General features: G+C 38.0%; 7 protein-coding genes and 1 long non-coding RNA gene across 8 annotated transcripts; 4 read left to right on the top strand and 4 right to left on the bottom strand.

The window, feature by feature from the left end:
- Positions 1-2,849: 2,849 nt before the first annotated feature.
- On the bottom strand, positions 2,850-3,672 carry LOC111693500 (gastrula zinc finger protein XlCGF49.1-like; the record flags this gene model as incomplete). The annotated part of the gene is made up of 1 exon (XM_023458200.1): positions 2,850-3,672. A coding segment is annotated over exon 1 (726 nt), but the record flags the coding sequence as incomplete, so codon positions are not given.
- A 62-nt stretch (positions 3,673-3,734) lies between these two features.
- Positions 3,735-5,091, bottom strand: LOC111693499. Its single transcript, XR_002763421.1, has 3 exons — positions 4,877-5,091; positions 4,250-4,402; positions 3,735-4,176 (listed from the first exon to the last, which is right to left on the bottom strand). It is a non-coding gene; the product is annotated as an uncharacterized LOC111693499 (long non-coding RNA).
- An 8,528-nt stretch (positions 5,092-13,619) lies between these two features.
- On the top strand, positions 13,620-16,027 carry LOC111693478 (zinc finger protein 271-like). Its single transcript, XM_023458147.1, has 2 exons — positions 13,620-13,671; positions 14,719-16,027. Exons 1-2 carry the CDS (start codon positions 13,620-13,622, stop codon positions 15,165-15,167), a joined length of 501 nt encoding a protein of 166 aa, XP_023313915.1. The 3' UTR covers positions 15,168-16,027.
- Positions 16,028-18,503: 2,476 nt separating this feature from the next.
- Positions 18,504-19,716, top strand: LOC106649050. Its single transcript, XM_014366317.1, has 6 exons — positions 18,504-18,836; positions 18,905-19,018; positions 19,077-19,167; positions 19,240-19,379; positions 19,457-19,589; positions 19,660-19,716. Exons 1-6 carry the CDS (start codon positions 18,592-18,594, stop codon positions 19,714-19,716), a joined length of 780 nt encoding a protein of 259 aa, XP_014221803.1. The 5' UTR covers positions 18,504-18,591.
- Positions 19,717-35,372: 15,656 nt separating this feature from the next.
- LOC106649049 (zinc finger protein 629-like) lies at positions 35,373-36,418 on the top strand. The gene is made up of 2 exons (XM_014366316.1): positions 35,373-35,988; positions 36,099-36,418. The coding sequence occupies exons 1-2, from the start codon at positions 35,373-35,375 to the stop codon at positions 36,416-36,418; spliced, it is 936 nt and encodes a 311-aa protein (XP_014221802.1).
- A 2,112-nt stretch (positions 36,419-38,530) lies between these two features.
- LOC106649047 (ankyrin-1-like) lies at positions 38,531-41,047 on the bottom strand. The gene has a single exon (XM_014366315.1). The coding sequence runs from the start codon at positions 41,045-41,047 to the stop codon at positions 38,531-38,533; it is 2,517 nt and encodes an 838-aa protein (XP_014221801.1).
- Positions 41,048-46,619: 5,572 nt separating this feature from the next.
- On the bottom strand, positions 46,620-47,398 carry LOC106649046. Its single transcript, XM_014366314.1, has 3 exons — positions 47,311-47,398; positions 46,994-47,253; positions 46,620-46,895 (listed from the first exon to the last, which is right to left on the bottom strand). The coding sequence occupies exons 1-3, from the start codon at positions 47,396-47,398 to the stop codon at positions 46,620-46,622; spliced, it is 624 nt and encodes a 207-aa protein (XP_014221800.1).
- Positions 47,399-47,708: 310 nt separating this feature from the next.
- LOC106649045 lies at positions 47,709-48,559 on the top strand. Its single transcript, XM_014366313.1, has 3 exons — positions 47,709-47,727; positions 47,805-48,136; positions 48,197-48,559. Exons 1-3 carry the CDS (start codon positions 47,709-47,711, stop codon positions 48,557-48,559), a joined length of 714 nt encoding a protein of 237 aa, XP_014221799.1.
- Positions 48,560-51,284: the final 2,725 nt, after the last annotated feature.

Genomic DNA, 51,284 nt, shown 5'->3' with positions numbered 1-51,284 from the left:
TAGGCCCCGCCTCTGATGAACCATTCCCTGCATGCCATGCCTGCCTGGCTTCGTGCATCGTGCGGGACGCTCGTCTTGTATTTATCTCGTACGTACACATTCACCCAATTGTGAGGATGAAGTTGTTACTCGCATTGACTTCTTTGAGTAGTATAGCCAAGACGCGATGATATTTGGAAATCCGATTAACGAATATAAGAGAGACGCGCGTGCGGCGGGGGAGGAGGATCGCGATTCGTCAGGCGTGTGCGCCGCTCGGCAAAGTGTTACTTTTTTCCTTAATCGGCGTGAGATTGTCGTGGCGATGACGAAGAAAGGTCGATGCTTTTTTTTTCTATTTTCGTTCGTTGTTGTCCATTGTCGCGCTAGACCTGATCGCGACTGCAGAAGACTATCGGAGAAAAGGATTCGGAAGATTAATCGATTTCAGCGCGAAAAACTCCGCCTCCAAAAAAAAAGAGCGACATTGTATGGGCCAGAGATTGTTTGCCCATGTATGACTCATCATTAAATTAGTTACCGCGATGATTTCGTGTCTTTTTCCCTTTTTCTTTATGGTTGGATAGATCTGATTGGTTTGACGAAATTACGTTTTTATTTTAGGATTGCTTCATTGACTCAAAAATGCCATTTGTAAAATTTAAAATCTCTCGATATATATCTCTAAATGTGTATTGAAATTATTTAATCGTTTAAATTTTGCCCTCAAAGTAAGTACACATCTTGACAAAAAAATTGGTATGTCTAGTTTTAGTACATATAATATAATCTTTGATCCAACATCGTGATTCATACACGATATAATCTACGAAGCCATCCCAGAGTTGATGTCTTACTTTACAGCCCCATTGACTGCAGCATTTACGATTTGTATACCTACGTACTCGTAGCGGGACAAAAAAAAAATGTTAAAAGTCAATAGTCCGAAATATAGTTATTGCGAGCAGTAGTAGCACACGGTAGCGTCCCGTCGGCACGATTAGCTTATATGTATTATAGCCATCGTATAGTACGCACACACAAACTTCTGTACATGATCCGCGTGTGTAACAAGTCCGCGCGACAAAGGATCGACGTGTACATATAATGCGCGAGGTTCTCACCGCAAGACGCGACAAAGATGCCGATGATTCTCTCTGTATGCTCCTTTTCAGTGTGTATACATACTTTTGTGGGTGGACAGAGAGAGAAACAGAGAGCGAGTAACACTGGTAGCGAAAATAACTTTAGTCTACACCCTCGTACACGCTGCCGATATTATATCGATCTCTAACGTAAATTATAATGAACCAAGTGCCTTTATATTTATCAAACTTATCCATTTTGATCGCGTGATTGCCGTTCACTCAATCATCGACACCTGGCGTTTCACGCAGTAACAGCGTAAGCGATGGCAAATATTATCAACGCACATTAAAAGGATACCTGAAAAGTAATATTGAAAAAATATTCATTCATCGGAGCATCATTGTATTAAACATTATCGTTAGATTTCATAAAAGTATGAAGAATCGTAAAATCTTTTAGAAAATAAACTGTTATGAAAATGACAGGACTAAAATAAGTTGACCCATTTTAGAAAATTTGCGTATGGATAATCAGTGGCATATAAAAATAATTGCTGCCCCACACGAACTATTATTTACCAATCAATTATAAGGAAGTTGATTTTTGAAAACTCGTAAAATCAAAGTCGAGGCTTTGATGTAAGATTGTGAATTTATTAAAGACTAAGAAAAAAGATTGGATAATCTAGTAAGCGACTAAAAATTTAAAAATATGTAGGAAATACTTGCTGATTCAAATCAAATTATTAAATGGCTTCCATGTTGGTTTTTTTAGTAATGACATATTTTCATTTTCGATCATGGCTCTTTTGGTAGCCCATAAACGTCATTTCTTAACGTTTATATAAGGTTCAGTAATCAACCAAGCAAGAAAAGAAAATCAAAAAAGGTAAAGTGATAGTTGATAGCATGAAGTTCAAATAAAATACAAACGTACTAGCATGATTTTTATTCAAACATAGAAAAATATATTGATAGGTATCTATATTATATTTACAATTGTCAAGAAGTGAAAATCAGCACTTTTCATTATTTCAATGACGAAATGCACTCTATTCTATCAAGAGCTAATACTAATAAGCTTGAGAAATTCGTATAATTTTCTGAACTTGATCCAAAATAATTTAAGAGTCAATATATTCTTAAATTTACTACTCAACGCTTCCCACGGAGAGTAACAGGTTTCCATTTAAATTAACACATAAACGTGTTACTCTTCGTGGGGAACGTCGTATTGGTACTCATTACGTACCTCATATTTTTCGATAAGTTTGAAATTGATGTTTTTTCACATTTGTTGCTAGCAAAATCTTAATCATCTTCGTGTGTCGTCCTTTGGTGCATAAACAAGTTCGACTTTAGTCAAAATTTTTTATCGAACTCGTCGCATTCGAAATCTTTGCGGCCTTCGTGTACCGTCTTTTGGTAACGGAGAGAACTTGATTTCTGTCTAAATTTCTTCTCGCCATTTCTGCGACCCTCATGTACTGTCTTCAGGTGGGTGAGCAAATTACATTTATGTGCAAATTTTCGATCGCACTTGTCGCACGCATGATCTCTGAGTCCTCCGTGAATGACTGTTTGGTGTCTTCTTAAATTGTGTTGAAGCTTAAATTTTAACTCGCACTCATCACATGCGTAATCTTTTCGATCGTCATGGACTGACTTTTGGTGGAACATTAAATGCTGTTTTATTCCAAATTTCTTCTCGCACTTGTCGCACGTGTAATCTTTTCGACCCTCATGGACTGTCCTTTGGTGGTAGAGCAAACTTGGTTTATGTGAAAATTTCTTTTCACACTTGTCACATACGTAATCTTTGCGACGCTCATGGGCTGTCTTTTGGTGGTAAAGCAAATTCGGTTTATGTGTAAATGTTTTCTCACACCTGTCACATGCAAAATCTTTTCTACCTTCGTGGACTGTGTTATTATGCCTAATCAATTTATACTTGGCTCCAAATTTCTTGTCACACTTGTCGCATGTGTAATCCTTGCGACCTCCATGTACGGTGTTCTGGTGGGTGAGCAAATGCCATTTGTGTCCAAATGTCTTATCGCAGTCATCGCATGCAAAATCTTTACGACCTTCATGGACTGTCTTTTGGTGTCTCATCAAATCTGATTTACATCCAAATATCTTCTCACACCTGTCGCACGCGAAATCTTTGCGACCTTCGTGAACTGTATTTTGGTGTCTGAGTAAATGCGAATATCGTTCACACTTTTTCTCGCATTTGTGACAGGCAAAAACTTTTCGACCTTCATGTACTGTTTTTTGGTGCATGAACAAATGCGATTTTTTTCCAGCTTTGTTTTCCGATTTGTCGTATGTGTGATCTTTGAGACTCTCGTGGTCTGTCTTTACATGTTTGAGCAAACTCCGTTTATTTCCAAATCTCTTTGCGCACCTTTCACATAAGTAATCTTTAAAAACTTCATGGAATATTTTTTTGTGCTTGAGTAAACTTGATTTATTTTCAAATTTCCTCTCACACTTGCCACACATTAAGTTTTCGCGATCTTTATGTGCCAATTTTTGGTGCGTAAAAAAACTCGATTTTTTCACAAATTTCTTCTCACTCTGGTCGCATGCAAAATCATTACGGCTTTTGTGTTCTGATATTTGGTGTCTACTCAAATGACTCCGGAACTCAAATTTCTCTTCGCACTTGTCACAAGCGTAATCTTTTCGTTCATGGTGAATTGTGTCTCGGTGTGCTATCATACTTAACTCTAGTGCAAATGCCTCTTGACAAATATCACAAACGAATTTTTTTTCGTTTTCACTTACATTATCGTTCGAGACAATTTCCTCGGTTCTCTTTTCACTTTTATCCATTTTGGTACGTAAATTAAACGACGGATCCTTCTATTTAGTGTTTCATCTGGAAAGACAACATTCAAACTAATTTGAATTAACTGTTAACACGATCAGTGTGTTGAGGAACAATGTCAAAGTCGTTTCTAATCATATTATTTTCAATCAAGTTTCCGCTTCATCTGTTTGTACATTGCCTTCCAAATTTGAACCAGTTCTAATTTCAGTTAACGCGATAGAAGAGAATTTATTTTTAAGTTTTATTGTCACTTTTCCAAAGCGTTTGGATCTGTAGAAGAATTGAAGTCATGTGAGAATTTTTTATTTAAAAAAGAACAAAACACGTAGTTATCAAATCTTACTGAATTTTTTCGTGGAAATGGCGAAAGTTGAAAGTGTATCAAATCGGATTACTCGTCAACTGTCTCCTAATCATTTTCAATAAACGACTCGTCACGAGGTCCCTCTTTAACCGTGAAATAAGTCATGACGTTTACAAAAAGTCCAGTAGTCAACTAAATAAAAAAAAATCAAAAAAGGTAAAATGATAGTTGATAGCATGAAGTTCAAATCGTTCGTTCTGGCATGATTTTTATTCAAACATAGAAAAGTATCTCGATAGGTACCGATATTATATTAACAATTGTCAAAAAGAAAATCAGCGCTTTTCATTATTACACTGACGAAATGCACTCTATTCTGCCAAGAGCTATTACTAATAAGCTCGAAACAATCATATAAGCATAAAAATAATACATAAAAATTGGATTATAATCTGATGTAAATTTTTAATAATTAAAAAATGCTGTGGTAAGATTTGATAGTTAATAGCAAAGCAAACCATTGCAATAAAATTATATTATCATGATAAACATGGTTATTAAACATGGTTAGATCATATAATTATGTAAAATAAGATTAGACAAAAAAAACTTTTCTGAACTTGATATAAAATAAATCAAGAGTCAATAAATTCTCAAATTAATTACTATTAGTTCTCACTGTGTAGAAAACCTCATATTTTTCGATAGGTTTGAGGACTTGATGTCTTCTCACATTTGTCGTGTGCTAAATTTTAATGGTCTTTGTGTCTGGTCCTTTGGTGCACAAATAAGTTCGATTTTCGTGCAAATTTCTTATCGCATTTTTCGCATGCATAATCTTTACGACCTTCGTGTACTGTCTTCAGGTGGGTGAGCAAATTACGTTTATAAAGAATTTTTAGATCGCATTTATCGCATGCAAAATCTTTGCGACCTTCGTGTACTGTTTTTTGGTGCTGTAACAAATGCTTTTTGTGGCCAAATGCCTTCTCGCACTTGTCGCATGCGTAATCTTTGCGACCCTCATGGACTGTCTTTTGGTGCTGAATCATAATCCATTTTTTTCCAAATACCTTCTCACACTCGTCGCAAGTGTAATCTTTGAGACCTTCGTGTACTGTCTTTTGGTGCTGTAACAAATACCTTTTGCGACCAAATGCCTTCTCGCACTTGTCGCATGTGAAATCTTTGCGACCCTCATGTACTGTCTTTTGGTGGGAGAGTAAATCCCACTTTCTTCCAAATTTCTTCTCACACTCGTCGCAAGTGTAATCATTGAGACCCTCGTGTCCTGTCCTTTGGTGGTAGAGCAAACTTGGTTTATGTGAAAATTTCTTTCCACACTTGTCACATGCGTAATCTTTGCGACGTTCGTGGACTGTTTTTTGGTGTCTGAGCAAATCCGATTTTTGTCCAAATTTCTTTTCGCACTTTTCACATGAGTAAACTTTGCGACCCTCATGGACTGTCTTTTTGTGGTACAGCAAATTCTGTTTTTGTGCAAATGTTTTCTCACACTCGTCACATGCGTATTCTTCGCGACATTCGTGTACCGTTTTTTGATGATCGAGTAAAATCCGTTTACTAGTAAATTTCTTTTCACATTTTTCGCATGCAAAATCTTTCCGACCTTCATGTACTATTTTCAAGTGAGTTAGCAAATTTGATTTTTGTCCAAATTTCTTCTCGCATTTTTCACATGCGTAATCTTTGCGACCATCATGGACTGTCCTTTGATGTTTTCTCAAATTGCTTCGTTCCCCAAATTTCTTCTCGCACTTGTCGCATAAGTAGTCTTTGTGACTCTCATGAACGGTTTTTTGGTGCTTTAATAAATGCCCTTTGTGGCCAAATTTTTTTTCGCAATTGACGCATGCGTAATCTTTGCGACCTTCGTGGACTGTTTTTTGGTGCTGAATCATAACCCATTTTTGTCCAAATACCTTCTCGCATTTGTCGCATGTGTAATCTTTACGATTTTTGTGTACTGTCATTTGGTGAGAGAGCAAATTCCATTTATATCCAAATTTCTTCTCGCACTGGTCGCAAGCAAAATCTTTGCAACCTTTGTGTACGATCCTTCGGTGTCTCATCAAATTTGATTTACGTCCAAATATCTTCTCACACCTGTCGCACGCGAAATCTTTGCGATCTTCGTGAACTGTATTTTGGTGTCTGAGCAAATGCGAATTTCGTCCAAACTTTTTCTCGCATTTGTGACAGGCAAAAACTTTTCGACCTTCATGTACTGTTTTTTGGTGCATGAGCAAATGCGGTTTTTTTCCAACTTTTTTTTCCGACTTGTCGTATACGCGATCTTTGTTATTCCCATGGGCTGTCTTTACATGTATGAGTAAACTCCGTTTATTTCCAAATCTCTTGGCACACTTTTCGCATAAATAATCTTTGAAAACTTCATGAAATATTTTGTTGTGCTTGAGTAAAGTTGATTTATTCTCAAATTTCTTCTCGCACTTGTTGCAAGTGAAATCATTGCGATTCTTGTGTGCTAATTTTTGATGAGTAAGCAAAGTCGATTTTCTCACAAATTTTTTCTCGCATCTGTCACATGCAAAATCGTGGGGACCTTTGTGTACCGATATTTGGTGTCTACTCAAATGACTTCGGAAATCAAATTTCTGTTCGCACTTGTCGCATGAGAAATCATTTTGTTCATGACGAATTGTGTCTCTGAGGGTTATCATGCTCGATTCTAATGTAAATGCCTCCTGACTAGTGTCAGCAGGGTATTTTTTGTCGTCTGAAACAACAATGTCGCGTTCACTTAAATTATCCTTTGAGACAACGTCCTCGGTTCTCTTTTCACTTTTATCCATTTTGGTACGTAAATTAAACGGCGGATCCTTCTATTTAGTGTTTCATCTGGAAAGACAACATTCAAACTAATTTGAATTAAGTGTAAACATGATAAGTTTGTCGAGGAACTATATCAAAATCATTTCTAATCATATTATTTACAATCAAATTTCCGATTGATGTGTTTATAAATTGCCTTTCAAATTTGAACCAGTTTCAATTTCAGTTAATTCGATAGAAGAGAAGTAAGGCTTTAATTTAAGATTATGGTTTCAATTTCATAGTGCTCAATGTACGGCAGCCATTGTAATTTTTAAAAGCACCGATTTTTCAGATCGATGCAGCGAACGATGATTTTTTAAACATATAGAATCCATCCAATTCACGCAAACGAGTCTTAATCGGCTAAGTATGCAAATGATCGATGATATAATTAGTTCTAAACGCATCTTATACTTTGGCTACAACCAATCGCAACGCGACTTCCCATATTCTCCGGCGCTTCTCCGACGTATCTCATCCTGATTTTTTAATGATACATAAGTGGCTCATCGAGTATCCGCCCACTCGTACAATACGAGTATATATTTACCTATATTTACCTTTCACCGCACACGCACACACGCGTGCTCATTGCGTCAACAGCTATACAATACAACTCCAACTCCGTAAGCGATATCTCCATTATTTCGAGCGCAGTGCTCGAAAGTCGAGACCTCGACGATAGACGCCCGAGGCCGGTATAAATACACACACGCACACCCGAAATGATAATTCGTTCAGCTTTGCATTTGACGCGCCTCTCTCTCTGCACGTTTATATATATAGTACCTTACCTATAATATATAAAAGGATCGTTAACGCGGGCCCGTGTCTAATTTGACTCGACGCGAGCGAAATTCAATATGCCTGCGCCGGGCTTTGGTGGTGGTCGGGGCTGCTGCTGCTCTCTTGCGAGTCGCATCTTTATACGTAATAATAATGCCGGGTCGAGGAGTCGAGGCCCAGAAAAGAAGCGTATAACTTACCGTATCTAAATATCTCTCTCTCTCTCTCTTTTCTCAAACGATGAACTCTCGAAGGCATATATCTATTCAATTGTGCAGAGCTTAATAGGCTCTTCATATTACTATTACCCGAGAGAGCCTCGCGCGGAGGTTTGCCGCTCGCGTGAATGAAAACGTCTTGGTTGACGCGCGAAATAAAGCAAAATATATAATTTATATATAAGAATTGCGGATATCGAGCCCTCTGTGGTAGCAGCTGCACGCGCGCCCGCACTATTGCGCCGATAAAGAAGGACGATTTTTTCGATCGATCTTGAATTATTGCAAACTCTCATCTCTATAGGCTACGATACTTCCTTATCCTTTTGTAAACGATTATCGAACTGGTTAGGATCAACAGAGGCAGATATGTTTTTTTTTTCATTTTAAAACTATGAGTAAAGAGTACCGAAAATTCATTAATAAAATGCAAAAGTAAAAATAAAAAATGTTCCCACAATCGCGCCCGTATGTATACCGTAGCTTTGTACATCCAAGCCGCATCGAGTATAAAACCGATCGATCGACGACATACCGCAATATTTATTTTACACTGTATATATTATGTACAGCCGACTACGACGGGTCACCCCTATAGGCCGTGACTAGATGCGGCACACGCTCATATATATAGTACAATATCCGTTGCCTCTCTTATCCTCATACGTATACGAGAGAAACCTCGGGAATCAATATGACGAAGTCAACGTTTATATAATAATGATAATAATAATAATAATATATAAATCGAAGACGCCGAAAAAGTGTCGCGCATACACATATATAGCGCGCACACAGCTCGGACAGACAGACAATGCAATAGAGAGAGAAGAGAATCTCTGCGCGTCGCTACTCGACAGAGAGAGCTGCAATTTGACTTTTGACTCGAAGGACGTCTATCTCTCTCTCTCTGTCTTTCGGTATATATACATGGGATATGCAAGGGGCCATCTGCCCCCGGAGCAGCAGCATAAATGGGCGTCATCGCCGCTCGCGCGCAAGGCAGCAGCAACACTTGCACTTTATAACTAAGAGGATCCACTCGTGTGGAAAGGACCTGATTAATGGCAGGCCTTTGTGCGGCACAATGTAACGAGTGTCTCTCTCCGCTGCTGCTGCTACGTACGCCGCGCGTTGACTGCTGATGCTACCGCTTCCACTGCCATTCGGAGGGTTGAAGAAGGTTTAATAAAAATAATAATAATAACAATAATCTCGCTCGTCGACACTTTTTTTTTTCTTCTTACTACTTCTTTTGCCTTTTTTCCCTTGTGGCTGTGTGTGTGTGCAAGCGCGCGCCACGCGAGAGGATCGTTGCCGCGCCGCATATTGCGGTTTGTGAATCGCTCACGATCGTTCGAGCGTTATGGCTTTTTTTTCCACTCGTCGGGGTTTGTCTGCAAAACCCCGAAAGAGAAAGAGAGAGCGAAAGCGGCGAGAGAGCGACACGACGCCTAATGACATGTAATCGCTTTGTGTGCCCTATAAGCTCTTACTCTCTCTCCTACGATTTTTTTCTTCTTCTGCTTCTTCCTCCCTCTTTTCGCTACACTGCATTTCGAGGTGTAGCACAAGAATCGAGAGGCGAAAATTTGTTGACGACTAATATCGCGATGTACGCAGTGTACGCACGTATACGTATATGGCCTATATAAGCCATGAAAGCACAATGAGCGAGTTTTACGATTTTTTTTTCTTCGTCTTCTTCGTGGCTGCTCTCGCGCGCGCGCGAGCCTGCGAATACAAATCGTTATATGCGTGTTACGTTTGATTCTATACTCGTGTATCGGACAATCGACACTTTCGTGATGCGATGTCGGAGGAATGGGATTTAGGTATATACGAATTTATTGACGACTATGCGCGCGCGAGATGATGCCGATTTTCTATCATTTTTTACGAGCTGTGTTTTTTATGTGCCCATATAGTTTGATTTGATGGCCCACGCAACAGATCTCGGCGATAAATGTATCGGTCTATACTTTTTACTCGGAGTTTTAAGGTGGTGGTCGAGCGCTGCTAAGTTTTCTGTTGACTTTAATGGAATATCATGATTACCGTATAAATTTTAACTGACTAAAAGTGACATTTAGTAGTAATTGAAAGTATCATCTCTGTAAAGTTTTTATTAACAAATCTATTTTTCTATGAAAAACTCCACGAATTTTATTGTGAAGATGTGAAGCCCGATACGGACTTATGAATAGTTAAAACAATTGATGACGTTTCTCAAATAACTTGTGGAGTATAAAAAATAGCGATAAACAAAATCTAAATATAATTTAAATGAAGTCTAATGGGTAAGTACATAATGATACAACCCACGCATATGAAATATGCGGAAAGAGATTGTCAAGTGATAGTCTTAAAAAACATATCGACGAAGTCCATGATGGTATCACTCATACATTGTGGCGGATTACAGAGCACGTCAACCACGCCATGCCATTGGGGGGTGTCAATGGATAGGGGCAAAAAGTTTTGGAATGAATATCAAACTTTTTTTATAATTAATAATCGCCGATAATATCGACTCGATATAATACAGAACTTTTTGGATAAATGCTAAGTTTTGAGAAATCAGAAAAATATCTCGAAGAAATAGACGCCTAAGTTAGAATTTTTAAACTAGTTCAAATACTGCAAGAAGCATGTGTAAACAGATAAATCGGTAATTTATTTGTAAACAGTATGATCATAAACGACTTTGACATAGCGCCTCAACACACTGATGATTGTGTTTATGGTAAAAACAAATTAGTTTGAATTTGTCTTTCCCAATGATCCAAGCCATAATATTAAAAGATAAATTTTACTTGATCAATTTCCGTAGCACCATCGTTTATTGTAGGCACCAATATGAATGAAAGTGAAAAGAAATCTGCTGATGTTGTCTCGGAAAATAATTTAAGTGAAGAAGATATTGTTGTTTCAGACGACAAAAAATACGTTCATGATATTTGCCAGGCACCAATTACTCTAGAATCCAGCATGACAACCGGCCAAGAAACAATTCACAATGACCGAAAAGATTACTTGTGCGACAAGTGCGAAAAGAAATTCCAGTTCCGAAGTCATTTGAGTAGACACCAAATATCAGAACACAAAAGCCTCAAAGATTTTCCATGCGATCAATGCGAGAAAAAATTCGTGAGAAAATCGACTTTGCTTACTCATCAAAAATTAGCACACAAGAATCGCAATGATTTCACTTGCAACAAGTGCGAGAAGAAATTTGAGAATAAATCAATTTTACTGAAGCACAAAAAAATATTCCATGAAATTTTCAAAGACTACTTATGTGAAAAGTGCGCCAAAAGATTTGGAAATAAACGAAGTTTGCTCTTGCACATAATGACAGTACACAACAAGCGTGAGAAGAAAATTGGACAAAAACTGAAATTGATGAGACACCAAAGGACAATACATGAAGGTCGCAAAAATTTTGCATGTAACAAGTGCGAAAAGAAATTTGGGCAGTTATCGCATTTGCTCCGCCACCAAAAGACAGTACACGATGGTCGGAGAGATTACGTATGTGATATATATGAAAAGAAATTTGCAGAAAAATCGAAATTGCTTCTCCACCAAAAGAAATTACACGAAAGTCAAAAAGATTACGCATGTGACAAGTGTGATAAGAAATTTACAGAAAAAAAAAATTTGAATAAGCACCAAAAGATAGTCCATGAAGGTCGTAAAGATTTCGCATGTGACCAATGTGATAAGAAATTTGGAAGAAAAGCAGATTTGTTGAATCACCAAAAAACAGTCCACGAAGGTCGCAAAGATTACGCATGTGACAAATGCCAGAAGAAATTTGGACAAAAATCAAATTTGCTAACTCACTTGAAAATAGTACATGAAGGTCGCCAAGATTATACATGCGACAAGTGCGAGAAACGATTCGGACAAAAATCACATTTGCTCGACCACCAAAAAAATATACACGAAGGCAGCAAAGATTACGCATGCAATAAGTGCGTGGAGAAATTTAGAGTAAAGTCGCATTTGTTAATCCATCAAAAAACAGTACATGAGGGTCAACAGTATTTCGCATGTAATGAATGTCAGAAGAAATTTACACAAAAATCGAATTTGTTTGTCCATCAAAGAACGATCCATGAGGGTCGCAAAGATTTTGCATGCGACAAGTGCGAGAAAAAATTCGGACAGGTATCGAATTTGTTCAACCACCAAAAAACAATACACGATGGACGTTAAGATTATGCATGCGCCAAATGCTACAAAAAGTATGAGCAAAAATCAAATTTGTTCATGCACATAAAAATAGTCTATGAAAGTCACAAAGACTATAGACGTGACAAATTCGATTCTTTTGAAAGGTGAATATGAGAAGTATATTCTAGAATATATTGATTCTTGAAATATTTCAGACGAAGTTCAAAAAATTTTCATTTGAGCAAATTCACGAAATCTCAAAAAATTATTCAAGCGCTTTTTCTCATACAATGCACAATTGCATTTAATTTCATATCAGATCATTTTAAAGAACAATATATTGCTTATACGAATGTCACGAAGTTATTGGAGTTATACGCTTCGAAATATATCGTTCGTAAGAAGATAGAAGTACATATCTCGTCGGTGAAATAATGAAAAGTGCTGCCTTTTTCTTTACAATTGTAATTCATTTTTTTAAGTATAACTTTTCAATAAAACAATATTTTTCCCATAACTGTATTATAATTGTTTTGTGTATACTTTGATTGACCGAGTTTGAATCTTTTACAGCATAACATAGAAATTTGTTTTATCGTTGTAATGTGTCATATCGTCACTAAAAATGAGCTCGTGAAATTAACAACACCATTCCATTCTACGGAAAAAATCCCGACAAAATACATGTTTAGAAAGTTTCTGGGATACTTATATTTATTTGCATATAACCGAGAATCGCGATTTTCGATTTTATCGTTAATAAAACCACGAATAAAAAATGTTCACAAATTATGTAGTTTAAACATATCTCCGTTTTTTTTCATATTCTAATTAATAATACAAATTTTTCGATTTTTTACGTTTTGAAATTTAGGATAATGGCATTAATAAAACATTATACAAAAGCTGGCAACTTATGCAGCTACTTAATGTTAGCTGCCATTTTCATACTAAAAAGAAAACTTTAAAAATCTATCGACACGTGTAACTATCACTTTTTCGAATTTATCCCAAAATAAAACTTAGTTTCAAACTATAAACTGTAAGGTTAAGAATAAGTGGACCATCCTAATATTCAAGTACGAGTTTTTCTAAAATTTTAATAAAATTTGAATTAAGAATTCTAATCTGGTTCAAATATTGTAAGGAGAATGTATGAACAGATGAATCGATAATTTACTTGTAAACAACATGATCGTAAACGACTTTGACATAGTCCCTCAACATACTTATCTACGGCGAAAACAAATTAGTTTGAATTTATCTGTCTCGATCATACAAGCAATAATATTACAAAATAAATTTTGCTCGTTAATTTCTGCAGCACTAAATAGAAAGATCCATCGTTTCTTTTATGCACCAATATGAATAAAAGTGAAGAGAAATCTGCTGATGTTGTCTCGGGAAATAATTTAAGTGAACATGACATTGTTGTTTCAGATGAAAAACAATATGTTAGTGATATTTTTCAGGAGGCATTTACACTAGAATCGAGCATGATAATCCACCGAGATACAATTGACAATGAACGAAAAGATTACTCGTGCGACAAGTGTGAAAAGAAATTTGAGTTCCGAAGTCATTTAAGTAGACACCAAATATCAGAACACAAAAGCGTTAAAGATTTTCCATGCGACCAATGCGAGAAAAAATTTATAAGAAAATCGAGTTTGCTTGCTCATCAAAAATTAGCACACAAGAATCGCAATGATTTCACTTGCAACAAGTGCGAGAAGAAATTTGAAAATAAATCAATTTTACTAAAGCACAAAAAAATATTTCATGAAGTTTTCAAAGATTACTTATGTGAAAAGTGCGCCAAAAGATTTGGAAATAAACATAGTTTGCTCAAGCACGTTAAGAGTGTCCATGAGGGTCGCGAAGATGAGAATGGTAGGAGATTCGGATACAAACAAAATATGCTCTTTTACGGAATGACAGTACACAAAGGTCGAAAAGATTTTGCATGTAACAAGTGCGAGAGGAAATTTGGGAAGTCATCTCATTTGCTTCGCCACCAAAAGACAGTACACGATGGTCGGAGAGATTACGTATGTGATAAATGTGAAAAGAAATTTGCAGAAAAATCGAAATTGCTTCTCCACCATAAGAAAGTACACGAAAGTCAAAAAGATTACGCATGTGGCAAATGCGAGAAGAAATTTAGGGATCAATGCAATTTGAAAAGACATCAAAAGACAATCCACGAAAATCGCAAAGATTTCGCATGCGATAATTGTGAGAAGAAATTTGGAAGAAAAGCAGATATGTTGAATCACCAAAAAACAGTCCACGAAGGTCGCAAAGATTATGGATGCGACAAATGCGAGAAGAAATTTGCACGAAAATCAGTTGTGTTGAATCACCAAAGGACAATCCACGAAGGTCGCAAAGATTTTACATGTGACAAATGCGAGAAGAAATTTGGACAAAAATCAAATTTGCTAAGTCACTTAAAAATAGTACACGAAGGTCGCCATTATACATGCGATAAGTGCGAGAAACGATTCGGACAAAAATCACATTTGCTCGACCACCAAAAAAAATTACACGAAGGCAGCAAAGATTACGCATGCAATAGGTGCAAGGAGAAATTTAGAATAAAGTCGTATTTGCTATTCCACCAAAAAACAGTACATGAGGGTCACCAATATTTCGCATGTAATGAATGTCAGAAAAAATTTACAGTAAAATCGAATTTGTTTACCCATCACAGGACGATCCATGAAGGTCGCAAAGATTTCGCATGTAATAAATGTCAGAAAAAATTTAAACTCAAAGCGAATTTGCTTGTCCATCTAAGGACAGTCCATGAAGGTCGCAAAGATTTTGCGTGCAACAAGTGCGAGAAAACATTCGGACAGGTATCGAATTTGCTCAACCACCAAAAAACAATACACGATGGACGTTAAGATTATGCATGCGCCAAGTGCTACAAAAAGTATGAGCAAAAATCAAATTTGTTCATGCACATAAAAATAGTCTATGAAAATCACAAAGACTATAGACGTGACAAATTCGATTCTTTTGAATGGTGAATATGAGAAGTATATTCTAGAATAAATTGACTCTTGAAATATTTTGGATTAAGTTCAAAAAATTTTCATTTGAGCAAATTCACGAAATCTTAAAAAATTATTCAAGCGCTTTTTCTCATACAATGCGCAATTGCATTCAATTTCATATCAGATCATTTGAAAGAACAATTGATGGCTTATACGAATGTCACGAAGTCATTGGAGTCATACGCTTCGAAATATATCGTTCGTAAGAAGATAGAAGTACATATCTCATCAGTGAAATAATGAAAAGTGCTGCCTTTTTCTTGACAATTGTAATTTACATTTTTTTTAAATGTAATATATTTTTCGACTCTTTGAACAATTCTAAACAAAAAGTTTCTCTCGTCATTTTTTCGTCCGATGCATATGTAACGAATTAAAAATCGTTGAAAACTCGAAAGTAGCAGATTTGGATCGACTTGGCAAAATAACACAAAATTGTCCATAACTTTTTTTCTAATGAACCTATTTTAACTTTTGAAAATTCAATCTTTTTGTTTTTTCATGTAGAATAGAATGACAGAAAATTGTTGTAATTTATGTTGAATCGTTTTTGAGCTATGGCCGGTTCAACAATTAAATTATTAATAACAAAAAAACAACCACTCGGATCGATGTCCACCTCCGAAATTCGTGTTCAGCGGGAAAAAATACGAGGAAAACAACTTGGTTCAGCTTTCGGGATTCATTTTGAAGCGGGCACCTGTGTGGCTCCTAGACTAATCTATTCGGACGTAAGTCCCAAACCCGGGTATAAAAAAACCTCGTATAAGGAGGGACAACTGTATAACACTCGTAGGCAACTAATAATGTAACATATTGCTATTGAATAAAATGAATCAAGAAAAAAACTGATTTCAACTTATGGGGGAGTAGGGTCTTGAATAAATTTATTTATTTTTTTTGAACATATAGTAAATCGAATTGATCTATAAATCATACACATAATTAATAGTTATTTGAAGAATATTCAGTTAAATTTTCAGCGCACAATACTGAAAAATAAGCCGGCTACAGCAAATTTTCCCATGCAATGTAAAAAAAATCCGGTGGACACCATCACTCAAAATCTACTCGACCGATCCACTTCATATTTTATATTTTATTAAAGTAGATAATATGTGAGGTAATGACGTCGAGATAATTTAACTTTTTGCATTTTTAAATGCTTTTTGCGAACAAGTACGATGAATTTTTGCCTTCATTTTGTCAAAAAAGTCATTTTTTTCACTTCAAAATGATGACAAAACTCAAAAATTATTGTAAACGAAATATCATCATGTCATTACCTCATAATTTATGTAGATAAATAGTGAGAAAAATTTGGAAAGAATCGGTCGAGTAGATTTTCAGTTACAGTGTCCACCGCTATCGATCTTTTTTTTCAGTTGAGCGAAAAAATTTGCTGTAGTTAGCTTATTTTTCACTATTTTTAGCTGAAAATTGAACTGAATGTTCTTCAAATAACCATTTATAATGTATATAATTTATAGATAAATTCATTTTACTATGTGCTCAAAAACAATTATTATAATGCAACTCGAAAACCATCGAACAAGACCCTACCCCCCNCCCCCCCCCCCCCCCCCCTAAATAAAGAGGGAAACATTGAGTTGTAAAGAAAAGGTTGTGTAATATTTGGTAAAGAACGTGTTGCAATATTGGCTGATTATACAACAAGAAAAGGTATAAAAAAGCGTGGAGCATGGGTTGTCAGTGGTGTTCAACGTGAATGTGACATTTTAATTTTATACATTTTTCGTATCCCAAAAAGTTTGACTGCAATATGAGCATCAAATATTATTTAAAGAGTAAGATTTTGATTATACCAGCACCTTGAAATGGGCTAAAAATATGATTTTTAATCCAGCGAGCATCTCAAGCAAAAGTACATATGCTACAAATTTCAGTACTTCGTGCTAGTAAAACCTTGACATAATTTCTATTCAAATGGTTGTCATTTTTACGGTAATAATTTTTTCATTGTTTTCTTTTGTTTTGAAAATAAACGCTGTTGACATTATCCTTAAAGGTATTACTGTACAGCACGTATAAGAATTGAAAGCTAATATATAAAAGTAAACAATAAGCAAATTTCGAGTACACCGCACGCGTTAGAAGCTACAATTAAAGAAAACATTTTTCTCTTCGCTTTAAAACAACCTAGGCTCTCGATAAGATAATTCTATCTGCGAAAACGAATACATTTATACACAACAATATTCGTCAGTCAGTTCTCAGGAAGCTGCCGAAATAACGTGATACCCAAGTAAACGGATCCGATCAAAAAGATATGATCTTGAACGCTGGTTGTTGTCTATGAAAAATAATACTTGCGCTTAAGTATAATCGATATATCTAAACCCTATATAACGTGAAATGGACATGTGATAATGTGACCTATTTGCTGTTGACACATATTAACAGTTTTCAACATCAAAAAATAGCAAAACATTGAACAATTAGTGGTCATGGGGGTTTCACGTTTACATATAAATAAACTTTGAGTGATATTTTGTAGAGAACATGTTACAATATTGGCCGATTATTCAACCAGAAACCGTTACAGAAAGGGATCTAAAAGAGTTATCAGAAACAGATATATCAGATCTTGAAAAATGTGCAAAGAAGATTTACCCCTTGATTGTACTTTTTTTGAAGGCTTCATTTATATGGCCTTTTTGGACTGGCCTGAAAAAGTATGTGCTATGGGTATTATGTTTGTTACATATTTTTTTTTTTGTATCTACGGTAATTTAACAAAAAATCTTATATTTTACTTATGATAAACATTTAAGTTAGAATATAAATGAAACAGTTGTTATTTACAGTTTTTTTATACAGCTCGAGTAGTAAGAAACAACGAATTAGACATGAACTTAGCAATGGAATTATGTATTCAATGTCTTCTTCTAAATATTATAGTTTTTGGCTCGTACTTTACAATATTTGACAAACAAAACTACTTATTGGTAAAATAAATCACATACGCATACACTTTTATTTCATACTATCTTATGCGAAATTCGATTTCGAATTAATCGAAGTCTTTTTTTCTACATGATCGTGATACTTATAAAAGTTAATAGTAATGACGATCAGGAATTTGTTTCAATGTAGTTCCGAGGAAAGAAAATTTCTACAGTATTACATTAATTTATCTAATTTTGCATCTTACATAATCTCAGGTCAATTTTTTGATTATTATATTTGATAAATTTTACTAAATGAAGTCTTCAATTACTTTTTAGGTTTTTTATGTAGCGCCTATTCTATGTATTGTATTATAATTCCAGTCTTATTGCCAGTTACAGCAAATTTTATATTACCCGGAAATCATACATATGCAAAACAATTATCCGCTCACATTGAATTGTTCTTAGACGAAGAAATATACTTTTACAATTATTTTGTTATGATACTAATTACATGTTATACGGCACAAGTATTAATTTCAAGTTGGGGAATAATTTACGTATCGTCAGCCGCCTACCTGGTAGCCAAATTTAGATTTATGGGGTATTTCAATATCAAATTTTGTATACATTATATGTAAATATAAAAATAAAGTCGGGGTTTTCAATTAGATTCAAGTTGAAACAAATCTTGATTTTGTCTGAAGGAGAGGATTTTTTGGAAAAAAATGATGAAATTTTTAAACACGTCTCTCAACTAGTTCAATTACATCAATATTGTATCAAGTTAAGTGATAAAATTAAAATTTTTTTGGTTTATTATAATCATTTTTTTTATAATCAGTTACTGTGATGTATTAAATTCAATTACTAGTCGTATGTTCGGCTTGGGAACATTGCACACGATCATGGCCTTCGTCATTTCTGGATATGTGGTACGATTTGATTTCTTTTTATATGCCATTGAATTTTGACCTTTTATTACCCATGACTTAATTTTTTTGTAGATTGTAATGGAATATGAACGAGATAAAAATTTAGCTCTGAAAATGTTCTTTGTATACATCTTGTGCTCAGAGTTTTTATTGGTGACGAGTCATCCTTCGCAGATGATTTTTAATTCTAGCGGTGATATTTTTGAAACGTGGTAAGCATGCAAGTTTTCCTGAAACATTGCAATTAATTTGATTATGATAAATTTTTGGTTGTTTTCGTTAAAAATAGTTATTCTACTGATTGGTATAAATACTCAATAAAAACTAGAAAAATGATTCATCTAATTCTGATTAGGTCAAGTAGACCTTCCTGTATGAAAATTGGACCAAGCAAATATTCTAATTATGAAACGAGTGGTCAGGTAGCTAAAATGATAGTAGTAAACTACAATCTTAACCATAACCTATCGATGCAATTATTTTATATTCTAGCTCATACGATTATCTTTATCTTACATTGTTTCGCTGATGTCTATCAATGAACAGTAAATTGTACTCTTTGAAATGTAAATCAAGAAATAAACTGATATTAACATCAATTTAAAGTTGTGATAGTGCTTCATTCGTATTTTGAATTGCAGTGAAAAGCAGTCCAGCAAAAAGTATGCTGTGTATAATAAATATTACCATAGTTAAAGTTTAACTATACTTTTAATACAAAAATTTTTGGCATCAAGTACAACAAAATAGTACTTTACGATACTAGTGGCATCTTTGTCACGAGTATCGTACAACATTTTATAGCACTGTGCTAACTTCACATTTATGCCCCCTTTTCCGATGCATAAGTCGCACTTTCTGGTAACGCGAAGTGAGGTTAGCGCACGAGCGTACGCGAGTACGATGCGAACGCAGCGGTGCCAGAATGTGCGACTTATGCCACCGAAAAGCGTGCCATAAATGTGAACTTATACCACGAAATGCTATAAAATAGTATTAGATACATCAATTTCTTTACTGCCCTTAAAATAAAATCCATATACTTTTTCAGGTAATTATTTGAATTTAAGCTTCTTTCATTCTCTCACTTAGAAAGTATGAAGCTAACAAAAATATTTTGGAGTACAAGAACTTAAAATTAGTTTAAAAATATGCCTAATTTTTCTCGGAATAGCTTGGGTAATATTTACTTAGTTTAGATTTTTATTCCTGATATTTTACAGCACTTTAAAAAATATACGGAATCATTTCTGTTTAGAAGTAAACAGGTTAAAATATTTATGGTATTGACATATTGCAAGTTTTCTAAACTTTCTTATAAAAAGATATATTTTAGAATTGTATTATCGTGCCGCTGCATATTCTTACGCTTTTCAATCAATTAGGCCTTGGCTAAGTCCAACCTCCACCAGTCGTGAGTAAGTCAGTTGAGACCACATTGTATTATTTGTTTCGTATAATAATTTATTACTGTACTACCTTCAGCATGATTATTTATTTAGCATTCGTCTCAAATTGTGATACAGCTTTGCATCTTATTCGTAATTTATGGAACTGAATTGCATGGTGCTTTCAACGTAATAATATGTGGTCAAAGTTTACGGTTCAAATTTCTAATTTTTTCGACAATGATAAACAGAATCGTAACTATGAATATATTTACGAAAACTTTATCATTAATTGATCTTCTAACTGATGTAAATAAAAAAAAAAATTTCAGACCAATTACTCAGTTTCAGTTATCAGAAAGAAAACTTATAATTTTTTGTTTGAGGTTTAATAAGAATTATATTACGAGATGTTAAATACATACATATTGGGTGTAGATGTTTTGTTTGTGATAAATTGCCCCTTGTAAAAAATATACGACGCTACATTATTTACGGCATTACATTTTTGACAACTGATATAAATATCTGGTTTCTTCAAATTGTTCAAATCCCACCTACAGTACTTTAAACCGTAGGTTATTATTTCACAATTTTAGGTATTATTGGCCAAAGTTTAAGTCCCTTCCATAAAAAAAATTTGAATCAAAGATTTTTTCAAGATTTAAAATCGTGTTTTTTCGCAGTAAATTGCTTATAACTTTCTTAATATTTATCAGAGGTTAATTATAAACTCATATTCAAAAAGTACATTAAATTTTTTATAGAAAATGAGTACTCAAAAATTTGTTTCGCTCTGATAAGACGATTTAATTGCAGACTACAATAGAAAAAAAAAAATTCTGTCTGTCTGGGCGTTAACGGGTTAAACATTTTTATTTTTATATCTACCGTAACTTAAAAAAATTTAATATTATAGGGTGCAAGAATACTCGGTGGCGTTACAATTGTTTATATATACACTCGGATCAATAATTAAAAATGCATAACGTCTACTTTTTCAAATAAAAGTCTGACGTAAAACAAACATTTTGAGTCTTTACAAAAGATGATTGATGAATTAATAAACGTCAAGTTACAACCTTTTGAATTTGAGCGAGCTCGCATGCATATTTTTACGTTGTGTAGTAACTGCACTTATTCGACCTCGGCATTAATATTTAATTTAACACATATATAAGTATAACCTATGTGTATTATACTTGTTTTGAGAAATTATACAATGGGTTGAAAAGATTTTGCATGCGACCAACGTTGGTTTGAGGCAAACTCTACGCTTGCACTCGATGGCGAAAAGTACTGGTAGCGCCGGACGTCAGAGTTCCGAAACTTACGTCTGGCGATCCCCGTTCATAATGCGCGAAAGTAATTTTAAAATTTCTTGATATAATTGTGTTGTAAAATGGGCCCTTTTATGTTACACATGTTTTATAAGCATGTTTATTAATGTATACGATAATCGCGAGATATCATTGCACCTTTATACATTATCGTTGTGGTATTTTAAAATTTAGCGTTCTACTAATTACTATACTCTCTGTTTCTTTTTTTGACCACTTGGTTTCTGCATTTAATAATGGAATGATTAGCCGAGACTTTTTTTTCCACGTTTTGTTTGGAAATTTGAGTGGGACGAGGTTTTAGTTGGCCATAGAATTTCTGATAAACTTTACTTTACGCGACCCCGAATCGATCAAACGTGCAATAGTAAAAAAATTTAGATTAATGGAACCCATTTAATATAATTTAAACTCATAAGTGTTTTCTAAATTGCTTAAAAATTATTAAAATCTTTCGTGGGGGGCTGTGCTAGTTAATACATTTCAAAAAAAGTTTTTTTTTTAATTGCATCCTTAGAAAGTAAATATCTTCGAGAATATTGTGTCAAAATTTCAGAGCGATCCGAACCTTATGAGTACCCCTTTTCCCACTTTATGCCTTTACATAATTCATATAATGTATATAAAAAAAAACTACTTCAAACGCGTTTTTCTGGAAATGATGTTTTTCCATACGGTTCCGGTGATTTTTCGAAAACTACTCGGTCGATCTGTCTGAAATTTGAACCACATATTTGTTACTTATGTAGGTATGGTTGGAACTAGAATTACGGCAAAATTCAAATATTTTCCATTTTTTAACAAGAAAAAGCGGAGAAAAAGTTTACGTTGATTTCGGCTTTTCCCAGTTAGAGCTGGCTTATTGTGAGAGTAAATTTCGCGACGGCGATGCGAAGACATCAAGACATCGCCATACAAGATTTTGTGGAATTTCACTATCCAGTCGAACGAGCAGATTGCTATGATTTTCTTTCAATTTTCACCGCATTGAACTATGGGACTGAAAAATGTATAATCAGGTTTTGTGCATGCATGTATAATGCATGCAACAGACATATATATATGCTATTGGAATCTCGCAAAGATCGCACCGATACTGCGTACTGGATTAGTGTAAGCTTGGATAGTTTGCTCGGCATTCCGGCTTTCTTATATATCCGAAGTTTATTAACGTCTGTATGAGTACCGATTTCTTCGTCTCACGCCGCCTAGTGTCAAACTTCGAAGCTACTTAAAACTACTCATGTTGAGTTTACATTCTCTATACGACAAATCATCTGACGGTTATTAGTTAATTAAGCTACGCGGCTCAACGACGTCTCAAAGCTACATGTTATTACTTATAACAACAGCCATAAACACACGCAGATACTCTCACAGATACGCACGTGCACACGGACATACGCAAGAACACGCAATGAATTATCGTCGTCTCGGAGGCCGGCCTCTCGATGGCGAATCGTTCGATGAGCGTCGGGTAAACTCGAATCGAAAAACGAGAGTATGTCCTGCAAAAAAGGTGATCGAGCGCGATCATCGCAGGTCAATAGTAGCCCAAAAAATTTTGAACGACATCTATCATAAATTGCTGAAAAAAAAATCGTGAAAAACATATTTTTTGATGTCGATAAACTAGCGTAGCCTCTTAATTGATAAATCCTTGTCCTTAGTACTAATCTGCCTCTCAATCATATTTTAATTTTCCGATGTTAATTTACCGAGTTTTAAAAAATCAATTATTTCATCTGTGCGGTAAATAATCCACCGCATCTCGTACATGCAATACAGGGGGAAAGTTATTCACTCAAAAAACTATTCTCAAAAGGCTCCTCGATTCTGTGCGCTAAAGATTTCTCTCAAAAACACATCGATTCTGTACATAATGGTGTCACACATGAATGTGATCGATTCAGAAAGAAATTTTCAAGTAACAGTAGTCTTATAAAACTAAGTTTTGGGGGGTCAAAAAATATCTCGAAGGAATCTTCGATAAGTTGGGATTCAAAATTGATTTAAATATCGTTAAGAAAATCTATGACTGATATGGGTAGCTTAATTATAAACAATATAATCATAAACGATTTTGACATTGTTCCTCATAGCACTGATTATGTTTATAGTAAATACAAATTAGTTTGAAGGTTGTCTTTCCCGATGAAGCAACACGAAACAATACATTTAACTCATTAAATTTTTGTGGAAATAAATATAAAAATTTATTGTTTAATTTAGTCATCAAAATGGGTGAAAATAAGAAGAAATTCGAGAAAATTATTCCAAAAGATAACTCAAATGAACTTGACATTTTTGTTTCAGACGACGAAAAATACGTTTGTGATATTTGCCAGGAGGCATTTACACTAGAATCGAGCATGATAACTCACCGAGATAACATTCACAATGAACAAAAAGATTACTCGTGCGACAAGTGTGAAAAGAAATTTGTAAAAAGATCGATTTTGTTTGCGCACCAAAAATTAGTACACAAAGATCATAAAAATTTCACGTGTGACGAGTGCGAAGAGAAATTTGAGTTCCGAAGTCATTTGAGTAGACACCAAATATCAGAACACAAAAGCCGCAACGATTTTCCGTGCGACCAATGCGAGAAAAAATTTGTGAGAAAATCGACTTTGTTTACTCACCAAAAATTAGCACACAAGAATCGCAAGAATTTCACTTGCAACAAGTGCGAGAGAAAATTTGAAAATAAATCCACTTTACTTAAGCACAAAAAAATATTCCACGAAGTTTTAAAAAATTACTTATGTGAAATATGCTCGAAAAAATTTGATACTAAACGTAATTTGCTCTTGCACATAACGATAGTTCATGAGGATCGCAAAGACCACACTTGCGATAAATGCGAGAAGAAATTTGGGGAAAGAGGCAATTTGATAATTCACCGAAAAACAGTTCACGAAGGTAGGAGAGATTTTGTATGTGATAACTGCGAGAAAAAATTCGGATACAAAACACATTTGCTCGCCCATCAAAAAACAGTCCACGAAGGACGAAAAGATTTTGCATGTGACAAATGTGAGAAGAAATCGGGAAGTAAATCAGACTTATTAAAGCACCAAAGATTAGTACACGAAGGTCGCAAAGATTTCGCATGCGACAGATGTGATAAGACATTTGGACACGTATCGAATTTACTCCGCCACCAAAAAACAGTCCATGAGGGTCGTAAAGATTTTGCATGCGATGACTGCGATAAGACATTTGGACTAAAACAGCATTTGCTGGACCACCAAAGGATAGTCCATGAAGGTCGGAAAGATTACGTATGCGACAAATGCAAGAAGCAGTTTGGACGAAAATCACATTTGCTCGACCACCAAAAAAAATTACACGAAGGTCGGAAAGATTTTGCATGTGACAGGTGCGAGAAGAAATTCGGGTATAAAACGTATTTACTGTTCCACCAAAAGACAGTTCATGAAGGACACAAAGATTACGCATGCAATAAGTGCGTGGAGAAATTTAGAGTAAAGTCGCATTTGTTATTCCATCAAAAAACAGTACATGAGGGTCAACAATATTTCGCATGTAATGAATGTCAGAAGAAATTTACACAAAAATCGAATTTGTTTGTCCATCAAAGGACGATCCATGAGGGTCACCAAGATTTGGAATGTAATAAATGTCAGAAGAAATTTAAACAAAAATCGAACTTGCTTGTCCATCTAAAGACAGTCCATGAAGGTCGCAAAGATTTTGCATGCGACAAGTGCGAGAAAAAATTCGGACGGATATCGAATTTGTTCAACCACCAAAAGACAATACACGATGGACGTTAAGATTATGCATGCGCCAAGTGCTACAAAAAGTATGAGCAAAAATCAAATTTATTCATGCACATAAAAATAGTCTATGAAAGTCACAAAGACTATAGACGTGACAAATTCGATGCTTTTGAATGGTGAATATGAGAAGTATATTCTAGAATAAATTGACTCTTGAAATATTTTGGATTAAGTTCAAAAAATTTTCATTTGAGCAAATTCACAAAATCTTAAAAAATTGTTCAAGCGCTTTTTTTCATACAATGCGCAATTGCATTCAATTTCATATTAGATCATTTTAAAGTCAATGACTAACAAATTTTCGTCTGTTGACAAACGAGTGGAATTGGTATACTATTGTTATGACGATCATCGAACCGCCTTAAATATAAACATCATGATCATTAACAATTTGGACATCTTCCTTTGAGCTGATCTTATTTATTGTAGAAACAAATTAGTTTGAAAGTTATGTTTCTCGATGGAACAAGCCACAATACCAAAATATAAATATAACTTATTAAATTTACGTGGTACTAAATAGGAAATCCTTTGCTTCTAAAACTAAAATTGGTAGGAATTCTGAAGAAGTTGTCTCGAATAACTCAAGAGACGAAAAATATCTTTGTGATAATTATCAGGAGGTATTCACTCTAGAATCAAGCTTGATAACACACCGAAACATGATTCACAATGATAAGAAAAAGTATGCATGTGACACGTGCAAGAAAAAATTTGTGAAAAAATCGAGTTTGTTCACCCACCAAAAATTAGTACACAAAGATCGAGAAAATTTCACGTGCAACAAATGCGAGAAGAAATTTGAAAATGAAACAACTTTATTCAAGCACAAAAAAATATTTCATGACGTTTTTAAAGATTACTTATGTGAAAAGTGCGCCAAGAGATTTCTAAATAAATATAGTTTGCTCGTGCACATTAGGAAAATTCATGAAAGTCGCAAAGATTTTGCATGCGACAAATGCGAAGAGAAATTCAGAAAAAAATCGCATTTGCTTTTCCATCTCAAGACAGTACATGACATCTTCAAAGTTCACTCTTGTGATCATTGTGGGAAGAAATTTAGAAACAAATCGATTTTGCTCGGACACATAAAAATAGTGCACGAGGGTTGCAAAGATTACGCATGCGACAAGTGCGAGAAGAAATTTGGACGAAAACAGCAATTGCTTCGACACCAAAGAGAAATACACGAAGGTCGCAAAGATTACGTATGCGATCAATGCGAGAAAAAATTCGGACTTAAAAATTATTTGTTTTTGCACAAAAAAACAGTTCATGAAGGTCGCAAAGATTACATATGCCACAAGTGCGAAAAAGTATTTGGCCACAAAGGGCATTTGTTACAGCACCAAAAGACAGTTCATGAGGGCCGCAAAGATTACGTATGCGACAAATGTGAGAAGAAATTCGTAACTCAAAGCAATTTGAAAAAACATCTAAAAATTGTTCACTTAGGTCGTAAATGTTACGCATGTGACAGGTGCGAGATAAAATTTGGATATAAAAAAGACTTGATTAGGCACCAAAGGACAGTCCATGAAGGTCAAAAAAAATACGCATGCGATAAGTGCGAATTCAAATTTGGACAACAATCTAATTTGCTCAGGCACCAAAAGACAGCACACGAAGATCACAAAGATTATGAATGTGATAAGTGTGGGGAGAAATTTGAAATAAAGTCACATTTGCTATTCCATCAAAAGACAGTACATGAAAATCGTAAAGATTTAACATGCGAAAAGTGCGAGAAGAAATTTGGACATAAACATTTTTTGCTCAGACACCAAAAAGAAACACACGAAGGTTGCAAAGATTTCACATGTGAGCAATGTGATAAGAAATTTGGACGAAAAGAGCATTTGCTCAGGCACCAAAAGACAGTCCACGAGAGTCGCAAAGATTATGCATGCGACAGTTGCCATCAGAAATTTGGACTAAAGCAGCATTTGCTTGCCCACCTAAAGATAGTACATGATGGTCGTAAAGACTATGCATGCGAAAAGTGTGAGAGAAAATTTGGACAACAATCGAATTTGCTTTTCCACCAAAAAACGCAAAAATGTAAGGAGAAATGAAAGGGCCACAATAAAATGATTAAAGACCATGGTAGTAAGTCTCAAACTTAGTGATATATGAAAGATTTTTTTTCAATAGCAAATACTGTTAGTATATTCAAGAATATATTGAATCATAAAAAATTTTGGATCAAGTACAGACAATTTTAGTAGAGCTCTTCTTATTTTCCTTAATGAGACGAGTTAATTTATTAATATTTATGTTTATCCTGATAACATAATTTGATTATAATGGTTTGCTTTGCCATGAACTTCTAAATTTTAGCGCTTTTTTCACATAATCGAATTTCTTGAACTGGTTTTTTCATGACAATTATAAATGATAAAGAAACCAATATAGATATTCAAATACGAATTTTCCTAAAATTTGAATAAAAGTTGTACCAATATGATTGTATTTTATTTCAACTTCTTGCTATTAACTATCATTACTATCATTACTTTATATTTTAACCAGACAATTCATTACTATTCTCAGTGCATTTTTTTTACTCGTGCAACGATGAGCCGTGATTTTTTTCGGGTCTTGTTGATCAAACACACACTAGTGAAAGGTTTTTATTAATTCGTGGATTGATACTGATTGTTTTTAGTAGTAATAATAATTTTTTATGAATAAGCAAATGCGGATCCAATTAAATTATTTAATTTATACCAATAAGAGTTTTGATTCTTCATTCTCTAAAATTATTAAAGAATTCGAATAAACTGCTTCATCTGAGCGGTAAATTATAGTTTGCGTGTAGGAGGCAATTTCTTTAATACGCTGCTATTTATGCATACTATGCATGCGGAAAGTTATTCACTCAAAAAATTACTCACTAAACTCGCATCGATTCTGTACAAAATGATGTCATATATGAATACTATATACACGGAAAGTAATTCTCAGATAAGTAATCTCAAAAAACACATGGATTCAGTCCATCACCTTCGAGTCGTGATTTGATAATTGTAAAAAGTGTCATTGTCCAGTTTTCGCATCAAAACCTGTTATGATATTGAATGAAAAATGAGAATAGAATAACTTTATTTTAAATTAATTTGAGATTTATTCTAATTTGCAGTAAAATTTGATACGATCATGATTAAATATTATCTAAAAATAATAATGAATCAAAATTATGAGAATGCATTTACTTCGATACATCGCAAGACATTTCAATGAATGCACAAATCGAGTATTCATTCCATCAACGCGAGCGGCTACTTTTCCGCGTAACTGCGTGAAAGAGACGAGCAGTTCTCTTTAGGCCGCGAGCCCGTTACTGTTCGACCACTTCTGGCGATTGCGAGAAAAGCAAAAAGTATAGTCGGCTCGGTTTTCGGGAAAGAAAAAGGGTTTCGCGCGGCTTCTGGAATTTAAAAGGGTGCAAACGCGATGGATCTATTGTGCAGTTCGCGCGCGCCAGCGCTTGAGATGCCGTGAGAACCGCAAGAAGGTGTACATTTTTTCTTGGATTACGCGCGTATTTTCTATTTTTCGTGCGTGTGTGTGTAGTGTATACACCATGACGCGCGCGGTGTAATATATATTTTTCGGTCAGTTCAAAAGGGCAATGTGAAGAATAAAGACGTGTTTATAAGACGACTGCACGGTAGTGTGAAGAACGTATAACGCAAGACTTGTATAGAAGCGTAATACTGCTCTTTTGACACTAAAGGAGTGATGATTCTTTTCATATACCAGAATTTTTTCTAGCTCACTTCGATTCGATTTAATTAATAATTCTACTCCTCGCAATTGTTGTTCAAAAACTTCTTCTTGACCTAGGCTTATACATTTGAATCTGTTCTCACGCCACGACGCGAATTAGATGCGTACATTATATATATAACACGAGAAATATAAAACAAACGCTCATGAACGACTATACTGCACAGAAGTCCGCAGACAGCACAAATAGAATTCATCAAAAGGAAAAAAAAAAGAACGGATGGGCCATCGTGTCGACAATCGGCTCGCCAATATAGGCGCGCGATGATAAAACTTTTCTCTCCTCTCCATCTCTCTACTTTGCGGTCACCCCAAAGTTTTGCAAGCGCGCGAGCCCCTGAAACGCATCGCACACACATATATCTATCTATGTAAAATATTCTCTCTCATCACGCGAATGCTGATGAAGCACCCGAGCCATGCTGCTGCAAGCTTGTAGCCTACACTATAGAGAGAGAGAGAGGAAAAATAGTCAAAGCAGGCTAGAGAACGCGCGCGGGCAATGTCGCGACGCGGGGCTGGAGTTTATCCAAGCGTGAGCGAGGCGCATGAGGCGCGCAGATCGACAATGGTGCCTGCTGCTGCTGCTTGATTGTGTGTATGGCAAAAATGGGTGGTGTAGCCACTGTGGTGTGTATGTGTGGTTGGCCCAGGGCATGTTTCGTACTCTCTGCTCCATGGCCATAGGCGTGCTATATGACTTCTTTTTTCTCTCTCTCTCTCTCTCTCTCTCTCTCTCTCTCACTCACTCGTCGCCCCTGCTCGTACGTGCACACATTTATAATATAGATTTGCGGTTGTGTCGTCGCTCTGTGCTTGCGCGGCGTCGAGTAGCAACGTATGGATCGCACCGCGCGCGCGAGCGAGCGAGCCCCTACCCCCGTGCGGCCAAGATCTAATAATAATGCGCGGCATATATATCGTTGAAAATTTTCGAGGGGTTCCAACGAGAGAGAGAGAGAGATCGTAAATTCGGCAGGCGAGTCATCTCGTTTGGGGCTCGTTAAACTTCTCTCTCTCTCTCTGCTACTGTTACCGCTGCACTGTCATATATATAGAGAGAGAGTACGTGTTAGCGCGGATTCATTCTCCATTGGAGAGGCTTTTTTAATTAAAAGCACCCCCCGATTCGCCGCACCTAGCTTAAATTATATAATATTATATTTTATCTACGCGAGCCGATCTCGCGGACTGTGCGAGATGTTATGTCGCGTACTATAAAGTCGGCATAGGGGCTGAAGAAAATTTCTAATTCGAGATGGTCCTGGATTATATAGTCATATGGTCGCGAGATCCGTGCGCGCGCCGCGTCAAATTGCTCAGCACTGCGTTTTATTTTTTTATTTTTTACCTTTTTTCTTACCTGTTTTTTTTTATTAAAGAAAAGGTATTCCCCCGAGGCGGACGTGTTATTCAATTCGAGGTTTTTTTTTTTGCAATCCGTGCCGGGCAATCTAATAAATCCATCAGAGATGTCTCACCCACGTCAACTTCTTTGACGTTGCGCACAATCAATAATAATATTCCTCAATGCCCGAGGCTCAAGATATTCGATGAAATATTGCCCTCGGCCGACGATAATAAAAACATCATTACGCATAAATGTGTGTACACGAGCTGCTGCCAGCTGTCTGCGATAGAATTGACGAAGAAGAAGACGAAGAAGATGAGAAAAAAAAGTCAAGTGAGAGCAGCTAAATGCATCAAAAAGCCCGGCCTAAATCGCGATTTCACGCGGATTATCGTCGGTTCCGCAACCTTCATTGTGAGGAAAAAGAGATAGAGAGAGATACTTCCACGCGTTTAAGCAAAGCCCCGTGGCTAATACAATCTGGCCCAAAATACCTTTGAATCTGAAAAAATATTATATTATATTTGAAGGGCTTGCACGGGGTGTAAGACTAAAGGGAGAATAAAGTCGTATTAATGATAAAAAGATATTCGTTAAATGGAAAGAAGCTTTACAATTTTTTTGCACCGTAGACGAATGGATACTCGATTTTTTTGGATAAAATTATTCAAATATTCAACTGAAATAGTAGTTTGTTTAAGAAACAAGCAGAGATAGATATTAAATTTGACGCTTCAATATAAAATGTATGAATGAGAATTTAATGTTATTGAATTGAATAATTATTAAAAATACACTATCAAAAATATTTATATTAAAATAAATATAAAAGTGTGAATGTAAAAGTATGAATATTAAAGTACTCAAACAGGAGTAGAGGATCCACCAAGAGAGGTGTCGATTTAGATAAGAGGGCGTACTATCAAAATTACTACAACCTCTATCTGCGAACCATTCGAGATCAGTGTGCCTTTTTAAATGGAATAGTCTCTGAAGCGAGAATGGAAGTAAAAAATAATAAGAGAAAAGAATATAGTATAAGGGGATTCAATGATTATAATAGAATAAACCATCGCTGAAACTATTTAATAATTTTATTTATATAAAACGAAGAAAATTTGGACGTTAAATCAAATTTTTAAAATCCGTGCTTGTACTTAAATAATTTCAATTTCATTTTGCCACTCGCAGATTTACAGATAAACCTACTTCGCCATCTAGTGGTAAAGACTGGTATTATTATGATTGACTTTTTTCGCACAATTGACTTTCAATCTAAACCGGAATCAAACCATAAATTTTCACAAGATTTCAAAGTTTGAGTGTTCAATGTAATCGATTTTGTTATACTTTTACATTTGAGCAGTTTATATTAAAAAAATCAGTACTTATAAGTTAAATTTAACGAAAATTTTAAGTGAAATTACCGTAATGAAAATTAACAAACGGTTATTTTTCAATTTCAATGTCTGATTTTACATTAATTTGCATTTATTTCAAAGAAACCAATAAACTGTAAAAATATTTTCTACTGCTTAGAATTGCAAGGCATTTTTCAACTGCTTTCTATAGTATAAAAGTCACAAGTTGTTTTAAAATATTTACCTTCTCGCGAGTGGAGAAGAGATTTTGTTCTTGATTTTATTCTTACCGACACAATAATTTACTGATAAATAAATATTATCCATTAATTATTAAAATTAAAATTGTCTAATAGTCAGTTATAAAATTTGAAACTTCAGGTTTTATAACGGGGACTCGTCACGTATTCAGTGAAAGCGATCTTTTCATTTGCTGAGCGCTTAAGGCATAAAAGCTCGTTATCAAGGACAAAAACGAGCCCACATAGATTTCATAATGATCGATAAAATTGCAATAAAAATAACGCCAAGCCTCGTACTATGTTGCTTTCAACTCGCAATGATTTTTAACAAAAATTTTTTGCCACAAAACGTATAGTACGAGTTTTTCCAACGTGACCCATTGTCATTGCGCACGCCAAACGACGAATTCACAAGAGCCTCAAAGGATCAAAATTTTGTACAAAAAAAGAACACGCATCTATTTGTTTTGTTCAAGATTCGGTAAATCGAATCATCGCACGCGAACGACTCGCGTAACCCCTTGATCCAAGACTGTCCTCACGTTTTCTCTCTCACATATGTTACACGAAAAGTCGGGAAAAGAGCATCGAGCTTGCCATACATAACGTATCACGTGTCGACGTCGTCGTCGTCGTCGTTCGAGGAAAAAGCCTCGCGCGCGCGTGCAGCTGGGATTTGCGGCGTTGCGTCGCGTTGTACTGCTCCTGCTCTCCTCGATTGCATTATTGTTGTATATGTATCTGGTGTATTGTGGCCCAGTCGAGAGGAAAAAAAAATTGCGCGCGCGTTACCGGGCGAAAGGCAGGGTCATGGGTTTGTGCCATTATATAATGCGTATCACGCACACGGCATGGGGAGGCGCCTACTACTACTACTACTACTACTACTGCGGATGGGGTGTGCATGCAGTCGCGTGTATGTATAGTGGGTATGTTCGGTCGGGCCTTCGTTCGTATCATCGCCCCGATTATCGTGCTTATACCTACACTAAGCCGTGACTTTTTTGCAGAGGCAGTTTTCGATGATTAGAAAAAGTAGATTGGTTGAAGTACAGTGAAATGAAGATTACGATCTAAAAGTTGTTGGTACATTTTTAAAATGTTAATAAATCTAAAAAATTTTCACTTCAAAATAATCAGGAGTTTGACAATAACGAATTCACACAGCTGCTTTTAAGAAGACGCCGAATCTGGGATAAAATTAACTTTTTGGCCAAATACTTATCCAAAAACTTGGATAAACTTCAAGTAAACAGTGAAACAAATTTTCGGTCAAAGTGCATTATTTTCACTCTGATTGCTTCATCCCTTAAAATTCGATATTGGTTTTATTACTCTTGAGCCTATTATAGATTACCTGTTACTATGAAAAATAACGAGTTGTTGAAATGGAAACAATTTTCCAACCCTGAAAGAAATACTCGACATTAGTAATAGCCTAATGACTAAAAAATGATCGATTACAATTTATCACAATACATTACCATTAATTGTCTTATTAAGGCGGGTTTTTTACAAATGACATGTCGCAAATGTTCCGCTCGTTTTACATAACATGAGAATAACACTTTCTTTGTTTCAAATAATTTCAACAAGTTTCCAATAAATTTAAATACTATAATTTCACTTCCAGCTTCCACCGCTAGAAGGCGAGTATCCACTTTATCTGCTTTATCTATAAATCTACAAGTGAAAAATTAAAACTAAGTTTATAAGTCAAAGAACGGCAGTTTAGGGAACATATTACTTTGTAATTGTTTTATCTGAAAATTCTTTTACAGCTTCTGGTGGATAAAATTCATTAAATTTTATTGAAATTTCAGTTTTTTAAATATAATTTTTCAAAAAATAAAAATAAATTCCGCCACACAAAGCTATGTAACCCCTTGAAAACGTTGAAGATATCTTATATTTTATGTTTCCACCAATAGATGGCGAGTACTATTATTTTAAAATCTGCAAGAGGCAAAGTCAAAATAATTGTATAAGTCAAAATAATTGTATAAGTTCAAACACGTTGGTACGGGTTTACATGTTTATATTGTCAAAAAATGTTCAATTAATAACAAGAAAAGCAAGACCCATAATCTGTCCATAAAATGTTGTACGTTAAGGTGATAAAACGTTGTAAGTTAACGTGATAAACCGTTGCACAATGGATGCAAGCATTCATCAAACTTCAAGCAAACGAATCGTACTGAAATGTCTCGCGTATAACATACGCGAATTTTTCAAGCGTGGAAAACGTGGATACTATGGCTTATATCATCGGAAAATAGGCACCAACTGTTGCTCCACAAAAACCCACGACTTTCGCTCGACAGTCTATACATATAATATACGAAAAACTTCGGGCGACTTTTCCTCGGTTTCGATGGCGCTTCGAATTCACCCAACACCACGCATACGATAATAATAATAACGGTAATCTCGAGAAGCTGCGCCATGCTCTTCTGTGCTCGGATCGTCCGCCCCTTTCACTGCCTTCGCAGCACGATCGAAGCCGTCGTCCCCACCACCACCGCAGCTCCCTTTTCCGATGCGCAGCTCTATTCTCCACGGTTGCACCGCCCTTGATGCGAAATGCGCACTTGTGTCCCCGTGTATTCCCCTCCTGCCAAACTGCCCTAAAATGCTCTCGGCTCTCTGTATAGGGCCGTCGATGTATTTAAGCGTCGGGCCGGCTCAAAAAACCCTCAGTACAGATTCGCTCGTTGGAGCGCGAAGACCTTGTGTGCCTTGTTTACTTTTTTTTGCTTCCACTATTGAAACACGTCGTCATCATCCCCCGCACCGCACCGTAAAAAAAGTGATATCGTATCGCGGAATTCAGTTGTGTGCACCGCCGCCGCTACAATGAGTGAGCTTTATTTTCGTCCGTGGGTGTACGGTAAATCGCGATCGAGTGTGGACGCGGAGATGTCGACGACGACGAGCGCGTCGTCACCCAGTTCGTCGCAAGAAGAGGCCAGCAGCTATTATAATCATCATCATCATCGAAACTCGAAAGAGTCGACGACGGACTCGTTCAGCGGCAGCGACGACAGCGACGACAGAGAGGAGTCGTCCGTCGCCTCGGAGTCCAGTCCGTGTCACAGTCCCTTTCACATCGCCGACATCCTCGGCAGCAGCAACAAGCCCGTGAGAGTCGCCGACGACGCCAAAGACAGCAGTAGCAGCAGCAGCAAGCCAAAACGACGAGTGTACGCGCCGGTGCCGCTGCAGCCCCCTCGTCATCATCATCGTGGCTTGGCCATGCAGCCACCGCCACCACCGCCGCTGCCACCGGCTTTACCGACGCTGTACTACGAGTCGCCGACGTCGGGGCCGGCGTCGTGCTATCAGAGCGTCTGCGGCCAGCTGATGGCCCAGGCGCAGTGCGAGCTGGCCCAGTACGAGATCGCCCTCAAGCTGAAGGAGGAGGAGGCCGCCAAGTCGGCCAAGAAGTCGCGACCGAAGAAGTACCTGTGCGAGGAGTGCGGCAAGGGATTTTCCAACGGCGGACAGCTCAAGGGACACTCGAGAATACACACAGGTTAGTTAGTTTTTCACGCGTTTTCCCTCGACCGATCGAGTCCGACGAAGCTCCAAGGCAGAAAATCTAAGGTCATTTTTTTTCCTCTTCCCTCCCCCACGCATCATCAGGAGAACGGCCATTCGTATGCAATCATCCGAACTGCGGCAAGTGCTTCACGCGCAACGAGGAGCTGACCCGGCACCGTAAGATCCACTCGGGCGAGAAGCCCCACAAGTGCCCGACCTGCCTCAAGTGCTTCGGCCGTAAGGACCATCTGACCAAGCACTACAAGACGCACATGCCGCGCTACTGCTTTCCCGCGTCGCTCGCGGAACTCGATCAATTGACCCAGCAGCAGCAGCAGCATCATCAGGGATTGATGGCCGGTCTGCCGGCGGCGGCTTTTCTGTCTAGCCAGTACATGACGCCGGCCATGCATTACCTCTAGTAACGGAATAGCCCGTCTGTGCAGCGTCTCGAGATGTTGCGTGTTTGTTCGCCGTCGGGCCAAGAGAGCCAAGTTGATATCTTCGTTGTTGATTGTTGTTATTTACTTTTTAAGAGCCGTTGTTATTATGTGCCAGCCGAGAATTTTTTCACGTTCAAAACTAATTTGACTGGACTAATAAGAATTATGTTGATAAAGTACATCATATAAAGCAGACTTCATTAGTAACGTGACCTTTGCTTGTTTATTTGTGGGTATCAGATGAGCCATCTAGTGCTTACAAATCGTACTTTTAAAGTACTGAAATTACGAATATCTTTGCTTTGTAGACAAGTAAACAAAACATCATTGAATGATTCTTATTATTTTTCATCCTAGAGATTTCGGTAATGCATTCTGTATTATGAAGTTAAAAAAAAAATATTCTTTCAATACAAATACAGGTACAATAAACGAGGTTCTGCTGTACTCAGTGCTTCTAAGGAAAATAGTCATCGAATCGTAATATAAGATGCAAATGTAAGACGAAAAGGTACGCACTTTGTAAATTTGTAAACTATATTTTCGAGACTCTCCGTAACTTTCGAGCGTCGTATTTTTGATGAACAAAAAATTTTCTATAAATACGAGTATATAATTATCGATAAATTTAAGTACAAACAGTACAAAAGCAATGGAAAAGGTTTTTTAATATAAACAAATGATATTTCGATCGTCGAACGGAAAATATGTCGATTGGGGGAAAAATTTATAAGGGTTCAAGAATCAAACTGAGCAATATTTTTTACGAGTAAAATTATTCTTAGATCAATTGTTAAGTATTAGGCGCTACGTTGTAAATATTAATTAAGCCAATCTCAAAAATGTGATATGTAAAATTATAATGTGATGAATTTGTAAAAATATACCAAAAGTATTTCGATAATCGAGTTTTTTCATTGAAGCAAGTATCTTCTATCAACCTTTCAGTTTTTACGTTGGAGTTAATAGGTGAAAAATTTTCATAAAATATTTTTATTTTTGATCTACAATTGATAAAATAATGTAATAACTTGATTACTTTAGCAATACAATATTATAACTTTTAAAGTAATATCGTTCACGTTACACCGGCAAACATAATAATAATAATAATAACAGTAACAATCGCGCCGAGTCAAGCTCCGAGCAGTCATTGCGTCGGATTTTCTGCCTCCCCCTAGCCGCGCGTTACAGCAACCCTTCGCGAACGACATATACGCCCCACTAGAGGGGGGCTGCTGCCACTCGCCTCGAAATATCCATCTCTCACTCTCTCTCTCTCTCTCTCTCTCTCTCTGGAAAAGCTAATGTTGTACGCGCATTTCTGCGGCTGAAACGACATACAACGTCCCTTCTCTCTCTCTCTGTGTCTGTCTCCCTCTCGATCTATCTTTTGTGTGCCGTGAATATGCGCGGGGAATAGAGAATGAGCGACCGGTTGAGCGAAAAAAAAGCCGTTTCGCATGGAACATGGCTGGCAATTAACTTTGGGTCAAGTTGCTGCGGCATGTGCCCGCGTATATAAGCGTATATATACGCAAAATGGCTTACGCACGCAGCGAAATCTCTCAGATATCAATCACCTACGACGACAGAATACGTAATGTAGAGATTTATTTGAATTATGAATTTTCATTTTTTTTTTTTTTTTTTTTTTTTTTTTTTTTTTTTTTTTTTTTNTTTTTTTTTTTTTTTTTTTTTTGATTCTTTAATTTTCTTTAATTGATTGATAAAGTTGTTTTACATCTTGCAGCTGTTCATAAACAGTCGATTTTTTATAATTTATTCAATTATTAATTTGTTTTTTGTTCAGATTTTTTCATTACCTCAGCCGTAAAAAGTATGCGCGTGAATTTATTGAAAAGGAGACGAGTCCGACGCGCGGCATAAATACATCGATGCACTCATATTTATATGAATAATAGGTTGTCATACAGTTCCAAACTTGCAGGAAATCTCGGAAATAAAGCTTAATTTTTAGGTACGATTAAAAATATAAAAAAAAATTCACACTTATTGTTTGACATTTCCGATTGATTTATTGGAATTATATGGAAAATATGCGACATTAAATAACATTCGGTACAACAATTATGCTCGCTGACATCGCGAGCTTTGGCCCTCAGCCGCCAAGCAAATATTATACAAATCTTCGTTCGACAGATTTTCGGTGATCATCTTGCAGCAGAGAATCGGCAGTCGGCAGTGCGTCAGCTCCATCAAAGGCTCCAATGCCCAGTACCGGAAAAAACTACTCGATATTTTTTCGCGCAGATGCCGAAGGCAATCCTCGCAATACCTCGCGAGGACGAGCGCATTTTCGGGTTTGCGCAAAAACTTGAAGAACTGGTGACACGTGACTCGTCTCGCCGTCTCTCGGGCCGGCAACTCGATCAAGTCGTGGAGCGACAGTCCCGGCTTTATCGTTATTTTTTTCGCATCCACCGTGAACTCGTCGTCGTGCCAACCTTCGCCGTGATGCAAGAACAATTCGTGCTCGTCGAAGAATCTCATGACTTTGAGGTCGTCGGCTCGGTCCGTTTCGTAGCCTCTCGCCTCGAGCAGCTCGCAGCAGGCCATGGCGCGGGCGGCCAGTTTCAATTTCGCCCAATCGGAGCGTTCGTCGTCGAATCCCCAGAAGAAGCTGATCCGGGCGGGAAACGAGAAGCTCGTCAGATCGGCGCCGTGAGTCAGCAGCGCGTCGACGGCATTGGGCAGCAGATTCGCCACGGCGCATTGAAGCGGCGTCCGTCCCCGCTCGTCCCGGACGTCGACCTGCACCCACTGATTGTTTTCGTCGACGATCTCGAAGAACGTCTCTGCCAAGCCATCGTCGTCTTTTCTCCGGCAAACGATGTGCAGAGGGCTAGATCCATCGTTGTCGACGCAATTCGGATCGCAGCCCCGTCTGAGCAGCCACACGGCCGCGTCTCGATTGTCGTGTATCAGGGCGTGGTGCAGCGGCGTCTGGCCGAGCCACTCATCGCGGGCGTCCAGCGGCACGGGCCGATACTCCAGGCGGCTCTCGTCGAGCAGCGCAGTCGCCAAGTCGCTGCTGCGCTTCTGGCAGACGATGTGCAGCGGAGTCTCTCCCTTCTCGTCGGCCACTCGGGGATCGGCGCCTCTTCGCAGCAGCGCCCGGATAATCGCCTCGGTGCCCCACATCGTGGCCAAGTGCAGCGGTGTCAGGCCCCTCCGGTTCCGGGCGTTGATCGACAACGTACGCCCCAGCTCGTCGTTTATACCGAAGAACGTCTCCAACCAATTGATCTCCACCGACCAATCTCTCTTGCAAACGAGGTGCAGAGGCGTGACTCCCTCGTCGTTGGCTTTCGTGGAATCGGCGCCTCGTCTCATCAGCCTCTCGATCAGCTCCGGCTGTCCTTGGGCCAGAGCTACGTGCAACGGAGTGTTGCCCCAAGCGGTCCCAGCATCGATGTGCACCGCGCGACCTATCTCGTCGCAGACGGCGAAGAATAGCCTTGCCAAACCATCCTCGTCCCCCTCGTCATTCTCGCAGATGACGTGCAGAGGAGTCTCTCCTTCCCAGTTGGGCAAATTGGGATCGACGCCTCGTCTCAGCAACAGCTCGACCAACCTCTTGGACTCGAACTTCAGAGCCACGTGCAGGGGCGAGTCGCCCTCCACGTCCCGAGCGTCGATGTCCACCGGCTTGCCTAGCTCGCGGCTCATCTCGAGGAACATCTCCGCCAAGCTACCGTCGCGGTCCATCTGACAAACCAAATGAAAAACAGTCAATCCGTCCTCGTTGGCTGCGTTCGGATCGGCGCCATTTCTGAGCAGCAGTTGGATCGCATTAGTCAAGTTACCATTATGGCGCAGAGCCAAGTGCAGCGCCGTATGGCCGTCCTCGTCTCGGGCGTCGATCTCCAGCGGACGACGGTTTTCCTCGCAGATATCAAAGATCAGTCGCAACAGCTCGCCGTCCTCATCTCTCTTCTTGCATACAATGTGCAGAGGAGTCATCTTCGAGAAGTTGGTCGAGTTCGGATTCGCGCCGTGTCTCAGCAGCAATTCCATCGAGCTCCTGTGCTCGTGCAGCGCGGCCAAGTGCAGGGGGGTGTCATTCGTCATGCCGACCCGCAGATCGACATCGACCTCGCCGAGCTCGAGAAATTTTTCGACGACGTCTACGTAACCTAAACTGCAGGCCACATGGAAATGCGTGTAGCCGGTCTCGACGTCGAGGTAATTCGCGTCGAATCTATCGTCGTAGATTTCGAACAGCAACTCGACGCATCGGCGCTGATCTTTTTTAGCCGCTAGAAGGATCGGCGTGTCGCGAAAAAGCTCGGGCTTGCCGTCCGCGTCGAGCTCGGGCGGCCCGGCTTTGAAGCCGCTGCGAGCAACGAACTCGATGAATCGTTCTGGAAGATCGCCGTCCGATTCTCCGCGCACGCAATTTATGGAATCAAAGAGAAGACACTCGACTTGCTCGTGCGAGAAAACGTTCAGCAGGTTGTTAAGCGGACCCTCCCAATGACTGATAAAGCTATCGAGTTGATGGAGAAAAGCGATTCGCTCTTCTACGCGACTCCAATCGGCGATACTTCGCGCGAGCTTTGTTAGTTCACACCACGAATACATGATCCGGCTTGTTGAATTTATATTTTTTATACAATAATCACTCGATGCACTACTACACACGGTATAAAATTAGAGAATAACTCGGTGCAGTCGTTAAAATCTTTCTTTACTCTGCTACACTGCTCACGCTTCCGTGTCGTAAACCGAACTGAACATTACATTAATTTCGATCTAAGTATCTGAGTGTAGAAATTAAAAAACACATGGTCGAAAGTGAAAGTCCCCGGCGGACTTTCACTTCTTTCATAAAACACATGGCCGGCCATAGGCCCCAAGTCATGATACGAAATGCGCATCGACCGCGCCAACTTCGAATGAACCTCGCTCGCGTCGACTTAATAATGATTTTATGAAAATGTAATAATGAATATATGAAAGAATCGAAACGAGACGCGAAAGCGTAATTCTATTGGCGTTTTATCGTGTCATTAAACAGAAGAAAATTAGTTTCTGGTTTGGTTTTTTGTTTTGACTATTGATTTATGTTTTTGGATTTTTTTTTGTTTTTTACGTATTTAGTCCTGGAGCCAAAGAGGGGTCGGATCGGCCACGAGAAGAAGATGGATGAAAACATGTTATTCTTTTGTATTTTTTCCCGCTGAATCCGAATATCATAGTTAAAAGTCGCTCAGACTGCCCAAAAATTTTTTATAAACAAATATATTGCAAAATGAAGAAAATTTAAATTTTTCTAAATTTTAAACCCATATTTGTGTTTTTTGGGCAATTTTAAGCAAAAAGTGTCTCTTGTAAAATTTTCGTAAAATGATTATTTACCGAGATATTGAGACTCAAAGAGGAAAAAATGCACATTTTTGGCCATTTTTAAATAACCATAACTTTTGAAATAACAACGTTAGATCGATTTTAGACCCGTCATTTGAAAGATAAAAACTTAATCTTTAAGGTGATACTAATATCAAACATGATTTATCATACTGGACATGTTTTTTTGCACTACAAACATCGGCGTTGCCACGTTCTGATGGCAATGCACATGTCAGTAGCATGCGTAACGCGATTACACGCTCTGAAACGCCGATGTTTGTAGTGCAAAAAAACATGTCCAGTATGATAAATCATGTTTGATATTAGTATTACCTTAAAGATTAAGTTTTTATCTTTCAAATGACGGGTCTAAAATCGATCTAACGTTGTTATTTCAAAAGTTATGGTTATTTAAAAATGGCCAAAAATGTGCATTTTTTCCTCTTTGAGTCTCAATATCTCGGTAAAAAACCATTTTACGAAAATTTTACAAGAGACACTTTTTGCTTAAAATTGCCCAAAAAACACAAATATGGGTTTAAAATTTAGAAAAATTTAAATTTTCTTCATTTTGCAATATATTTGTTTATAAAAAATTTTTGGGCAGTCTGAGCGACTTTTAACTATGATATTCGGATTCAGCGGGAAAAAATACATAAGAATAACATGTTTTCATTCATCTTCTTAACGTGGCCGATCCGACCCCTCTTTGGCTCCAGGACTAATTTGACTTTTTTATTATTACTTATTTGATTGATCAATTTTCTTGATTTTATTTCAGTTAATTCTTCAAGTTAATTCAATTTTTAATTCTTTAATTATTTGATAAAGATGTTTCATGTCTTACAGCTGTTCATACACAGCTAATTTTTTTTATTCAATTTTTTTACTTTTTTTCTAATTTTTATCATTGTTTTATTTAATTCATAAGTTTATTCTCAAATTTTTATTTTTTCTTAATTATTTGATTTGTCAATTTATATATGTGATTATTTGATTGACTTAGCCTTTTTGTAGCATTTCATTTATTCTAAATAAATTTCGATAAATAATATTTTGAAGGTTTTTTTTAAATGATTAACATAGTGCATTAGCACTTCATCGTTGGGTATTGATATGACATAAAAACGTCGAATTCTTCGGAGAAGTCATCGTTGAGTCGAAATATCGTCCTAGTGCATCGAGCGATAATCGTTGCTTATTGATGTTTAATATAATATAATAAAAATTTAAACTTGCCTTAAGAAGCTACACACTCATCAACACATATAAAACATGCATGATAGAGTGTAGAGTTTCGGGACATATACGCTTTAACAGCACATAAGTATTCTATGCATTATCTTAATCGGGCATAAGTATGAGAGAGGAAGACAATTCAACGTAGTCAAGTCCGTGAGCTACGCTGACTGTCTTTGCTTATGCTCTTAATACGTTGCCTCGTGTGTATACGTAAACACAGTCATATACGTGCGCGTGCGAGAGCGAGAGAGTAAAATAAAGATGTAAAAATATAACAATCAACTGTCATGCACTGCATTTCTATCAGATGAAAATCGAATCAATGAACAATGAAACGGTCACTAACTTTAGCCATCGATATTTTTTCTCTAACGCATCACGATAACGAAGGCTTCACAATAATTCGATCGAACATCTTCCAAAGCCCTTGGTTCCCTTCCGAGATCCTGTAGAGCAAAATTACCGCGGACAAATATCCATCTTCCAATTTACCGGATGCTACGCGCCCGTACCGTATATACACGTATATAACGTATCTTTTTCTCCTCCTCGGACACCGGGACGTCTTCTCTCTGTCTCTCGCATTGTATCAAAGAATTCGTATCGTTTATATATAAGTAGCATATTAGAAGCCGTGAAAAGGCCCCACACCATACATCAGAGGACTCGATGCGTCCGCGCGCAGCGCTGCGGGAAGCTCGCGCTGTACTGTACAATAATAATACGACCCAACGGCGCGCACAGGGCTCTCTCGGACGACGACGCTGCTGTTGAATGGGTAGAATAATATAACTGAGAGAGGTGTCGACGAGCAATTTGACGTGATTTAGAGGACAAGTTTTGATTTTTCAAGACACCGATTTGACTCTCAGGGGCGATTTATAGATAGATAACGTTTGACCTTGGAGTATACTCGAAGAGCGCATGACTGAAGTTGGGATCGCTTCGATCGATGATATTTGTTGAAACGATAACTTGAAATTTTGCTATTCGATTGCTTGAATTTGTCGAGTTTGTAAGAATTTATAAGAAATATCGATATTTAAAATCAGTCAAATGCTAGAAAAATTATTTCTTACTTGTGAATTATTTTACTTGCAGAATTAATGCTTATTGATTTTAACAAGTTTGTGTCGTACGTGATTGTGAGCTTTTAGGTATCGTCAATAGATGGAGTATCGTAAACCCGCTAGTGGCAAAACATTTTTCGATCAGTATATATCTAACATTATCAATTCATTTCCCTATGCTACATTTATATACAGAATCTACTCGCAGCGTCGCTTCCGCGCAGATCGCATTGTCGATTGAGACGTATATATGTACGATTTTTCACGTCCTCGTACGCGTATAGTTGTTTGCGCAACACCGGGCCAGCATCGGGCAACCCGAAAAAGTAGATCCTCATATAGCACTAGTAGCTGTGTAAGAGAGCAGCAAAGTGAATGGGCGAAGAGCTTAGGATAATGTACACGAGTTTTTCAATAGCTATTAAAATCCATCCCGCGTAGAGGCTGCTAAAAGCCAGAAAGTCTCCAAGTAGCAGCAGCAGCAGCAGCGGCAGCGACAACAACGCCAACAGCAACAACAAGGGCTGAAAAGTCCATTTCCTAGTGCGTAAGCAGAGCCCCCTTGAAGCAATCGACGACGTATATGTAACACAATGGGCTTCGGCGGGCGTTAGCCATTTGGCTACAATACAGCAGCAGCTCCTCTTTCTCTCTCTCGCGTGCGCTGTGTGTTTAACCCTCGCGAGAATTTATGGCCCAGTCGTTTCTATCTCTATTATAATATGTCGGGGCTTTGTTGCTCGCGTAATTACATTATACTCTCCAATAAATACTCGCGCGCGAGCGAGCGATGTGTCGACGTCGTTTGGCTGGTCAAAGTGATCCGTCCGTGCCCAGTAGGGTCACCTTACTAGTAGTAGTTTGTGAAAAACTGTAAAAACTGTTTATCTCTTTTGTAAGAGCCGTCGAGTTGAAAAATTTCAAAAGTCCCCGATGACGACGACGATGTTGTAAATCAAGCGGGAATCGCTCCAGGGCTTTTATTGCTCGTATTATATATAATGACCGCGCGCGTATAAACGATATCGACGACTAAACGATGTTATTAACGAGATGAATTAGCGAGACTCGGGCGTGCCATGGTTCTCTATCAGTGAAAAAAAAAAACAAAGGTATGCGCTCCAATTTATACAGATATTGTCAAAAATTTTTACATTACCCACGTGCATACGCGTGTTTGTTTTCAAATAGTGCACGCCGGGTCAATTTTTCCCACGTCTTACACGTATAATATTGGCTTGGCTTTATTACAAGAAAAGACGACGCGCTGTCTATATATCGAAGAAAATCTTGGAAGGCAAAAAGGAAGAAGAAGAAGAAAAAGTCCTCCTCGGTGTACCCTATAAAAATTAATCCGATCAAACCATCCGTGCACAAGCCGTCTACATGCGTATACGTACCAGCCAGTGAAATGTACACAGGCGCGCGTAAGTAAGTAAGTAAGTAAGTATAAACGCGTGTATGTACATACGTATATCCACCTGTGATCCGCTCCCAAAGCTAAGCAAAGTTAATTCAATCTCTCACGATAGGTTCGTGTATATTACACACACATCCGCGAGACGTCGCCGTCGCCGCGTCAGGATCAGATTTATGGGGGCATCCAATATTTGCTATCTGGATCTCGATGCTCTAATGGAAAAAAGTTCACTCGACTAATCGTCGAGTAGAAGCGATACGAAATCTAGAGCGATCTGGTAGTCGTTCGCACAAGCAAAGAAGTAGATTTTTCACACTTATTGTGCACCTTGCAGAATAAGAGCGAGAAGCAGAGGCAGAGAAGAAAAATCAACGAGACTCATTGTCGGGGTAGAGGGCATATATGTAGGCGGGTAAGATCTTTCCCTTTTGTATCCGATCAAAAGTCCGAGAGACGTCTCTCACCTGTAGTACGAGACGAGTGCACGCGTCGATCGTGAGAAAGGCAAAGACGCGCGCGAGACTGTGTGCTGCTGCTGCTGCTGCTGCTTGACTTCTGTGTCGAGACCAAGAGTCATCATTGTGTGTGCATTATATTATACGTCATTGTGTCCCGAGGATCGAGTGTATACATAGGGCTGAGTATTGTAATTACAAGACGTTGGCTGCTGCAACTCGCATATATGTGATAAGCGGTCCAGAAGATTTCTCCGAGAAGAAGGAAGAAAAGCCAAAAAACGCAATATGTCAACAAATCGCGGGCTATAAAAATTTTTTTACGACCGCGCGATGCAATTGAGCTCTTTTTTTTGTGTGCGTGTGTATGAAAAAGTACGCGGAGTAAAAAAAAAAAATCTCGATTGAATAAGACTTCATTGTCCGACGATTTTACGACCTCTTCGGGGGGATTTTTTACGACGGTCCGCGAAATGAGCTCGCGCGCGCGCGACAGCCGAGTCAACGATTGAAACTCGAGTGGGTGTGAATACGTTTTTTTGAAAGAAATTTATTGAATTTTCAAACCTTATTTTCCATCTATTGCTATTTTTTTGTTTTGTTTTTTGCTTTTAAGTTCATTTGAAATAATCCTTCTTGCGCCAGGGCCGAGGGCTGCGATACTCGAGATCGAGATTCTGCTTCTTCTCGCCGTTGTCGACCTTGCGCTTGATCTTCAGCACGAAGATATTGGGATTCTCCTCGAGATTGACGCTCGGCAGCTCGATGGGACTCTTCGCTGCGGACTTCTTGCTCGTATCGATGCGCTCCTTTTTTGGGCCCGGCTGCGGATAAACATTGATCGTTCGGCAGCCCTCGGCTTTTTGAAAAATGACGTCGCTGCGCCGTCCACTCTGCAGATATACGATGAGAAAAAAATATCATAAAAAATACGAAAGAAAGCGCGTCATGCTACTACTGCTCCGCATGAAAAATGACAAAAAATCGAAACCAAGGAATCGGCTTTGCTGACGTTGTCCTCGTTTTCGGAGCAGTCGCAGGGTGGATCGAACTCCTTGGGCGGCTTGAGCGACTGTATGCGTATGACCATGCGATTGTTGTTGAACAGCGTCTCGATCTCCTTGTAGGGAAGACCCTTGTCGGCTATCTCGGACACGACCTTGGACTCGGGCTGGTCGGTGGAGCAGCCGTCGTCGCCGTCGCAGCCGCAGTCGTCCTTTTCATTGGATAGATCTTGGCAATCTACATTTTCTTTTTGTCATTATCTTATTGTTAATTATAACCTTTTTACGAAAGTGTATACATTACCGCTATCTCCGCTGAAAATGGAATCGTCGCAAGGACTGGGCTTGTTGTCTAAATCCGGGCAGCCGCATTTACGAGCAGCGGCGATCATCTTTTCGGTATTTTTACTCGATTATTTACAATATTTTATTTTTTTATTTTTATATTTTGTCGAAAATTTTAATTTTGAGCTTGAGGCCTGAACTTGGATTTCTATCGTCTAAACATTGTGTCTGAGTGCGTGTACCGTCTTGAAGTTGTCGGCGACTCGACAGTCGATACGCGACACTGCTCGTTTTGGTATGAAGTTTGGTTAACGAAAAAAAATTCTCACGGCTCATCCGACAATAAAACTAAAAAACTAAAAAAAAAATTGTATCAAATCAAAAAAATCCACTTCTAAATTCCAAATTTTCGCAACGATGTGCACTCCGATACTCAGTAAACATCCTCATCCCCTCGTTCATCACGATCTCGTAACCGTGTTTACTAAAATAAAAATTTAGTTTCTTCCCAAGGCAAGGATGGCTGCTGTCCCGCACCGAGTAAGCCGAAAAACGAGGATCCCTCGGCGGGCAAGTACTACCACGAGGTCGGTGCCGAGATGGTCGGCAATCAGCTGATCATACGCATGGAGAAGGACAAGAACAAGAAGGCGAAGCTGAAGAAGGCCTCGTGGGAGCCGCCCTGCGACTGCGACGTGATCGAGATCAAGCGGCCCAGTGGTAACAAGGGGCCGCGCATCACCAACGCCGGCGACAACAATCAGATACTGTTCAGGGTGCACTCGAGGGGACACCTGAACAAGAAGGACGATCCGCATTATCGACCGCAAGCCGTCGCTTATAAGGTAAAAAAATACAGCGTAGAGGGTCAAAAACTTGGAATAACCTCTCACCCCGACCAACAGATCAACAGATCGGGCGACTACGGGGACGATCGCTGCCGCAAGGTCACGGTCTATCCGCAGCTCGGCGGTCCGATCTCGCAGGAGGTCTACACCGACCACATAACCGAGTGCAACGAGAACGTCTACATGCTGCGCGTGAAGAAGAGGAACGACGACAAGGACGCCAGGGCCAAGAAGCAGAATCTCGAGGTGGAGCTGCACACGCCTCAGGCGGACCCGAGCCCGGGTCCGGGCAACCGAGGAAAGCCCGTGAAGATACTGCAGAGCCCGTGCACGAGGCAGGATCACTTGGACAAGAAGAAGACGACGCTGGCTTGCGACAAGGATAAGGGAAAGAACAAGGGGAAAAAGGATAAGAAATAAAAACTGGCGTATAAAGTTCAATAAAAAAAAAAAAAAAAAGAAAGTACTCGCGATCCAAACGAGAAATGAATTACAAAAACGGGGTGAATCAGCAATAATAATATTTCGATCGGCGCGCAAAGAGCGATGTGTACACAAAAATGATGATCCTTGCATTATAACGTGTACGCGCCGGCAACTTGCTTCGAGGCAGAAAATATTTCCTTTTCAAAGTCGCACACAACATAACAGTGCGTCGGCGGCGATCATGCAAAGTGTATGTATACATCCCGCCCCGTCAAAATAATGGAAACGATTTAGCACGGCCGTCAGCACCTTCTTGTACGTATAATGCGCGCACATCACTCACAGTCCCCATTGTAGTAGTACCTGCGCCACGTCGGCTTCACGTATACGATATTTTTTCCTACACTCAGATATAAAGTGAGTTTGGAATTTGCGTTGCAGCGAGAGACGAAGAAAATCGTCGTCGATCTCGAGGCCCAAAGAAAAAGTTCTTCGGGGAAAACGTATTAAAATCTGGAATGCACGAAAACTCCAAGAATCATCGCTGCTAGTCCGTGTGACTCGGTTGTAATCGAGTTTTTGTTTTCGTTAAATTGAACAACGTCCACACATTGAATATCATATACAGATGGTGCCATCGGAAGAATTGTTTGTTTATTAACACTTGATCGCGCGAAAGTTTCGTAATGATTTTATATTGAAAGAAATTAACTGTTTCTGATAAACGAACAATCGAACATTACACTCGAACAATTTTGACCTTGTTTTGATTTTTTTTCTTCAAAAAACATTTAAAAAACGTCCCGTGTGAGCTCTTTCTCTCTCTCGAGGTCATATACACACACGAAAAAGTGCACGATCGCCTACATATACCAAACATAAAGTGTACAAAATATACCGATACACATTGTACCGAGGCCTATAAATTTTGGCACTTTTGTGGCCGAAATCTTAGTGAATGAGAGAGAGTAAGAGAGAGAGCGTTTACGCGCAATGCGAAAGAATGTGTATAAATGTGTATCGATGAGAGACACCGCACCGCCGCGTAACAATATAATATAGGTCCGAGTGTGTGACACGCGCATCAACGCATGTGCATGCACGCGCGAGATCGAAGGAAGATTCGATTTTCTCATGAGACCATATACACTAAGAAAAAAAATTCATTGATTCAATGAAACGTTTAATTAAATACAATCTATGAAATAATTCATTCATTCAACAAAATATTTAATTGTTTTTACCAAAGTTTCATGAAAACAATTAAATATTTTGCTGGATGAAATAAAAAAAGATTATTTCAATGAAATTATTTCATAGATTGTATTCAATTAAACGTTTCATTGAATCAATGAATTTTTTTTCTCAGTGTACTTCGATCGACTTTATCAAAGCTCTATTGAGAATGGAATATCTTTAATTTTTACGTTTTTTTATGATATCCGAAATATTATTGTTGGGAGCTGCAACTTTGATAATTTAGTTTCGTTTCAGCTATCAATATGTGTACTGAAATTTTCGTTATTACTAATTACGTTTTTAATTTTGCGACGAATCAAAAAACATCACAGACTTTTCTTGGAGTGATTAGCAAAAAATATTTTATTAATCTGTCATTAAAATTAAATCGGGAGCAGAATGCATTTTTTAATCTCGAGTCTATAATTTTGCCGAAGAACGTACCCTAACAGCCAGAATATCACCGACCCAAAAGAAAAGAGAGAAATACTCGTTCACGAGTTTGCGTTTGCGGAGTAATAGATATAATATACTGCCATACCTACATCGAAGAGGGCATGAAAAATAATATAATTTATGTCGACCGAGCGTACGCACACGTACGGGCGCGACCAATGAGGGCGTATTTAGCTTCTCAAGGGTGGCTTTCTCTCTCTCTACTCTCTCTACTCTCTGAATACATATATACCCAATTATGCTCACTCGCGAACATTGAAAAAAGATAGCTCAAGTGTATCATCCGATTATGCCCGACTCCGTCCTATTTTCTCGCACAATAATAAATACAATGTCGCCCGGGATTTTGGAAAGGGATACGTGTATACCTTCGTGCACTCGTGTACATATATAGCATATACCCACACACGACGGCGCGACTGCCTATGAACGATTGCCTCGCTTGTAAGTAGCAGTTAATGCGAGGGTATAATATTGTATTTTTTATGGCCAGTGGGCACATTCAGAGGGCCTGCGTGTGTGTGTGTGTGTACCTGCGCTCGCTGCGAGTCAATGATTTTTCGAAGGGAACGAGCGGATACTGTCTAGGGCCTCCCGAGTCCTTCAGAGTAGTAATAAAAAAATGCATAAGTAAACAAAGAAAGAAAGGAAACGAGTGCGAGATGTCAGGCGCCACTATTAAACATGAACAGATTTCCCAAATTTTCTTCTCACTCCGCACGATTCTACATGCGGTCAAGCGCATTCGACAGTTTCGTTCGTGGCAGTGTAAAGCTGCACAGGATCGCGTAAGTAGATCCCACGCTCCGCACGCGCGACGGAACGATTTCGTACATTATACGCGCTGATAGTTTTCCCAAGCCGTCAATGGCTGTGTTATTTGACTTTTGTCGCGTAAAAAAGTATACTGGATCATGTGAAATCGGATGCTTGGATATACTTGGAATTGAAAACATTTCAATGAGGTATATTATACGAGTTTACAGATTCAAATAATTTATTTTTTACATTAATAACGGTACAT

The sequence above is a fragment of the Trichogramma pretiosum genome, unplaced genomic scaffold (genome assembly GCF_000599845.2).
Source record: "Trichogramma pretiosum strain Unisexual culture from Peru unplaced genomic scaffold, Tpre_2.0 scaffold17, whole genome shotgun sequence".
Classification (NCBI taxonomy): domain Eukaryota; kingdom Metazoa; phylum Arthropoda; class Insecta; order Hymenoptera; family Trichogrammatidae; genus Trichogramma; species Trichogramma pretiosum.
The sequence above is the reverse complement of the archived record's forward strand: the minus strand, read 5'-3'. Positions and strand labels throughout refer to the sequence as shown.

Excerpts from the sequence above, each read along its gene's own strand:
- LOC111693478 (XM_023458147.1), top strand. The coding sequence starts at position 13,620 with ATGAATAAAAGTGAAGAGAAATCTGCTGATGTTGTCTCGGGAAATAAT. Across the intron at positions 13,672-14,718 it reads TGTCTCGGGAAATAATTTAA|TACACGAAGGTCGCCATTAT; the intron begins GTGAACATGACA and ends ACTTAAAAATAG.
- LOC106649050 (XM_014366317.1), top strand. The coding sequence starts at position 18,592 with ATGTATTGTATTATAATTCCAGTCTTATTGCCAGTTACAGCAAATTTT. Across the intron at positions 19,168-19,239 it reads TCGTCATTTCTGGATATGTG|ATTGTAATGGAATATGAACG; the intron begins GTACGATTTGAT and ends ATTTTTTTGTAG. Across the intron at positions 19,380-19,456 it reads GGTGATATTTTTGAAACGTG|TTATTCTACTGATTGGTATA; the intron begins GTAAGCATGCAA and ends CGTTAAAAATAG.
- LOC106649049 (XM_014366316.1), top strand. The coding sequence starts at position 35,373 with ATGTCGACGACGACGAGCGCGTCGTCACCCAGTTCGTCGCAAGAAGAG. Across the intron at positions 35,989-36,098 it reads ACACTCGAGAATACACACAG|GAGAACGGCCATTCGTATGC; the intron begins GTTAGTTAGTTT and ends ACGCATCATCAG.
- LOC106649047 (XM_014366315.1), bottom strand. The coding sequence starts at position 41,047 with ATGTATTCGTGGTGTGAACTAACAAAGCTCGCGCGAAGTATCGCCGAT.
- LOC106649046 (XM_014366314.1), bottom strand. The coding sequence starts at position 47,398 with ATGATCGCCGCTGCTCGTAAATGCGGCTGCCCGGATTTAGACAACAAG. Across the intron at positions 47,254-47,310 it reads CATTTTCAGCGGAGATAGCG|AAAATGTAGATTGCCAAGAT; the intron begins GTAATGTATACA and ends AATGACAAAAAG. Across the intron at positions 46,896-46,993 it reads TCAGCAAAGCCGATTCCTTG|AGTGGACGGCGCAGCGACGT; the intron begins GTTTCGATTTTT and ends GTATATCTGCAG.
- LOC106649045 (XM_014366313.1), top strand. Across the intron at positions 48,137-48,196 it reads CGCAAGCCGTCGCTTATAAG|ATCAACAGATCGGGCGACTA; the intron begins GTAAAAAAATAC and ends CCCGACCAACAG.